The sequence below is a fragment of the Zingiber officinale genome, chromosome 6A (assembly GCF_018446385.1).
Source record: "Zingiber officinale cultivar Zhangliang chromosome 6A, Zo_v1.1, whole genome shotgun sequence".
Lineage (NCBI taxonomy): Eukaryota > Viridiplantae > Streptophyta > Magnoliopsida > Zingiberales > Zingiberaceae > Zingiber > Zingiber officinale.
This window is the reverse complement of record NC_055997.1, coordinates 34,125,014-34,197,102: the sequence shown is the minus strand read 5'-3', so window position 1 is coordinate 34,197,102 and position 72,089 is coordinate 34,125,014. Positions and strand designations below refer to the sequence as shown.

The 72,089-nt window shown below is 36.8% G+C and overlaps 1 protein-coding gene across 2 annotated transcripts; it reads left to right on the top strand.

Moving 5' to 3' along the window:
* The first annotated feature begins 21,059 nt into the window (after window positions 1-21,059).
* On the top strand, window positions 21,060-61,692 carry LOC121996252 (structural maintenance of chromosomes protein 5-like). Of its 2 annotated transcripts, XM_042550157.1 has the most exons (30): window positions 21,060-21,292; window positions 21,379-21,556; window positions 21,643-21,796; window positions 23,325-23,398; window positions 25,270-25,419; window positions 25,639-25,743; window positions 25,827-25,972; window positions 27,347-27,458; window positions 27,538-27,693; window positions 28,826-28,947; window positions 29,023-29,167; window positions 29,263-29,328; window positions 29,964-30,092; window positions 30,177-30,275; window positions 30,408-30,573; window positions 30,665-30,810; window positions 30,893-30,956; window positions 31,043-31,164; window positions 31,274-31,351; window positions 33,399-33,471; window positions 41,680-41,783; window positions 59,016-59,132; window positions 59,199-59,276; window positions 59,379-59,478; window positions 59,553-59,607; window positions 60,284-60,332; window positions 60,417-60,504; window positions 60,584-60,656; window positions 60,739-60,842; window positions 60,940-61,692. In XM_042550157.1, the coding sequence occupies exons 1-30, from the start codon at window positions 21,252-21,254 to the stop codon at window positions 60,993-60,995; spliced, it is 3,150 nt and encodes a 1,049-aa protein (XP_042406091.1). In that variant the 5' UTR covers window positions 21,060-21,251; the 3' UTR covers window positions 60,996-61,692. The 2 variants fall into 2 exon arrangements, 1 of the variants encoding a protein (XP_042406091.1); XR_006116003.1 differs by lacking the exons at window positions 60,417-60,504; window positions 60,584-60,656; window positions 60,739-60,842; window positions 60,940-61,692 and having other exon boundaries at window positions 59,199-59,281.
* The last annotated feature ends 10,397 nt before the right edge of the window (window positions 61,693-72,089 follow it).

The following is a 72,089-nucleotide window of genomic DNA, read 5'->3' as shown; positions in this document are numbered from 1 at the left end:
CTCGGGCAGTGGCTTGTCAATCTCGTTCATGTTATAGTTCAGAACGAATTGACTATAGCTATCCGGCAAGGATTGCAAGATTAAGTCAGTGGCCAGCTCTTGGCCAAGTGGGAACCCCAGTCTTTGTAGGTTCTCTATGTACCCAATCATCTTGAGTACATAAGGACCTACGGGAGCCCCGTCTGACATCTTGCACTGAAACAGTGCCTTCGAGATCTCAAATCTCTCATGCCTCGCTTGTCCCTGATATAGTTGGCGAAGATGCTCAACCATATCAAAAGCGCCCATCAACTCATGTTGCTTCTGAAGCTCTGAGTTCATGGTCGCGAGCATTAGACAGGACACATCTAATGCGTCGTCTTGATGCTTCTTGTAAGCATCTTTGTCGGCTCGCGGGGCATTGGCAGGAGGAGCCTCCGGAATGGGCTGCTCCAGAACGTACAGTTTACGTTCCTGGGTGAGAACTATTCTCAAGTTCCTGTACCAGTCCAGGAAATTCGCTCCGTTGATCTTGTCCTTCTCAAAGACAGATCGCAGGGAGAAGGAATTCGTGTTTGACGTCATGGTTATCTACAACAAAAATTTGCAGAAATAAATATCATATTCTTTAAAAATCATTTAATTAGGCCTTTAATTAAATGATGCTCCCACTGAATTCTATAATTCTTGTGGGACAAGATCCACATCATACTAACCCTTGAGTTAGCTTTGGCTAATACGCCCAAGGCTTAGTATGATCGGTAGGTAACGATTACCAATTACATCTCTATGCAACTCTTGTTTATAAAATCAATATCCGCATTTATATTAAAACTCGAGTTAGCTTTGGCTAATACGCCCGAGAGTTAATATAGATGTGATTTTGACCTATCTTTTCCAACCGTTGGAAGAATGCCTATAGTTGACTCGATCTAACCGAGTAACTAGGAATACTCAATCTAATTGAGTTTGTATTCACCCATGCGTTGATAGACGGGACCAAGATTGTCCCTCCGTACCCTACCAAGATAATATGTATTGCTCTGCTTTGGCAGATTCAACAATACATGTGATCGAGGTAGTGATAGGTATCACGGCACGGTTAGGCATTTTAGAGTTGGTTCGATCTAGATCTAATCTAATCGAGAAGGATGCATCTTGTGCACGACTTAGATCTAATCTAATCGCAATGGTGCATCATGTGCACGACTTAGATCTAATCTAATCGTTAAGGCACTAATTAATTAATTAATTATTAAACATGCATCAAATACATAACAATTAATTAATTAATCTATTTGTGATTTAGTCATGGCCCTACTACGATCTTCTCAAGCCAATGAGAAGATCGATTGGTCAACCTAGGGTCAACAGCTTCTCCAAACGCCTCCCTTTGACCACCTTGTGTTGCTCGTGCCCGCCTCGGAACTCCGTCTCGTGTGGACCCTCCACCGCTCCAATTTGTACATTACAATTTGAAACTCGAGTTACATTCGAGTCTAAATCTAATTTACAACAAGAATATAAGAGAAGGCACGACGCGCAGGTCGCGAATAAATAAAACATACAACACGCGCAAACACATAACGGCACGCAGGCCGTATTATGAATTAAAACACAACCAATCATATTGGGTTTTTGGGCCATGATTATCACAAAATTTATATATAATTCAAAATTATATATTTTCATAATTTTCTATAATTTTAAAATTAATTTTTAAAATTTTTACGAGTAAAATTTCCCGGCGGTCCCGTTTAGCGGTTTCGGGCGCAATCGCGGAACGGATCCCCTTGCGGGGCCCAGGGGCAGCGCCCCTACCCGCGATCTAACCATCGCGAGGGTTCCTTTGCGATCCTACAGCGCCTAAACCCGTTGTCCCAAAACGATTTGGGCCGAGACATTGCCGTTTCGGAAAAATCTTCCCGGCGGGTTCGTTTTTAGCGATTTCGGGTGCAACCGCGGAGCAAATCCCCTTGCGGGGTTAGGGGCAGTACCCCTACCCACGATCTAACCATCGTGAGTTGCTCCTTTGTGATCTAATGGCACCCGACCCCGCTGTCCCAAATGGATTTGGGGCAAAACGAAGCCGTTTAAAAGAAAACTTTCCGGTAGACGAAGCCTACAAGTGCCGAGACACTTGTGCTTCGCTTCTACCGAAAAATTACTCATAAAAACTCTAAAAACACAATTTTTACAGAAAATTACAGAAGGTATATTTTTCATAAAAATACAAATGAACTCGTACAAGTCTTTGCACGTGGCTCTGATACCACTTTTTCGCGTCGCGGAAACCCCGAGTAACCCAAAGCCGTAGATCCGTGCAAAGATTCGTAAACAAAAACTTTTTCGAAAAACCTTTTCTTGTACGAGTTTGTAAAACTTTAGATCTACACTAAAGTTAAGATTATACCTTTGATGCGCGCCCCACGCGAGTCCCGCTCGTCCAAATGATGCCGGATCTCAAGACCGTCAAGTGTCGGTCCTCTAGAAGTATCCACACGGACACACTAGATGGAGGTGACCAAAAACCAAGGTGTGCTAGCACCTATGTGGTTCGGCCAAGGGAGGAGGAGAGGGAGAGGGAGAGCTTGAGAGGAAGAACACAAGGAAGAAGAAGGAGTTACACCACTTGAATGGGAAAATGAATTCACACACCCACACAAAGTGGTCGGCCACTCTCAAGAAACCCACAAATTAATTGCATTAATTGCAATTAATATGAAACCATTAAAGAGAATGACTTTGTAACTTCCATGAGGTGGCACTAATGATGATATGGAACATCATTATTGGTCCACCTAATGCCAACTCACCAATGAGGTGGCAATAAGGTCAAGTCAAAATTGACCTTTGGTCTTCCTTCTCTAGTCAAGTCAAACTTGACCCAATCTCTACCATGGTTGATCTAATCCAACCATTTGATTCGAGCCAACTTAATATAATGAATCTAATTCATTAAATTAAATTGATTTAATAAGTCATAATCTAAATTAGACTCATTAAATACATGAATCAACTTGAGTCGAACTCAAGTTAGCCCAATTAGGATTACTCTTAATCCAATTCGATTCATCAAATGAATCTAATCCTCTTGGTTCATCATATGAACCTAATCTCCATCTAATTGTCCTAAGTGTGTGACCCTATAGGTTCTTGTAACGTTGGCAATGCCCTAAACTCATTTAGGAGCATAAGTAATGAGCGGTATCTAGCAACACACCATTACTACCCAAGTTACAAGAATGTCGAGATCCGACATCACCTTGTGACTACCAATTGTGACTACTCACAAAATAATGACAAGTGTCCTTCTATCCTAGACATCTAGATTGATCAATGTGAGGCATAGACCGTGTCATCCTCTAATCAATCTAAATCTTGAACTCCAAGTAGACTCACTCGATCAAATGAGCTCAACATCTAATGTTGACTCATTTGGGCATGGTCATGCACTTAGTGGTCTCACTCTATCAAGAATACCGATGTCGCTCCCGTCATATGGGAGGGATAGATCCCATCTACATCACTCACATCCCTCTACATAATTCGTTATATACCCAGTAATCGCCTTTATAGTCCACCCAGTTACGGGTGACGTTTGATGAAACCAAAGTACATAACTCCTTATGTAGGGATCCATGGTGACTTCAGGTCTAAGGACTAATAGTCATACTAATAGCCACATGAGAAAGTATATGACACTCATATAACGATCCATGATACTTTCTCATGGCGGGTCATTCAGTATACATTCTCTAATGCATACCCATGTGTCAGCTTGATATCTCTATATCCATGACTTGTGAGATCAAGTCATCGAGCTGACCTACATGCTAGTCTTATTATATTAACATTGTCCCTGAATGCTAATACTCGACTAGGAATGATTTAGAGTAGTGTTCCCTATATCATCTCACTATCGATTCAACTAATTGATTGATATAGGTATGAACCTTCTACTCAAGGACGCTATTATACTTAGTCTATTTGGCACTAATATAAATAAGTATAATAACCAAATAAATGCCTTTATTAATATACAAGAATATAATATACATGAGTCCATACAATAATCAAATGATTGGCTCTAGGGCTCTAACTAACATTAGTATACATCATAACAATAATCTACCAATCTCCCACATAAAAGTACGAGATATAAAAGAATATGAGCTACCAGTATCTATCAGTATATCTGCAGATAAGGCATAAATAGAAATTGTACCGCGGAAAACGGATACGTCGGCTCGCTGCGCATCTTCTCGGGTAACCGCATGAATACGCCCAGTCTCTGGCGGAAGAAGAGGTGGTAACACTGCCAGCGACTGCTGCGACTGGGCAGAAGCCTGCCACTGAGGCGGTGCTGGATACTGTGCCAGAGAAGTCTGAGAGGGTACTGAGCCAGTGGCTGGGGTTGCGACTGGTACTACCCCTGAGTCGGATAATGAGATCCCGGAACAGAGCTATGGGGTAATATGGAAACACCGGAGTACTCCTGTCCAAGCATGCCAAATGCAACTGCTGCAGGTGGAGTTGTCCTCTGCTGACGATGTGAAGGTTGGGCTCTGTGCCCTCCTCGCTGAGTCCCTATCTGACTGAGCTGAACTCCATAACTAGAAACTCCGGAAGCAATATGCTGAGCCTTCAGCGAACAATCTCGGCTCACGTGCCCCGGCAGTTTACAATAATAGCAAACCGATTGTCCCAGGGTGCAAGCTGATGTGGTGTGCCCTCTGGATCCACACCGGGCGTAGTGAATGTCACCGACGGTTTGTTTCCGGGTCTGCTGAGGAGGCCGGAAACGTCCTAATGGAACCTGCCTGAACCTCTGAGGCTGACCAGATGCCCTAGAAGTACCCTGATCAAGCCGACTGCGATTACTCTGCTGCTGTCCGGTCGTCTGTGCCTGCTGGATCTGTCCTGATGTCTGACCCGTCTGCTTCCTTTTTCTGTCCGGATACGCTCTCTGCAGAGCTGACTCAACCATGAGGGCTCTGTCCAACGTCTCTAAATAAGATGCATAACCCAAACTGGCAAGCTTTACTTGCAAATGTCCATCCAGCCCCTGAACAAACTGCTGCAAACGTGTACTGTCCTTAGCAACTAGCTCTGGACAAAATCTGGCCAATCGGTTAAACTCTGCGTTATACTCTGTCACCGACCGGTTGTTCTGACGCAGGCTCATGAAATCCTGTCGGCGGGTCATCTGATATGCTCGTGGAAAGAAGCGGCTCTTAAAAGCCTCTATGAACCTGGCCCAAGTGATATTCCGCTCGCCGATGATGGAACGCTGAGTAACCCACCAGGTGTTAGCCTCATCCCGTAAATGAAAAGCAGCCAGCTCTGCTTTCTCCCACTCGGAGCAAGCCATATAAAAGAAGGTCTGCTCCATAGTCTCTATCCATGATAGGGTCATACTCGGATCAAGGTCTCCTCGGAAGAGTGTGAATCGACTCTTCATCGACTTTGCTAATACAGGAATCCTAGCTCGTGCCGCGACAATGTCAGTGAGGTGTGTCAGGACGGCTGCAGGAACTGGCGGAACCACTGGAGCTGGTGCTACAGGTGGTACCGCTGAATAGACCGAAGGAGGTACTCCCGGTGCTACTGTATAAACTGGAGCATCAGCCGTCGGTGGCACTGTAGGGTGAACATAGGTGGCCGTGACTGGAGGTACGGTAGGTAATGGTACCGGATGTGGAGCAGCGGGCATCGCTGGTGCAGGTGCTGCTGGGTATACTGTAGGTACTGGGGGCACAGGTGCCACTGGTGTCGGGTACACTATAGGTCCAAGTGGCGGTGCTACCGAGTACGCCGTAGGCTGGGCCGGAGCAGGTGCGGGGTATGCCGGTAGTACCCCTGGTGGTACCGTAAATACGGTAGGGGTGGATACAGTCGGTGCAGCCGAGGTAGGTACATCTAAAGGAGTCATCGGGATCTGAGAGCCCGACGCGCCCGCAGTATGCTGAGTCTGTCCTCGACTGACAGGCTCAGCCCCAGTAGACATCTCTGGCAAATCCAAAGATCCCAAGGTCCTCGTAAGTGGCCGCCAGCACCACGTCTCGCAGCAATACGTGTAGACCTCCTCATATCTGTTAAGTTATATCATAGATATCACTACCAGTATAACAATCATAAAATAACATCATACCTATTTGTCGTCTGGAGATGTTTCGTCGCTGTCCAATCCCCAATTTGACCTCAAAATTCTGAACGAGAAAATAGTCGGAAATCAATATAAATCCGAAACGAAAGTCTGAAACATAACATAACGGAAATCCATACAAACCGAAATAAATATCCAAATATCTAGAACACCATAAGTAGGTATCATAACCCGCTCTGATACCAATAAATTGGTATTAGTTAAATCTTGAAAATCTGTAACACGAAAATCAAAACAAGTATCGCCAAACTTGGCGCTCTGATACCAAATAAATTGGTATCAGGTTATCCCAAATATCTAAAATATGAAAACAAAGAATCGTATAACCCTGCTCTGATACCAAATAAATCGTCACGCCCCAGAGGAGTCCCTGTCCGAAGAAATTTCGGTAGCATCTCCCCTGTACGACGGACAATCTAAAACTTTCTACATCGCCCTCTAGGCCACATATACCTCGGCCAATACGGCTAGAACAATAACAATAATATAAACAATCACCCGCACAGTTAATAATTTAACAAAATGTAACAGTGATAATATGACTCAAAAATAACCCTACTCAACTACACCCATAAAGCACAAAACCGATGTCCTACTCCACTACACTCATAATGCTCAAATCTGACGATAAAATCAACTTACCTCTTCTGCCGTCTAGGCAGGCGTGTAGTAAAACAAATCCAATAAAACTCATAGGCAATAAGAATCCATACAAGATCCAATTGTATCAACACAAACAAGTCCAAACATAGTCTAAAACAAGAAAGACTAAAAGTTCAACACGACGTCCTCGTGGACTGCAGGAGACTAGCGACTGGAACTCTCCTGACAGCATCAATATGAAAATAGTAAATATCCATGGGGTGAGTCAACTCCTCAGCGGGTAACAACTGATATGCATAATAAAGAAAATAACATCTAGCACTAATCATGTGTACAGTCTCCTGATACTAGAAGGATAAATGCAACTGAAATAAGCAGGAGAAAACTGTACTAATCAGGACCAAGGTATATGTATATCAAGGTCATCAGATCGGAAGTGTCATAAATCCTGTATGCATGTCAAACATATGCATCCATCCAAATGCAGCAAATAAATGCAGCAAACACAAACACAACCAATAAATGCATCATGCATATGATGCCAATGACATGTCCTGGCCACCCCTACTCTCCAGTCAGCCGTCTCACACACGATGGTAAGACCGAGTAGGTAGGGTTGTGACAACCGTGCACTCTGCCATCACTACTCCTGATGAGTGACCGAGTGGCCGGGATGCTGTCGGAGTACACCTATCCTCCTTACCCCAAATCATAAATGGGGGAGCTCAATGCTCTCATCTCTCGGTACACAATGACGGGGAGGGATCCCTGTCCTGCTACAACGCTGCGTCACACTGACCCATGAGTGGACCAACGGAGTCCTTGCAGAGCACCTGCTGCAACACACCCTGCCTGAATATACCACTAACCCATGAGTGGTCGTATGTGCAGATACATGTAATTGGCGATGTGCTCAACAATAATAGAGCCGACAATCACACAGCATGCAATCATGCGAATGGTGCATGACACTAAGCATGGCAATATCCTAAACCAATCCATATATATATAAAATGTGTACCCAAGAATAAATTGTCCTAATCAATGGTCTAGGTACACAGGTCAAATAAAGAATAAAAAACCCTAGGTCCTGAACATAATAGAAACATGGTTGTGTCACTACCCTTATAAGCATGTATAAACAGTTAGGTACTAGCATGAAGTGCATAATAAATAAACAACCAAGCATGTAACAGATGAAGTAGTGACCAACCGAAACAGATAAGAAAACACGATCATTGCTATTTGTTAAAGACATTATTATGCATATCAAAAAGACATAAAGTCAAAGTACCCGCCTCCAATAGAAAGGTCCAAACCGGTAGTCGAGTTACTCGTCTCGAATCAGAGTTCTGTAATACATAATATACAGATTTAGCTAATTACATATAAATTAATTAGCTAAATCAAATCCTCAAACCTACCTAATTCAACACATATAATTTAGCTATTCAACATGTATCAAATAGCTAAATCAACTACTTATCTAACAAGAACCCTAATTCACACATAATTCAATATATGTACCCAAATTAACCGTTCTTGTTAACTCTGTTGACGATTCTAACTTCACAGAACAGTACCTCACCTTCTAAAATCCACCTTACTGCTCGGATCTATCTTCACAGCCTAAGTTAGTTGTTGTCAGAACAAAGGTAGCTGCTGGAAACCTAAGTAACGCCCTGCAATTTCACTATCTGGATCAAAGAGATCAAGAAATCATCACACCAACGATAACCTAATTCTAGATCAATCTGTGCACCTTACCTTCAATCACAACCAAGGCAGTTTACTGCCGGAAAGGATTAGCGCCTGGAAATCAAGTACTCCACAGCCTAACTCTGTGACGGTCGGCTAGAGGGAAGGCTGGGGCACGGCAGAAACGGCGCTGCTCGGGTTGAGAGGCGACAAAGAGGGTGCGGCGGCGGTGGAGAACTAGGGCACAGGGAGGAGCGGCGCTGCTCCGTGCGACGTCAGCTGTGGTGGAGACATGAGAAGAGAAGATTAGGGCACGGTGAGGAGTGGCTGGCGATCGGCGCCGTCGCTCGGCGAGGAGGAAGAGAAGGGGGTCTCGGCGAAGAGGAGGAGGCAGCCGGTATCGGCGCGACGCTAGGGCACACACACACTAATCGACACCAGAAGAGAAGAGAGGGGCTCGGGCAGGAAGAAGAGAAATAGAAGGGAAGGAGAAAACCGCCGCTTGTGGCGGTTAGGGCAAGCCGTCGGGCACCGGTTAGGAGGAGGAGACGGCGTCAAAGGGTTTAGGGCACGGCACGGCTCGCAGGAGGGAAAAAGAAAATGGGGAAAAGGAAAAATAAGGAAAAGGAAAAAAGAAAACAAAAACAAATAAATAAATTTAACTTTTCCTCGTTTAAATAGGATAGCCTAAACAGACTTTCTCGGGCTCCGTTTTTATCTCCGTTAACTCGTTCATACGAGCTCAGAAAAATTTCCAAAAAATTTCTAAAAATTCCAAAAAATTTCCTTATTATTATCTGCCCTTTTCCGGTATATTACACGTTCAATCTTGAAGAAGTTCAAGATATGGACCATAGCACTGAAGCCTTGATGGAAGTTGAACTGGAACCACAAAGTGTTATGGATGATGAGATTATTCCACAATGAGTTGAGGAACAACAACCAGCTTAAGTAGACATACCTCTTCGCAGGTCTGATAGGGTACATCATCAGCTTGAGAGATACTCTTTTCTCTTGTCTGACCATGATGACGTTATGCTCGTTGAGAATGAGTCTACCTCCTATCAAGAAGCTATGATGAGACCAGATTCTGAGAAATGGCTAGAAGCCATGAGATTCGAGATAGAATCCATATACACCAACCAAGTATGAACTTTGGTTGATCCACCTGAAGGCGTCAAATCCATTAGGTGTAAGTGGGTCTTTAAGAGAAAGACTGACTTGGATGGACTTATATATAAGGGTCGTCTGGTAGCTAAAGGTTTCAAACAAATTCATGGTATTGACTATGATGAAACTTTTCCTCCAGTAGTGATGTTTAAGTCCATTCGGATCATGCTTGCTATTGCAGCATACTACAATTATGAGATCTGGTAGATGGATGTCAAAACCACGTTTCTGAATGGAAAATTGCTCGAGGATGTGTACATGACACAACCTGAGGGTTTTGTAGATCTATAGCATACTGGCAGAGTATGCAAGATACATAAGTCCATTTATAGACTAAAGCAAGCTTCTCAGAGCTGGAATCTTCGATTCGATGATGCAATCAAACAGTTTGATTTCATCAAGAATGAAGATGAACCCTGTGTCTATAAGAAAGTTGTTGGGAACACGGTTGCCTTCCTTGTATTGTATGTGGATGACATACTACTCATTGGGAATGACATTCCTTTGCTACAGTCTGTGAAGACTTGGTTGGGAATTATTTCTCAATGAAGGACTTAGGTGAAGCAGCCTGCATCCTAGGCATAAAGATCTATAGAGATAGATCTAAGAGATTGCTTGGCCTAAGTCAGAGTACATATGTTGACAAGGTATTACTACGATTTGCCATGCAGAATTCCAAGAAAGGATTTCTGTCGATGTCACATGATATGAGTTTTTCGAAGACTTAAAGTCCCTCTTCTAGAGAGGAGATAGACCGCATGGATAAGATCCCTTATGCTTCAGCCATAGGATCTATCATGTACGCCATGCTATGTACTCGTCCTGATGTTTCGTATGCTTTGAGCATAATGAGCAGATACCAGTCAGATCCAAGTGAGTGTCACTAGATAGCGGTCAAGAATATTCTTAAGTACTTGAGAATGACTAAAGAATATTTCTTAATATTTGGAGGCGATGATGAGCTAGATATAAAGGGTTACAGTGATGCCAGCGTCCAAACTGACCAGGATGATTATAGATTGCAGTTAGGGTTCGTGTTTTGCTTAAATGGTGGTGCTGTGAGCTGGAAGAGTTCGAAACAGGACACAATTGTGGATTCTACAACAGAGGCCGAGTATATTGCTGCATCAGAAGCAGCAAAGGAGGCAGTTTGGATCCGCAAGTTCATTACTGAGCTTGGGGTGGTTCCTAGCATAGCCGATCTTATAGAGCTCTATTGTGACAACAATGGAGCAATTGCACAGGCTAAGGAACCTCGCTCACACCAGCGGACCAAACACATACTACGGTGCTTCCATCTCATTCGAGAGATCATCGATAGAGGAGATGTGAAGATTTGTAGAGTACCTATAGAGGCTAACATAGCTGATCCCTTGACCAAGGCTTTGGCACAGAGAAAGCATGATGGTCACACTAGGTCATTGGGCCTTAGAGTCTACACTGATTGGCACTAGTGCTAGTGGGAGATTGTTAGTTAGAGCCCAAAGTCAATCATGTGATGATTGTTGTATGGACTCGTTGTATCATATTCTTGTATATAAATAAAAGGTATTTCTTTATGGTTATTATACTTACTTGTATTGGTGCCAAATAAACTAAGTATAGTAACATCCTTGAGTAGAAGGTTCTTACTTATATCAATCGATTGGTTGAATCGATAGTGAGATGATATAGGGAACACTACTCTTAATCATTCCTAGTCAAGTATTAACATTCAGGGACAATGTTAATGCGACGAGACTAGCATGTAGGTCAACTCGATGACTTGATCTCACAAGTCATGGATATAGAGACATCAAGTTGACACATGGGTATGCATTGGAGAATGTATACTGAATGACCCACCATGAGAAAGTATCATGAATCGTTATATGAGTGTCATATATTTTCTCATGTGGCTATTAGTATGACTATTAGTCCTTGGATCTGAAGTCACCATGGTTCTCTACATAAGGAGTTACATACTTTGGATTCGTCAAACGTCACCCGCAACTAGGTGGACTATAAAGGCGATTACTGGATATGTAACAAATTATGCGGAGGGATGTGAGTGATGTAGATAGGATCTATCCCTCCTATATGACAGGAGTGACATCATCATTCTTGATAGAGTGAAACCACTAAGTGCATAGCCATGCCCAAATGAGTCAATATGAGATATTGAGCTCATTTGTTTAGAGTGAGTCTACTTGGAGTTCAAGATATAAATTGATTAGAGGATGACACGGTCTATGCTTCAATTTAATCAATCTAGATGTCAAGGATAGAAGGACATTATCATATATTGTGAAGGGTCACAATTAGTAATCACAAGGTGATGTTGGATCTCAACATTCTTGTAACTTGAGTAGTAATGATGTGTTGCTAGATACCACTCATTACTTATGCTTCTAAATGGGTTTAGGAGCATTGCCAACGTTACAAGAACCTATAGGGTCACACACAAAGGAAAATTAGATGCAGAATAGGTTCATATGATGAACCAAGAGGATTAGCTTCATGTGATGAACCAAATTGGATTAAGAGTAATCCAAACTAGAACTAATTGAGTTGGACTCAATTTGATTCATGTGTCCAATGAGTCTAATTAGATTTTGATTCATTGAGTCAATTTAATTCAATGAATATAGATTCATTAGATTAAATTGATATGAATCAAATGGTTGGATTTGATCAACCATGGGAGATAAGAGGTCAAGTTTGACTTGATTTAAGAGGGAAGATGAAGAGTCAAGTTTTGCTTGACTTTAACTTGACCAAATGTCATGTCATTGTGACTTGGCATAGGGCCGACCAATGATGGTGTTACACATCATCAAGGCCACATCATTTGGTCAAGATTGACTTGACCAAATACCACCTCATGAGGGAGATCAAGAGCCATGACTCTTGATATTCCATGGAGGTATTAAACCCCTCATGAAGTGGTCGGCCACATTTATTGCATGAGTTAGCATTCTGTGCTCATTGAAGCCATCTTCTTCCTCCTCTCTTCCTCTCTTCTCTCCCTCTCTTCCTCCATTGCCGTGACCTTCTAAGGGTGCTAGCACACTCTTAGTTGTGTTTTTCTCCACCTATTGTTCGTGTGGATATACATAGAGGAGTGTACATTTGACACTCTCGAGATCCGACAACTCTTCTGGACGAGCGGGGTTTGCGAAGGGCTTCACTTCAAAGGTATAAACCCTTTTCTTGTAAATCTAGTGTAGATCTAGGATTAGGAAACATGTACATGATAATTTTATATATCTTCGCACGGATCCATGGCAAGACTTCGGGGTTTCCGCAACGCAAAAAACTATTTTTGTGGCCCGAAAGTCCCAACAATCATGTTCTCAACATACTAGTCAACCAATCTCATCAAGAGAATACTAGTCATCTAGTATTAATATCTCAGCTAATTCCATGGTATCATTACACATATAATAAACAACAGGGTCAAGATTGAGTAATCCTAGACGTTGATCCAAAAGGAAAAGCTTAGAGGACTACATTATCCCTCTTCTAAGGAGTGATTCCCATCAAGTATAGGTTAACATCATCTCACTAATATATATGCTCTCACAAGTATACAACTATACTACACATAATATCAATGCCCTACAGAAAGGAACCTAAGTATATAACAAATTATGCTACAAATTCACGAACATAAGTTGTAGGCTTAAATAATAACAATGATCTATTAGGATACTCTATATCCTATACTATAGTATGAAATAACAAACAAAAGTTTAGCAAGATGCTCAATATCATATACTATGGTATGATCATCCTAACCATAATTACAAACTCAAATCATCTACCAAGAGGTATAGCAGAATATCCAACGTCCTATATTGAGGTATGCTAATATCATGCATATCTATAAACACAAGCATGGATATCAAATATAGCTGCATCGCTATCAACAATAGATCAACTTATAAGCACAACCACTAAGGTATCAAACTCAGGAGTGATATAGGATAAACTTAAGGTAAGCAAAAATAACTACGACCTCATTAAACATGGCAATAAACAATCATGCACTATAATCAAAACTATCAAAAAGATAAGCAAGATCTACCCACTTGATATATAGATTGTGCTGACTATCTTCACATCTGAGAGTTATATCAAGCTCGAGTCCTACAAGTATATGACACAAAGCCGATCTAAGTACTAGAATAATCCTACCAATTAACCATTATCAATTTGGTTAGAGTTCAATTAACTACTAAGTTAATTATTCTTATCATTAAATTGATTACTACCCAATCATCTCTTAATTACATCAATCTGTTGATCCACTTAATTAAACTTAAACCATGAATAAATCTATGCACATAGATCATAGATAAGTCAATTGATAAATCTGAGCTCTAAGCATTTATTTAATTAATCTATAAACTAATTCTGTTAATACATCTAATTACACAATTAATCAATTACCTTAACTCACTCCTGCCCTTCTTCTCCATGGCAGCGATGACTCTTGGCTGTAGCTGGTGGTCGGTGAAAGCAAGGCGGTGGCTGATGGTGCAACGATGATTGTCGGAGTTAGAATTGCCATCGATGACTGTTTCGCAACCAAGAATGGAAATAGGCGGTGACAGCCTTCGGGACGACAATGGTCGTGATGCTACAGTGGTCAGCAGATGAAGACACCGATGACGGTGTGGGCGGGCAGATCAGCGACTGTGGTCGAGGTCAGCAGGAGATCTCGAGCACCATACTTGAACTTCTATCCCATCCGCTTAAACAGAATAGCGATCTATAACATCGGGCGATGATACTGGCAGTGTCGAGGAGGAGAGCCAGCGGTGGCGGCAGTAGCGCATGACACTGGCGGGGAAGTGTTATCGCACCTTCATGAAGTCGAGACAGCGGTTGCGGGACGACAATGGCAACGCCGGGTGGACGTGCGGCGCCGCGTGGAATAACGCCAACGCCATTACATTGCCCGATGGAACCTGGAGAGAAGAGGCGAGGCACAACACCACCGTCGGCCAGACTCGGGGCCGGAGGCGAGGCACCGACCATCGGTGCAACGGGCAGCGTTGTTACCACGCGCGGGACAATGTCGCGGCGCTTGGCGAAGAGGGACGACGCGACGAAAACTTAGGTTTAGGAAATTACTTACACCATGTTTGGAAACAACTTAAGTGAAAGAATTGAATTGAATTCCATTAGGAATTGAATTCAGGTAGGAATTGAATTCAATTCCTATGTTTGGAATGGATTAGTGAATAATAGAATTGAATTGAATTCCTTAATTTGGAATCTATTTGAATTGAATTCCATTCTTATACATTTACCATTTTATCATCATAACTAATCATTTAATAATCAAGTTAAGTATTAGAGAATAGGAAGAAGGGATCGCACAGTTAAGACAGCAGTATGAAGAAGGTGGCGCACGGGAGAAACGATGCAAGGAGAAGTTTTCAACACAAGGAGAAACAGCGCACGGGAGAAAGGCAGGAGAAAACAAGAGAGTCAGCAGATGGAAAAAAGGGTTTTAAGTTAAAAGGGCAATTAAGTAATTTTAGTTGTTCATGGTAAATCCCTATCCAAATCTGACCATTTGAGGTCTGATTTAGTATTCACATTTTGAATGGAATTGGAATTGAATTCCATATCAAATTCATCTCAAAAATTCATTCCAAACTATGGAATTGAATTCCAATTACCATAGGAATTCAATTCCATAGTATTCCAAACAGGGTGTTAGGGAAATTGATTTAATTAACTCCCACTTTATTTGGGTATTCAAAATCGCCTTTAGAAAAGCTTAACCCATTTATCCCTATAAAATATCTCAATATTCATTTTAAAATTTCAAAAAATTCCAATAAATTTAATAAATTCGCATAAACATATTCTCGGGTAATTATCCATTTTTTTGTTAATATTTTCCTAAATAAATTCAGTTATGTCTAAATTTCAATCATTTTAACTAATATGTATTTTCAATATTTTACACTAAGTGTGCAGGAGCTTAGGAACACAAGAAGTCAAGTAGAAGACGCAACTATCGAGAATGATGGCAGGGGAAGGAAGCCTACGGGCTCAGTGCATCTGAGGGACGAGGTACTGCAGAAGAGTATATCGATGAATGAGAAAGATGTGCACGACATTGAGGGATAAGAAGCCGGGGAAGAAGCCTGCTCGAGAAGAAGGTCGGAGTTGGGTTCGGGTGAGCTCAACTCTGGTTAATCGGAGTATAACTCTGGTTAATCGGAGTATCACTCTTACAAAGAAGATTCTGTAAGGAGCTAATTTGCCTCAAGGAAGGTGCCTTCAATGGCTTGGAAGGCGCCTTCCGTGAATAGTGTTAAAGGCGCCTTCTACTCTGTTGAAAGTGCCTTCAATAACCGTTAGCGGATAAAACTTTATCTTCAACGGGTAAAGTTTAGCCTATTAAAGGCACCTTGGACACACTTGAAGGCGCCTTCAAGCTATGGATAGAATTTTCTAGGGGATATAAAAAGAGCCCTGGAGCTAGGTGTTGGAAATGGGGAGAGTGGGGATGTGGGAACATGACTCTCGTTCCCCGCAACTCATAATAGAAAAGTCCATTATGCCCCTGATTTATTTTCCTATATAAAGGGGGTGTGTCCAAGGATCATTCGTGGATTGGAGACGAGAGTAAGAGGAGAACATCTGAGACGGTGGGATTTGGTTCGTGGAATCGTGGAGGGTTTTCCGATCCTGTGATCGCTCTTCCGACAGCGAGTTTTCGCCATTGCCGATTGCGGATCTGCGAGAGATCGCTGTAAGTTTTTACCGCTTTAATTTAATTCCTCTTTTCATGCATTTAGAATTATCTACATTGGTATCAGAGCTGTGTTAGTTCTAAATACATGTACGATCTCCTGTTTAAAATCGATACCCTCTTATATTCTATCCCTCCGATTAATTTTGTTGCCTGTCGTAAACACGATGGCAAGATCGCGTCCATGTCGCGATTTGCTTGAATTGCCGACACGATAGGCCTCATGGAACACCCAAAAATTTTGTCTACAATATTGGTCGGTGACTGTGTTCATGGCAGCCTCTTGCAGAAGGTTTGCATCTTTAGTGGACACTGGTGGCAACAATCCATGGCCGGCGACAACATTTATGTTGGCCGGCGGCATGCTTGAGGTGGCCTCTTGCAATTTCTGCATAATGTTCGTCGCTATGAGGTTGGCTGCAGAGGGGAGGCGACCTGCCGTGACCAGTGTTCATCGTTGTGTGAGCGGCGTGTGTGGCTTGAGCGGCGTGCGATGTGGGCAGTGGCGGAGAAATCGACAGAAGAACAGTTCGTGTGAGAAAAAGTTTGATTTTAGAAAAAAATCAAATATAAAAAAAAAACCGTGAACAGTTAACCTCTCACGTTCCACATGCAAATATTATGAAAAGCAGTAGGTATATAAAAAAAACATAATAACATTTTTTTTTGTTTGCATGGATAAGTTTTTCCCTTTTAGAGGAATTAATGTTTATAATAAAAAAAAGGCTATGCACAGTTTTTTTCTTACGGTAACATTAATTATATTTGCATGTGGTAATTAATTGAATATTAAGTTCAATTAATTTATCATTTATGATAAATGGTTTAGAGTAATTTTGGTCCATTTAGATCCAGTTCAGATTTAAATCATTAGTTAGTTTAATTAAATTAATTTTATCCAAACCCGAAATCAATTTGGGTTGATTAATTGGACTTGGACCAAATATGATCAAATGACCAGATTTGTTCTAATAGGTCAGATTTGATCAAAACAATTAGAATTGTTCTAATTGGTCGGGCTTAAACCAATGGGCATTGGTTTGATCAAACGAACCTGAGTTTGATCAATAAGTCTGAAATTGGTAGAAATGAACTTAGATTAAAAGTAACAGAACATAGGTATAAAAATCCCTGTCCAATTAGATTAGTTCTAATTAAGGACAATGGACCAAGCTTAGGATCTGGATCCCTGATCAACCGATCCAATGGGTTTGACCAATTAGATTAGTTCTAATTGTCGACTTGAACTCTTGAAAATCGAGAAGATTTGTTTTTCTTGATTTATTATGTTGGTACTATGCCTGTATAAATTGAAATAAGCCGGTTTTGTACTGACTTATTTTATTTTCAATTTTTCAGATGGCACGGACGATTACCACATTGGCTCGTCACGAAGTGCGACGAAATCAGCTCAGGGAGGAGATTCAGAAGATAGAGTATAACTCTACTTATGGAGTCGACGGACACATTGGACGGCTTGATGATCTATTTTGGAAACTTAAGCGAGAAGAGTTTTCAGTCCTGGACAGTTATAGGATTTGGGCTTTGATGCATTCATTGTCAGAAAATCCAAGGATGATAGCAGACTATATTTGGGGGCGTCATCAAGGACGTATTACGTATTTTGTATTATGTGAAGAACTGCTTCATCATATGACTGAAGAGGATCTGGAAGAGTTCGAAGAGGACCCGGAAATGATCGAGGAGGAACCAGAAGAGGATTCAATTGAGGATCCTATAGAGAATCTTGAAGTTGTCCTGCCTAAGGTTACCCCAACTGAGCCAGGCTGAGAGGGATTATTTTGGCAACATCAACATATCCTTCCCCAGATTCAGATAGCAGCCATCACATCCGATCATCCACCCCTATTCATCTTCATAGACAGTTGCTCTTCTCTGATCCAGATCTTAATGATACAAGCTTAGGGGATTTCCTAGCTTACCTTGTGAACTGCATTTTGGTTATTAATTCCCTTCAACATTGTTTAGTTTAATTTTCAATTAGTTTAAGCTTGGATGTTCAAGTTAATACTTAGATTTTGCACCTTAGTTTTAGTTATGTTGATTTACATTATGGTATTCTTTGATATTAACGTTCATGTTAAATTTCTGCATTGTTATATTTAGGATTAGTTTAGATGACTTATTTCTTTCCAATGTCATGATTTAATTGCATGTGTTATAGTTTCTTTTATTTTCTCTCTTATGCAAACAGGAGTTAGATTTCATAAATACTTAAGTTTCATTACATGCTTTATGCTTCTTTAGTTAGTGGAAATTGTAGTTTAGGTTAGATTAGGGTGTCTTCCATTATTTGTTTCCGACATTCATGGCCACAAAATCAACCCCAAAATCATTTACAAATAAATATGATTCTAAGATTATAATTTATCAATTACATTCCTTGAGAGATGATTCGAATTACCTTATATTGCATTGGTGCAGAAAAGGAATATTTGATACTAAATCATGACAAAATTGACTTTATCAGTCATCGAGACCTATTTGGACTTAAATCACTCAACATAAGATTTGTCTGTCAAGACTTCCTCTTAATTCAATATCAGGTCCTCCGGATCTATTTAATCCACTTATTATATGTTAAGTTCACTTGATTCTTCTGGACTTCCTGTCTGGTTTCTACAATTTGCTGAGGCTTTCCTTGCCTAGCTGCAACTAGGGTTTTTTCTTGCTTAATCTCAACTAGGACTTTTCAAGTTAAGCATCTTGCACACTTGTTCAATTTATCAGATAACAACAAGACTTAAACCTTTGACAACATCAAAATATATTTTTGATTATGTTACTCCTTGCACCAACATTAATATGTTGTATTAAACTGATGTATGAGAGTATGTATAATTAAGAGAACTAGATGAATACATAAAACTTGATTTTATGTCATTCTGAGCTCTTTAGATTTATTTATCGATTTTAGTCAAAACCAACTAATGAACCTAGAGAGTGAACAAGGTCTTATATTCTCATCTAGTTGTCTATATTATATCCATATTCTTAAATATCAATTCGATACACTGTATCGAGAGCAATAATTTTTTTTTTATTATAGAAGGTTATTTAATCATTAAAAAAAAGAAAATTATGTCCAATTGATTCGACAAATGAGTGAAGAGGTAAAATATCATTGAATACCTGATTTGATAGTTTTAAAACTAAGATATGTGATTTAAGTATTTCAAAAATTTTCTCATGCGGTTTAGTAATTTATTATTTTTTATGAAATTGAAAGGACCCTAGGTGGTTAAGGTGGGGCTGACGCACGGGTCCCATCTCCGATGAACCAACTTTTTTTAAAATATTTTTTAAAGTAAATATTAACCCGATGTGTTTATTAAAAAAATTAAATAAAAAATATACTTTGCACACGGAGCAATCGACCTTTTCTTCTTCTTTATCGGTCTTTTCCTATTTCTACCTCTCTAAATCTCAGAATCTCTAAACATAAATTTAATTTCTGTGTTCTATTAATGAAATTATTTTTATAGTATTCATTTTATAAATATAGAAGTTTTTTTATCTGACCTTTCAAGATCTAGAGTCAACCTTAAATTCTGGAATAGACTTTAGTTTCATATTCATCCCACTAAATAAATCTGAAAAATGAATCAGTATATATCTGAAAAATGAATCAGTTTGTATTCTGACAGTCCAACGCACCAGAGTTTCAAGTATAGTAGACATCCAAAAATCTACTGTTGAAGAATCGAGGTCTGAATGTCGAGTATATCCTCCGTGACATACCTAGCTCGAAGAACAACGGTTATAAATGATAGATGTTATAATATTAAAATTTATCTCTAATCAATACCATCAATTTCTATATCAAATAGTTGTTATAATTAGAATCCACCTCGTCGTGAGTATGGTAAGTGGTAGATCAAATCTTCTGTCTCTAAATTTTTCTGTCCCCGTGTTCCTTGCCGATCGGACGGATCAGATTATATCTCAAGGCATCATGACATCTTTAAGATGTGTGCGATATCCTCGTGATGTGTAAGACATCCTTGAGATGTAATCTAGTCTGTCCGATCGGCAAGGGAATACGGGGACAGAGAAATTTGGGGACAGAAGATTTGATTTCGATAAGTGAAAGGATGCGATCTAGTCCTTTCATGATTTAATTTCCAATTATTAATTTATGGTGTATTCATCATGAACACTTTCTAATTTTATCTTACGATACTTGATTAATTATTTTTTTTATAATTAGAACTCTATTAATCAATTTAGAGTGAGCCTGTTCCGGGTTACGGTCAGAGGACTGAAGTGGAACAGACGCCAGTTGACTTCCTGGATTGAGAATTATGATAATATATATGTATTTTAATTTTTATGAATAAAAAGAATTTTTTTATTAAGGATAAATATTCGATTAATTTGATATTAAATTTGTATAATTTTTTTTATTGTTATTTTAAATAAATTTAATTAATTTAGTGTTAATCGAAATAAACGATTCAGTTAATTTAATTTTAGTAAAATTTTAATTTGATTCGATTAATAAATATTAAATTAATTTTCGGTTAATTTAATTAAATTATTGATCGAATTATCCAATTTTTATTTTGTATTTTGACCAATCTTTTTAATTATTCATTTTGCTTAAAAACAAAAAATAAAATTTGGAAACATAATTTCCGTAGGGGAAACACAATAAAATTAGAGTTCGCGCCTCTATTTGCTCGGCCTTCCTTCGTCGCCCTCTCCGGCCGGACAAAAACCCTAGGAGCGAAGTCCGGTAGGCATCGTTGCGGTGCTATCATCCTTTTCCTTCTTGATCTACCCGCTGGAAAGGAGAGGAGAAGAGCTAGGAGAGGGATCGACAACTGTGCTGCTACTCTTCGTCCTCTAATGAAGGAACGCCCAGCGAAACGCCCTAAGCTGCACCAAAGGTACTCCTTTTCTCTTTTCTATCTTGTTCGTTTCTGCTCTGTGTCCAAGGAAGCGCTACATAGAGAAGCAAATTGTGCTTTTGCAGAGGGGAGGATGACTTTTTACCGGGTAACATTGTCGAAATAGAGGCCTGCAACTTCATGACTTATAAACACCTCAAGTGCCAGCCTGCCTCCCGCCTCAATCTAGTCATAGGTCCCAATGGCTCCGGGAAGAGTTCTCTCGTTTGTGCCATTGCTCTAGGACTCGCAGGAGAACCCCAGGTCTCTCCCTCTCTTTATCACCATTCTCGCTGTGTGTGTCTGCACGTGGATGAAAGTTAAATGAGATTTTTCCCCCTCTGTTTCAGCTTCTTGGAAGGGCTTCAAGTATTGGAGCATTTGTGAAGCGGGGTGAAGAATCTGGACACATAAAGATATCTTTGAGAGGAGAGACTGAGCTTGAGAAGATTGTGATCACCAGGAAGATTGACACGTCAAACAGGTCCGAGTGGGCCTTCAATGGTATTATCTCTTGATGCTACTCATCAAAGGACAATTTATGTATGCCGTTCTGTTCTTAGTATTTTGGATATATGAAATAGGATATAAAATTGCTGTTACTTAAGAAAAAGGATATAAAATCACTGTGTGAGTTTTAGTTATCTTGGATTATTATTCAGCCTAAAAGGATAGTGACGATGTTATTATTAATAGGATAAGAAATGAATGATTGAAAGTTTATGAATTTTTGGTGTGTGATTTCTGTATTCTTCCTAGGCTCAATGGAAAATTTTATATGTTACTATACTTTACTGACCATAATGTAGAGTGTGTTTGTTAAGAAATAACATGTTCAAAAAGTTGATAAATGTGAAAATGGATATGCCTTGTTACTAGAAAGTATAAAATAAAAATTCTAACGATCAATTAAGTGTAGCTCAATCAAATGATAAAATGAGAGGAGTTAAGTTGTGGTGATACAAACATATTCAAAGACTGCTAATAGATTCTATGATTAGAAGAGGTGAGGCTAGTAAAGTAGAATGTGCAAAAAGTAGAAAGGAAGGACAAAGTAATTATTAGTTGATATAATAAATTATGATTTAATTAATTTAAATATTACTAGTGATATAATACTGCACGGAGTTAATGGAGGTATAAGATTCATATAGTTGAGAAAAACACCGCTTGATGGTGATTGTAGTTTAGTTGTACCCATGTATTACATACCAAAGTCTTTTAGTTATCCAGTTCTTATAAATTCCTTCCTGCAAGATACCTCCAATAAAAAATGGATATGTTTTGCATAATTTCAAACATGATATATTTCCATCGTGGTAGATTCTTTTTCCTACCCATAGGAATTGCTAAATATCACTGGATTGTGATTATCATGGAAGATTTTTGTTACAGATTATTCCTACTAAGTAAAGATGAATGTTATTTTATGGGATTTTTTGTACGAAGGCTACCTATGGGTTTTTCTATTTTTCATTGTATGATTATTGATGTACAATTATGCAAGAGTCTGAATTTATACAGTAAACAATACATTGTTAAACAAATTGAAAATAGTAGACTTTTAATTATTAAATTTGAACCATATTGGTGCAATTGGATAGTTTATTACTTATTTATGTGCAAGAAAATAATTTTCAATTATATTTGCATATATTTTGTAGATTCATGCAGGCTAGTTCTGATCCCTCTTCTGAGATAATAGTTGTTGATTAAGAATCACACCCAAGTGGGCATTACACGAAGCCCTTGATCAAGTTGTATCTGCTATTGCTTGAATCAGTTGATTAAGGTTGCTAGTCAAGCTTACACTTTCAATAAGACTAGAAATCTTATCCTTTAATCAAGTAGTAGGTAGCTTCTAGTTTATTTAGCATATGAAACTCATTTAAGATTTATGGTTCGTTGGTCAATTTTTTGACCTCATGCTTGTTATACATTTTTGGTTTAGAATGCATTGGACCTTATTTAACATTGTTTAAATTTTAAAGTGCATATTTAAATACATATATAACAAGAAGCCTTATTGCAGGAACCACAGTGCCAAAGAGGGACATTATTGCAGTCATTCAAAGGTTTAATATCCAAGTTAGCAATTTGACTCAAGTAAGTTTTACAATAGCTTCTTTATATAACAATGCTTGCATGTTAGATTTCCCCTTGAATTGTTGTCAAGCAATAGGATAATGATGCAGTATTTTTCAAACCATAGATTTGCTTCTCTTTCCCTCACATACTGATCATTACTTAAAGTAACATTAATCATAAAATTCTATTCTTGGTGTGTCATGGGATGTATGTCTTTTTTTTTTTTTATAATTATTATCATTATCATCTTTTTCCCTGTCCAGAGAGAAAAAAGAATGGCTGTGCCCAATTGGCAAATAAACACTCACTTCCAGTAAGCATAATATAGGTCAAATGAAGGTCAAAGGCATTCCAAACTAGAAATTTTATCTGATATGCATACTGAATAAATGCAAAATCTAAATCAAGCTTTTTTTTTAATTTGTTTGGGTTTTGTGGAAGATCATGTGCCTTTTAGTTGTTTGAGCATCTGGCTTTGTTAAAATTCATATTTTGGCTCACTTGTTTGCATATCTCTTGTTGTTTACTAAGTCTATATACTGGCTAAGTCTTATGAGGTCTTGCCATTAATTATTGATAAATGGATAATTTTTTGCCAGTTGTCACACCTGGATAATTTATTTTTCTTAAACTTTGTGAGTGTGTTTATAAATTCCTTTTCTTAATATATAGAATGCCACCCAAATCAAGTCAAATGGATGCTTTATAAAAAGCTGAATTATATTGTTTATAACATTGGAACCTGGTGCTATCTTACTTGCTTGAACAACTATAACCTTTTTATGGTATCTTCTTGAATTCCTTAAATAGTTTGAACTTTCGTGTATCAGACATTCTATTGTGTACCTTAAAACAAATCTATTTCTGTGTTGCTCAGTAGTTGATCAATGTAAATGTATCTAACAGAAAACTATAGTTGTCACTTGTGGCAATCAAAGACTGGAAGGAGTTTCATGAGAATGAGTTTTTTCTCATCTACTTTCAGAAAAGTTAAACTTCTGTCATCAAAATTTCCCCTCATTTTCCCCGCCCATTCCCCCTTGAGTCTAAATGTAATAGTTTGAGAGCACCAAAGATGGGGCATTTCTAATCTATCTGCAGTATTTATATTCTGAATTGCTACTTTGAATTTTGAGTAGATCTTAGAGTTGTGGACGAGGTTATTAGTTGCTTAAGTTGTTGCACATTGGTCCTTGTGTACAATAAGAAATAGGTGAGTACATCCAAAACCAATGGCCTTTTTCTAGGTCAAGCCAAATTGTGCATGCACATAAACTTGGTATTGCACATTTTACTTGGATCTGCTGTTCATAGAACCCTCTGATTTGAGTTGGGTATGGAATTTCATTATAGATGTCAAGTCTAGCCTGAATTCGATGCATGTTACATTTGTAGGTTCTCAGCTGTTCAAAATATTTTTGAAGCTTGTCCTTTAGTCTTTTAGGTTTGGATATTCTTTATATGCGTGAACATAATTGAAATTAACTTCTAAATCTTGTTATTGATGTATCAACGACTGATTGCCTTGGCATTAGCAAAGAGTACAAGGAAAAAATAACCAGCAAGAAGAAAAACATTCTGGGAATTATAAGAATGTCCACTCATATGCCTCTTAGTTCATTAGCATGGTAAAAGATACCTGAGTGTTAATTTCACGTAGACAGTTTATGTTAGACATTGTTTCTTGTTTAGTTTTCTGCCATTTGAAGTTTTGAGTTGATTTTTTTCTGTGTTGTAGTTGTTTTTTAGTTGTGTTTGGTTGCTATGTTCCCTTGGCCATTGTATGCATAGACCTATATTTTTCTTTGGTTATGCATATGAGTATCATTGGGTGATAGCCTGTTATTTCTTGGAGAACTAATTCATATTTCTTTATTTGTGTCTCGTAGTTTCTTCCGCAAGATCGTGTATGTGAATTTGCTAAGTTGACACCAATACAGTTGTTGGAAGAAACAGAAAAAGCTGTTGGTAATCCCAATCTGCCTGTACAGCATCACGAACTTATAGAGAAAAGTGTGCAAATGAAGAAACTTGAAGTGGTATCATCTTCAAAATGTTTATTTTCAGTGATTTGAGAATATTGTTCACCACCCTTTTGACCATCAAAACCTCAATTACAACTGTGTGATCTCTTTTTTCCTTGGTGTTTAGCAGACAATGTCTTCAAACACAAATGAGTTTTCTTTTCCTTGTTTGAAAGAACTTGGAGCAGTTGCTACTAGTGCTTTTGATGATGTTTTTGATTTTTTTCCTTGCAGACTGTTAAGCAGAATAGAGAGACACTAAATCAGCTTAAGGCCATGAATGCTGAGCAAGAAAGAGATGTAGAACGTGTTCGCCAGAGGCAGAAACTTCTCGAATATGTGAGTGTATTTTTACCAGCCTTCAGAAAATGTTTTCGATCTTTCTTTTTGTCTTTGCCTCTGATGCCTCCTGCCATATGCAGGTTGAGTTGATGAAAAAGAAACTGCCATGGCTTAAGTATGACCTAAAGAAAGTGGAATGTATAGAAGCAAAAAAGCAAGAGGCTGAAGCTAAGAAAAAGATGGATGAAGCTGCTAAAGTCCTGAATGATCTTAAAATACCTATAGAGTATGCTCTCTTTGTAGTCTCTACTATTGGATCATGTATTTTTTTTATTTCCAGATATAGGGATGGCAATGTGATGGGTATTAGTCGGTATGCATGACTATCCTACCCATTTAAATGAGTATTGGTCACTGTTAAATGGGTTTGAGATGAGTGTGGGCAAACTAGTAGGAACTCATAAGAGGAATGGGGTGAGTTTGAAATAAAAAATTTGGGTATCTGAATAAATTTAATATAGATATTTAAAACTCCTGATCTCATTTCTCCTTTCTTTATTACATATTGTCATGAGGTAAAATTTTGGCAGGTACATATAGGTACTTGAATCAGGTACATTTTCCATATTAAGATTGTGAGATTGGTATGGGTAAAGGAATAGATACCCTTGGCAGGAATGGGATTGCTACGTGTATTAGATATCTACATGCATTCAAGTATGAATATTTAAAGTTCACGAGTATCATACTTGTTGCCGTCTCTTGTTCACCTCTTGTTGATCTGAACATAATGTTTTCTTTAGAATTGACGGATTTATGTCTAACTTACGCAGGTGTGCTCATTTATCAAGACTTTCTCAATGGTCTGCTAAACATTCTTTCTCTTCTTGTAACTTTAGTTGAGAAGCTTATACCTTTAGCAACAAACTGGAATCTAAACCTATCCCTTTGGTTCTAGCATATGAGATAATTGTTTTGATAATGTACATTTAATTTTTTTTAAACCATATTTTATTTTCCTTTTCAAAGATTGACATATCTTTTTCAGAAACCTTGTTAAATCACTTAATTTTTCATTTTGGTGTCTGATTGACACAGCACTGAGGTTCTTATAAGCATAATGATGGTAACCATTAAAGTATGTAAAGTGTCAAAACATAGTACCAGACATGCTCATCATGAGGGGTGAAAATTCAATTTGAATTAAGGTTTTGAGGATATGATGAGTAGCTCTGAGTGTATAGGTTTGCTGGATGGCATAATGAAAAACTTAGAAAGATTGATTAAAAAAAAGTTGATTTTGCAGATGCTATGGTACACTGGAGTAAATGAATTGTCATTAGTGACTGAAGGATATTGTCACCCCTTTCCTCCTTCCTTTTCCACCTATTCTTCCTCTATCTGCTGGCAGACCTGTATTCTTCTATCAATCTTGTCCAGTGTTCCCTAGGTCTTCCTAATTGGGTGGTTGTAGGATCATGGCTCTATTGATTTGAAGTGTGTCAAGGTTCCATGCTTGCTATTTCATTAGACCTGTCACAATCTACATTTATTTAATATAGTAACTTGAGAATTCACCCACGTAACTTGCACAATGGGTTTGTTATGAGCAGGTTATTATACAGACAACTGATCGTTATGCTATCATTATCATCTTTAGGGACCAGAAGAAAGAGAAAGCAACACATGAATTGATTAGCAAGAAGATATCCAACCAAATAAGTGAAAATGCAAAGAGACGTGCAGAAGTTTTTGAGAAAGAAAGTGGAATGGTACTACTTTGTGTGTGTTTTTTTGAGTAACAGATCCTTTTTCTACTCTGAATGTGTAAATGATACTCTTTTTTCATAGGGGGTGCAAGTGCAAGGAAAATATACTGAAATGAAAGAGCTGAAAAGGCAGGAAGAGTCTCACAAACAGAGAATCATAAAAGCAAAGGAAGAACTTCTTGCTGCTGAAAAGGAACTTGTGGAGTATCCACCTTATGAACCTCCAACGAATGAGATTGTATGGTTTCTTAAGCATCAGTAAATATGTTCTTCATTATCCAACAATATTTTTGCACAGCGATATGTTGTTTCCAAAATTGCAACTGTATCATGTAGTCTAAGATTGAGAATTGAAAAAAAAACATGTGCCTTACTGTTAATTGCTACTCTTTCTGCACTAGTTCTCTTTAGGGATTTGTTTTTCCCCATTTTTTTGTTCTAAAATGATGATAAAGGCCTTATACAAGGACCATGGAATTGTAACAACTATTTTCTTATGATTTCTTCCTTAGTGAATGATGCATCTTATTAGATGTTGGAAGTTATCAGTGGAGAAGCAAACCTTTGACAAATTAATTTGTTATGAAATCCTAATACCTGGTATAATTTTCAGAAAAGTAATTGAGAACTGAGAAAAAACAACTAAAACAAGCATTTTGGCAACATCTATTTTGATTTGGTTTATGTTGCAAGGCTTCAAGATTGAAGATATGCATTGATGGAATTTCATTGCTCCTCATTTGGGATTAAGCCCTTATCTGTCTTGCCTTCCAAATCATGACTGCGAAGGCAAAATATTATGAACAAGCAATTAATAGATTCGGATTTGCTTCCAGAATACAGAGTTTTGTTGCAATTTCTGTATCTTCCTTTTCCATCATATACAACCATAAACATATGTTTGATTCAAGCTCCATGTTTATGATAAGGGTACTTGAGAAACATAGAGAAAAGAAATCAGCACTACATATTGTTTTCAAACTGTAGCTAACTACTCAAAGCTAAGTCGTGGCCTTGAATTTTCACTCTGCTTGTAGTTATTTGATTCACTATAATCCATTTGACAGATTGTAAACATTTTCATGATCTTTATGAAATGAAATCATCTTAGATTCTTTTTATCAGGTGAGAACATTTTCATGGTCTTCGTTTGAAATGAATTTGCCTTGGATTCTTTTTATTAGCTCATACTGTAAACTATTGCTGATACAAAATTGTTAGGGTACATTCAAAACGATACTCAATTACTTGTCTTGATGTTAATGTGCACAATCTAGAATATCATAGCTCAAATGGGAGAAATGCTATTATACTCTTATTGTTGGTTGTAACAATTTCATTGCTTGATAAATTTGATGCAAAATGACCAGGAAAATATAGGCAATCAGATATTAGAGCTCCGCATTAGTGCAAATGAAGTGAAGTCTCAAAAGAAGGAGAAAGAGAGTATTTTAGTTCAGAAGAAAATGATCTTGAGGCAGTACCTTGATAGGTAATTTTCTTTTGCGAATTTATTGTCAGATGCTGGTTTTGTCATTATCAACGGTGGTTGGTGGCAATTGTTTAGGTTGAGGAGCATGGAAAATAACAACAATAAACTTCTTCAAGCTCTACAAAACTCAGGTGCTGATAAAATATTTGAAGCTTACAAATGGGTTCAAGAACATCGAAGAGAGCTGAAGAAAGAAGTATATGGGCCTGTTCTGCTGGAGGTATGCTCATTAACTTATGTACTACAGTCACTTATTGGATAGCTTTCCTTTCTGAAGTACTTGTAATTTGGACTAAATCTGATGTTTTTTCTCAGGTAAATGTTCCTGATATGAGTCATGCAACCTACTTGGAAAATCATGTGCCTAACTACATATGGAAGGTACTATGATTTTACCTATTGGGTTGTTTCAGTTTTGTATTTTTTTCCTTGGTTGTTAGCAAATGTTTCTAATTTATGTTGAAGAATGCTTTTTATAAGGTGACCTTTCTGAAATAAGTTTAGTTATAACAACCTTTACATCATTGGTCAAATGAAGACTAAGATTAACTGGAGTAGAGTCTCCAGTCAATGGTCTTATATATCACATTGACGAAGGTGGAATTTACTTGTGAACAACTATAACACCTTGATTTGCAGCTTGAACATTGGCTGCTATTATCCTGAATTATCAAATGCTTTTATTGCCAATTTAATATTTACATGGTCTTTTTAAATTTGTTTTAATTCAGAAAATGAATAATTTAAATCAAATTTTAATGGTTTTTTTTAAAAACTTTTTTATTAGTTTGTTACTTTTCTTTTTGTTTTTGTTTTATTGCTTTATAGATGCACAACTTTTTTCAGCTTTTTATGGTCTTAGTCAATGGTGGGTTATGATCCATGTACCACATGATAGTTGGAATTCATGGTATTTTGTTTATATCATTATATGACCTTTCTAAACAGTTTCTTTTTTTTATGCTTAACTAGATGGACTTCTAGTTGATTGATTATATTATTCTTTCTTGTGGCAGTCATTCATAACACAGGATCCTGAGGATAGGGATTTCCTAGTTAGGAATCTGAAATCTTGCAATGTCCCAATTCTGAACTATGTAGAAAATAGAGGGACTAACAGAATGGCATTTCAAGTTTCAAATAAGGTAACTGAAACCAGCAGATTCAGTTGATACTTGGCATTTATAGACTGAAACTTATTTATGAGTATTTTTCTTCATTTATTGCAGATGCGTGAGCTAGGTATCTGCAATAGGCTTGATCAAGTGTTTGACGCTCCTGATGCCGTTAAAGATGTTTTGATTAGCCAAGCTGGTTTGGAACACTCGGTATTCTTGCTTTGTTTAACCATAGTTGTGTTTTTATAGTCTATATCTTAAATGTTTTTTTTTTCTAAATAATGGAAAAATGATTGTTTTCCATTGACTGACTTGTTTGTGTATAATTACATCACTATCTAGTACATTGGTACCCATGCCACTGACCAAAGGGCAGATGAGGTTTCAAGCCTTGACATAATGGATCTTTGGACTCCAGAAAGTCATTATAGGTGGTCCAGATCAAAGTACGGTGGCCACATTTCAGCATCTGTTGATACAGTCTACCCTTCACGACTTTTCTCGTGCAGTATGTTTCTAATCTTTTCTTAAGTTATTGGTATCCTTGCAAGCAATTAATGCATTTTTCTTAGTTTGCATAATTGTTACTTTCATTTTAGGTGTGGATGTTAGTGATATAGAGAAACTGAAATCTTTGAAGGATGAAATTGAGCATGCCATTGGAGGACTGGAAGAGAACTTGAGAGTGTTTCAGGCACGCCAAAGGCAATTAGAAGATGAAGAAGCTAATTTGCACAAACAACGGGTTTGTTCTCCTAAGATATGCATTATTGCCCAATTCCATGTTGTGCTTGATGTTAACCTTTTTTCTTCTCCAATTTTGACAGGATCAAATGACCCAGACTTATAGACTTGAGAAGAAGAGGCGCACTGATCTGGAACGTCTTATTGGTGTGTGCTGAAGTATTTCCTATGTATATTTTAGTCAGACAACCAAATTGTATAAAACCGGTGATTTAGATCTGCTCTTTTTTCAGTACAAAGGAGATGCAAACTTGATTCCATCAGCAAAGAGGATGTGGAGTTAGGCACACAAAAACTTGTTGATCGAGTCATACAGTTGAATGAGAAACGCTTCCAACTGGCAATTAACTTAAAAGTCAGGCTGCATCCACATACATATTTGTTGCATCTAAGACTCACTTTTAGTTTTATATTAGTTTTGTCAGCCACTTATTTATATTCTAAAGTTTGTGTTGCTTTTCCAGACTTCTCTGATGGAGGCAGTTGCTCTGAAATGGAATTTCACTGAGAAGCACATGCTGTCCATAGAGCTTGACGGAAAGGTAAACGGATTGAAATAATCTTAACAATTTGGCTTGGTGATTGCTTATAGGTTCTTCTGTGGGCTGCTAAGCGTGGATGTGTTTGCCATACATAATGTTAATTGCTATTTCCATGTATTATGGTTTTAACTATTATTTGCATCATTTAAGTGTGTTATCCTATGGATAATTCACTTTTTTGCTCTTTTATTCTCCTTTCTTATGTTTGTCAATACCCAAATAAATAATTTCTTCAAAATTAAGGATTACTAATAAGGCGGTGAGGATATGCATGGAAATATAATGTCATATATGGGTGTTACAAGATGCAACAGGGATAAGGGATCTTAGAGCATCCACAATAACACTAAATATTTCTCTCAAATATTTGTGGTCCCCACGCCCACATTATCAATCAAATATCTCACTCCTCAAATATCCCAAATCTCACAATCAAATATCCCCTCAACTAAATATTTATGGGTTCCACCTACCAAATATCTTACTCTTAAATATCTCAAATTATATAATAAAATATCTTAATAAAGTAATCATTACTCCTTATGGGACCCACTTGCATGCCACCTATCATGAAATCACCGGACATAAAGTTATGCCTAGTGATTTCTATTCACCTCTCAAAATATCCCCCACAATGGGGGATATTTGAGAGAGAGGGGGAGGGGGGGGGGGGGGGGGAAGTGGATATTTGGAGAAATATCTCCTCCAAATATCCCCCATTGGAGATGCCCTTATGGATGAACTAATGTAATTTTAGATAATGGATCCTATGGATGAACTAATGTAATTTAGTCATGTACTTTTCCTGCTATATTTAGTCTGAGCTTTTATTTGTAGAGTAGGCAAGATAGCAGTCTTCACAGTGCAAGTACTGTGACAGGAAAATAAGATTTCAAGACCAGGAGCATGAGCCAATTGCTTAAGTTATTCAATGTTTAAAAGACCTCAGAAAGGTTTTGAAGTTGTGGTAATGTTAATCATACAGTATCATTTATTGCCATAGAAGATGGTTAGGCTTAGTTCTGACATTTGCCTTCTATCTCATTGTTCTTATAGTATAAGTCTATATTTGTCACTTTCCTAATGGTTAGAGTGTTTGGGACAAACCATCACTCGGTCAACTTTAACATGATCTAGATTCCCTAGATTTAAATCTCCTCCTACTGTTAACATACCAAAAGTATATGGTCCCAATTTTCACTCTGCTGAGCATGAGCCAATTGCTTAAGTTATTCAATGTTTAAAAGACCTCAGAAAGGTTTTGAAGTTGTGGTAATGTTAATCATACAGTATCATTTATTGCCATAGAAGATGGTTAGGCTTAGTTCTGACATTTGCCTTCTATCTCATTGTTCTTATAGTATAAGTCTATATTTGTCACTTTCCTAATGGTTAGAGTGTTTGGGACAAACCATCACTCGGTCAACTTTAACATGATCTAGATTCCCTAGATTTAAATCTCCTCCTACTGTTAACATACCAAAAGTATATGGTCCCAATTTTCACTCTGCCCATGTGTTAGACTAGGGTGATTTGATCTGACATAGTCTCCCTCCCTATAAGAGGAGGATGTTATGTTAAAGAAGATAGAAGTTTAGATAGGTCCCTGTAACAGCTCAAACTTTTGGAACAAGTAAAATTAGCCAGTCAACTTTATCTTGGCATGATCTATCCATCATCACATTGTAAATCATGATATCAAGTTTCACTAAGCCTTAACTTGGATATTGACAAATTTCTATAAAGATTCTACTAAACATTCAAAGTTTTATTTGCAATGACTAATTCACTGTTCGTCAATGTGTCTAAAGTTGGGGGTAATTGTGATAGTTGTGCATAAAGTAAGTTAAAATTTTGTTACAGGTACCACAAGTGATTTCATCAACGTAAGTTGAAAATAACTGCTGAAAACAGGGTCCAACTATGTTGTGGATATATGTATAGGTGTTACATTTTATGCAACTATCAGTTGTATGTTACTAATTCTAATGTCACAAACCACTTAGTTTGCTGATAATATTATTGTTCTAATATGGCCATGTTATAGATCAGAGAAATGGAGGCAGATCTCAAGCAACATGAGAAATCCGCTATCTTAACTGCTACACATTTTAGCAACTGTAAGTTCACTTCTATTCTTCACAAGTCCTTTCTGAATCTCCACGTGTTCTTGAGATATTATGTAATTTCACTAAAAATTGATGATGAGCTTATGCAATGCAGTTCTAATACTTAATAGTCAGTATTCATGATTCAAATGAGACATTTCACTTTATATGAAATGAAAATGAAAAGAACTGCTAGTATTGGGTTCTATTCAATACGATTTAATCCAAATAAAATAAGATTTTCAAAATAAGTAAGAAAACTCATTAAAGTTATAAATATATATAAAAAATAAATATAACCCATTAAGAAAATAAACAACCAAATTTTGGCATGTGGGAACAAGGGACTAGAGCCAAGATGGACTTGACACTTATAAACATAGTTTGCAAAATCATGATCCGGAATGTAGGATCGCATGATCCTACGATCTGGAAGTACCCACAGGATCGTTTGGGATTGTTTTTTGCAGTGGGATTGCAGCAGGATTGGTGGAATTGGTAGAATCGGAGTAGGATCGGAGTAAGATCGGTTAAGCTTTGAGAAATCATAACTTTTGACACGGGTTGAATCATGGGACTTTTAAGATATCAAATCGAAGTTCTTTCAGAGATTTACATTTGTTACAGGGTGTAACGACCCTGTTCTAGGCCCAAAAAACGTCATTTAAGGCCTTTTATGAGTTTCCGAGGAATTTTAGTCCTTTTTATTAAGGTTTTTTTTCGTCTTTTGCATCGTTAGGGTTTTGAGATTATTTAAACAATTGTTTAGTTGTTGTTAGGACATTATCTTTATTTGGCAATTTTCTATCTTCCCTAAAAAATTTGTTGTTAGAACTAGTCTACAAAATAATCACTATTATGTAATAATGTTATTTGTGGGGTTGAGTGTCGACGGTTGCATGTATATGCAAAATTATTAATCTATGTATACACAAATTTTTTAATTGTTAATCTATGTATCATGTACCATAAAATTTCAAGAGTTTTTGGTGGGATTATACGATTCTACAATTCTATCTCGACCGATCTGATATGATCCTAACCCTAAATCGATCTTACATAGGATCACAATCCTACTAACTATGCTTATAAATAACTGAGGATAACATGTCTTATCATATCCATATACAAAATAATAGCTACGGTGAAGTTGATGATGACATAAAAATCATGTCATAGTGAAGTCAGACTTTCATTTGATGATGTTGAATATTCTAAGTGTAAAGCATTTGATGGTAAAATTTCCTATTGCTGAATTCATCTGTCTTTATGGACTGAAATATAATATAATTTGACATTGTGATGCAAGATGAAGGGGAGCCTTGGAGCAAATGTAAAGTTGTTTGAGTCTCGGAAACAGTCTATTGCAAAGTAGGATAAGATTGCGTATAATAGACCCTTCTCTGGACCCTACATTGGCGGGAGCTTCATGCATGGGTTGCCTTTTATTGTGATGCAAGATATGAATATATTCTTGTTATGAAGTTACATTACCTTCATCTATGCTATTATTATTGTATACAATTCAATGTACATATTTTGGATATCCAAACTATTCTGAATTAATTAGAATTTTTTATTTAAACTTTACAATTTACCATTCACAATTTAAAAATTCTTCAAAATGATTTACAATATAAACCTTTATTTGACGACTTAGCTTTTCTTTGAGGAGCATCATGACAGCAAGCGTAGTAGCTTAAAATGAACCTTTAAGGCTTCAAATCATAGAATTCCAGTGTTCTTGATTCAATTAGCTGTTTTATGTACTTGGTATGCAGGCATTAAACAACATCTGTTGTAAAATGTGAATCAATTGGATGAACAGTTTTTTTGTGCATTTTGTTATAGGAAGTTGAGATGAATGCGCAAGGTAGGTGAGATTAAATGAAAAGATTACTATCCTTGAGAAGTTCCACAATCCAAATAGAGATAAAGAGAGAAAATAAGTTCAGCTGATAAGAATTTGTTTAAAGAGAAATTCTTAAGCTTCATAGTTAAACTAGTTCCATCAATCGGACTGCAATGTGTAATGGGCAAAAGATTAAAAAATTTGACTAAACACAATTAAAACTTAAGTCTGAATGATTCAACTATTATTAGATAAATAATTTTTCATAGAATTTATTGTGGAATAAAATCCATGTTGTTGACCTCAAATTGTTAGAGACATGAGTTGTAGTTCTTGTTTTTGGATTCAATAGATTAGTTTTGTCCCCCTAAAAAAAACAGGTTGAAGAAAATCTAGATAATTTGTCTCTTAAAACTTGTAGCTGATGGTGGTTGATTAGATTTTTTGGTCTTGTCCGTATGAGTACAAACCTAACAATTGTTTTAGAATTACAAGTAATCTTGAAAAGACTTATTTGCCAATTTAGTTATTTTGATAACATTTTAACCTTTTTCTTTTTTCACATTTATCAATTCACTCAAGCTAATTTTTCCCTACTAATCCTTTAATACTTACACTTTTTTTTTAAAAAGAAACTTAATATTGTAAATATCCAATAACACAAACAAAGGCTTATATTCTAAACTTATCCAATAACATAAACAAAGGCTTATGTCCTAACTATTATGAGTTGACTACATTGGTTGTATTATGTCATTGAACCCTATGGAAGATTATGTTTGATGCATCATGGGAATGCTTTAATACCACTTGATGCGACATGAGGAACGTTGTAAACAATCTGGCACGGAGAAAGGGGGCTCACACATAATCAAAACTCGTGCAAAAGGAAATTTTATAAAAGTGATGAATAATTCATGACATGGGGATCTATGACCCTTTATAAAGCAAACTATAGGACAAAGTCTCTTGAGATAAACTTATCCCAATAGATATAAGAAACCTTTTAAGAAAACATAACAACAATTAAACCTTTATTCTATTAAGTGAGGTCGACTATATGGAAGTCTTGTTTCTTTTCAATTCGTTATTTGAGAAGATATATAACTTTTATCATTGGCTTTTCAAGCATAAGTCCAAATTGATTTTTAGTTACCTTGGTCTTTTTCCTTAATTTTTTTATTTTATTACTCTTTCCTAAAGTTTTATAGTATGACTCATTAGCTTAATGCTCATATCATTCGCGCAATTTTGTACATCTTTATTTTCATACAGATGAGTAAAGTACTTACCTCTACTAATTAGACTTTTTTCTTTTTAATATCTAACTTTGTAAGTTATTCAATACTCTGTTTCTTTAAACATTTTCATATTTCAATTGGAATGTCATCAGGTTTAACCACTTTTTTATTTTGCATCTCATTTAAGGCTCTGATAATGGAGGAGAATTGCGTTAGGCTGCCGGCCAACGTTAAACTGAGATAAATATTTAATGAATGAATCTATTAAACTATTGTACTAATGCTAGGTTGTTCTCAGAAGGAACACATTGTAGGGTCTGACTGTAACGTCCTGGTAATGACAACTACATTTCCAGAACTTAGGTATAGTGTTAAATATGCAAGAGTTCGCATTACAGGGTTCGACTGTAATATATTGGTAAGGATCGTTATATCTCTATGAGAACTTGAATGTAGTATTAAATAGACAAGAGTTCTCATACTATAGGTTGAATAAAAATAAATATTATAGGAAAATTAATAGTCTAAGATTTGGAATATAGGAACCCTCACTAGTAACACAATGGAGGTAGTAGATATAATGATTAGGAGAATAATTAGTATTTTGTGTGTACAAGAGACAAAATAGGTAGATGAGAATGCAAAGATGATATAAAACTTAGGTTTTAAGTTATGACACACGAGAAAGAGTAAAATAAGATATAAAGTGGATACTGTTGTAGATAATTTGTTAAAAGATGAAGTTGTAAAAGTAGTTAAAAAGAGGGATAGAATTATAACTTTCAAGATACTAGTGACGAAAAAAATTATGAACATAATTAGTGTATATAGATTTCAAGTAAGATTAGATGACGATGTCAAATTAAGATTTTTGGACGACTAAGATGAAACATTACAAAACATTCTGCCAAATGAAATGATTTTAATTGGAGATGATCTAAATGGCCATGTTGAAAAATGAGGAATATGAGAGGGTGTATGAGATTATGAGTTTGAAACAAGAAATGAAGAAAAAATATATTAGATTTTGAGATAGCATATGATCGAATACTAGCTAATACATTTTTTTTTAAGAAAAGAGATAAATCCTTGGTCACGTTCAAAAGTGAGAATAACTAATCGCAAATTGACTTTCTTATGGTTAGAAAGAGGGATAGAAAAATTTATAAAGATTGCAAGGTCATCTATGGGAAAAGCTTAACTACCAACAAAGTGAAAGAAAAAACGAATACATATTTGTAAGAATGAGGCAAATTTTAAAAAATATACATTAGCTAAGAAAACAATGAATGAAACAAATAATTAAACTTTTGAACGATTATATTGAAAATTAGATACAAAAGAAGGGGAAAAAGATATTTATAGAATAGCTAAAGTGAGAGTGAGGAAAACAAAAGGTCCTATCCAAATAAGATGCACTAAAGATGAATTCAATAGGATACTAGTAAATGATGGAGAAATAAAAGAGCGGTGCAAGAGTTATGTTTATCAACTTTTTAATGAAGGTTTAAGTGATTAATTTAATTTAAGTAATTTAAGTAGATCAAATGAGTATAGAAATTTAAATTTTTATCGTAGAATTTAAATTTCAGAAGTAGAATGAGTTTTAAATGAAATGCAAAATAGTAAAGCTATTAGACTAGATAATATGGCAATAGATGTATGGAAGTGCCTATGGAAATAAGTATATAAAATGAATATAGGATAGGTACTTTATAAGCGAGAGATGTACAAAATTATGTAAACTATAGGGTTATTAAATTAATCAATTATACCATAAAATTTTGAGAATCAGTAATAGAAAAGAAATTATAAAAGTAATCGAAAATCAATTTGGGTTAATGTTAGGAAGGTCGACAATAGAAGTTATACAACTTCTTAAGCAATTAATTGAAAAGTATCAATAGCAAAAACAAGATCTACATATGGTATTTTTTTTGACTTAGAAAAAGTTTATGATAGAGTCTTAAGAGAAATTATATAAAGAATTCTAAAATTGAACCAATTAAGGATATGTATGAGGGTGTAACGATCAAAGTGAAAACTTCATACGGATTAACTGAAATATTTCCAATAAAGATTGGTTACATCAAGGATGTAGAGTTCCTATCTTTTTATACTAATTATGGACGAACTCACTAGATGCATTTAATACACAATATCGTGGTGCATGTTTGCAAATGATAATATTTTGGTAGATGAGACACATGAAAGAGTAAATGCTAAATTAGAATCATGGTGTGAAACACTAGAAGTGAAAGGTTTTAATTAGGGCTGTCTCAATTGGTTCCAAGGCCCTAGGCAAATTTTTAATATTTTTTTTTAAAAAATATTATTAATTTATTTTATATAAAATTTATTTTTTTGAGATAAAAAAATTAATTCAAATTTTATATTTAAGCTTGATAATAATTTTTTTTTCAATAGATAAAATTGTTAAATTATTTAATTTTTATGAGATATTATTGAGCATTTGAGCATAAATCAAACTTTATTGATTTTAATTTTGAATTTTTTTTCCGATGATAGTATATTAACAAATATTATTAGTAGTATTCTATAAGTTTTTCATACATTAAAAAAATATTTTTTAATATTTCAAGTATTGATTTTAATTTAGATTTATTATTTCTATTATTTCTAAAGTATTATCTTCTAAGGAAAATTTAAGTGATTTTTCATTTAAATTTTCAATTGATGCTTTTGGGTTTTTATTTTTAATATTAATAACACATCTATATAGTTCACATTTTTGATTGAATAATGTGTTTTTAATATCTTGAATCAATTTGATGTTTAAAAAAACTAATATACTGTTTTGCATCAAATTGAATGCATAAAAACCTTTACTTTACGTTCTTATCCCTTACCTTATGTTCTTAACCCTTACTTTATGTTCTTATATAAAAAAGGAAGAAAGAAGGCCGAAAGTAGATTATCAGTTAGGAAGTAAAATAACGTACTTTGAGAGCATCATTGACGAGAGAGGAGAAAGACACGAGATCATCGAGTGAAACTATGACAAATACACACATCAAAGAGGAAAAGGAAGACAAAAAAAGATTTGGTTAGCAACAATAAACCAAGATGAAATTTATTTAAGTATAAATGATGATACAATAAACGATAGAGCCCAATGGTGTAGAAGGATCTATATAGCTGACCCTACCTAGTTGGATAAACCTTGGTTCTGATAAAAATTTAAATTTTTATATACTGCTCTAATCTATTTATATTTCCTAGATGGTAAGTTAAACTTTTATTAAAAAGTTAATGAAAATTCCACTTCCATCGCTCTTTTATTTCCTCATGTTTTATTAGTATCCTATTGGATTCATCTTTAATACATCTTATTTGAGTAAGATTTCTCGCATACAAGGATTCAAAAGTTTCATTCTTGACTTTACTTATCACTTTCTTGTTCTCTCTCTTTGTTACTATATATTTTTTTAAAGCTTTCTTTGTTTTTACAAGCCTATAGTAACTTATAGGCTATTCATTTCCGGAATTCTTTATTTGGTTGTGTTATTTTTCCTAATATTTATATTTCTACCATCTTCTTAAAGATATTTTGTTTCTCATCCGTCAACTCCCATCACTTGATAGTAGTAGTCATGCATATTTTCATACTATATTTGAGGCACGTATTTAACACCAATAACTTATGTTGAGTGGTTAAGCTTTCACCATGATGACCCTACAATCTTTATAATTTTTTTTAAAATTCTCTTTCTAACTATAAGAAAATTAATTCACAACTTATTGTTACTACTTTTGAATGCAATAGGTATTCTTCTTTCTTTTTGAAAAAACATGTTAGCTATTATATTGTTACTACTTTTGAATGCAATAGGTATTCTTCTTTCTTTTTGAAAAAACATGTTAGCTATTATAAGTTCATATGCTTCATGAAATCCAATATAATTTTTCCTTCATTTTTTATTTCAAAACCATAGCTCCTATGCACCCTATCATATTCCTCATTTCTTACTCCTAATTTAGATCTTCCTCTATTAAAGCCATCTCATTTGTTAGAATTTTTTTGAGCTACCTTATGTAGGTCCTTCCCAAACTTATGTTTTGTACCTTTATTTATTCCTTCTTGACATGCGTATATGATAATTACATCAATAGTTTCTTTTGCCATGACTATCTTAAAGGCTATAATCCTATTTTTCTTCCCAATTACTACTATTTTGTTCCTTAATGAACTATCTGCAATAATGCCTACCCTATATCTTGTTTACTCTTTCACATGTATCATAATTTAATATTTGAGTTATTTGTCATCTCTGTCTTCTCCCCTATTATTTTATTTCTTGTAAACATAACATATTAATTTTTCTTCTAACTTTGTCAATGAACGTTTTAATAATGCATATTTTAAATTTTTAAATGTAAGACAATCGGTATTCCTATAATGTATAATCTTGCCCAACATAGGGTGTGAGGACTTGTGTATTTAACATTACATCTATGTTTTCATGTAGATGTAGATGTAGCGGTCCTTGTAAAAGTTTTAAAATATTAAAATAATTTTAAAAATTTAGAACGTAAAAGTTTAAAAAACACCCCTAAAATTAAGCCTTAAATTTGTGACCAGATGAATGTGGTACATCTAATTTATATAAATTATTCATATTTAGTATACCTGCTTTTAGTGTCCATATACCCAGTATCTATTTGGCTCCAACTGTGCAAAATTGTTGAGTTATAGAACTCATTGTCTGGCTTTTAACATGTCATCATTTTGACTGATTTCTCTTTCCTTATCCTTTTATGGTGCTATATCTATTTGTTCACAAAAGTTTTTTTCTTGAATTCTCTTTAGCTACCTCACACATTCTTTCATTGTTCTCCTAAATGTTACACTAACTTGTGTTGGTTTTACCATTGTTATAATTTTCAACCAAAGTAGTGTCATGATGTTCACCATCATAATCCTATATTCGCACGGCATGGCCTTTCAGCATTAGAACCATGCTGCTTGGAAACGGAATGTTCTATTGATTCCATCTTTTCCAGTTTATTTACTGATGTTTTCTAAAACCTGAATATCTGTTTATGAAATGGTGGTTTGATCTGACTTCATGTAGCAAACAATTATACCTTTGCCAATTATACTAGGTCAAACAGAAACTGAGCAATGTAAACGGCAATTACGAGAAGCAAAGCATCATGCAGAATCTATTGCAGTTATCACTGACAAACTTGCTCAAGAATTTCTGAAGGTGATAATTTTTTCACGGTGTTTTTGAAGTTAATCTGGTGCATGAATTATGTTTTTCTGGAGCACACTTTGATTGTTCCTCTTTGTTGCCTGCTCTTTGCACTTGTCCAGATTTGGATTTTCTTCCTATTAGTATACTGTATTCAAATAAAAATGTTATTGTACTCTGTAGGTAATGTAAAGGTGTCTATTTTAATTGGTTCATGGGGAAGTCATAGAACAATAATTGCATTAATTGTCATTGCATTTAATATTATTTACCAGAGACTGGTTCATTATTAGTCATTGTTCTAGCCCATATGTTCTCATTTGTTGTATTCATGATGTGCAGTCAAGTATCTTATGGACTGTTTATGGAATTTAATAACAATGGTAAAGTTGTTACTGTGTGACCATGTGGTTAAGGGTTCGAGTTGCAGAAATAAACTTTTGTAATGCAGGGCAAGGTTGCATATGATAGTCCTAACGGGATTTGACTCTTCTCCGGGCATTGGTGGGACATCGTGCACTGGGTTACTTTATTAATTGTGTTTGATATAAATATCAAACAAGGTCTTTGAGAAACCAGAAAGGATGCCTTGATATTATTAAAGGTGAAATGGTGAATATTTTGCATTTAAGATATGAAAATAAAATTGCTTGCATTTAGAGCCCATCCTGAAAGTTAATTGGAAATCTTTCCTCTCAGGTTTCACTTTTCTTGCATAGATTAGTCTTTCTTACTTGTACTATCCAAATCTATCTTTCCTAACAAAATCTTTCTGAGAGAAGGCAGTCATTGGAAATAGCCAGACAAAGGCATTAAAATGGATAGTAATCACTAATATAATAGCCTATTTTCGGTGTGCTTTCTTTCTTTAATCACTTGTTTCCATGGTTTGCAAAATCACGAACCAGATCGTAGGATCGCACGATCTGAAAGTCGGAAATCACTCCTGGATTGGTTAAAATTTACTTTTGTGGTACAAAATCATTGGGAATGGTAGAATCGTACCGATGATACGATTCTAAAGATCCTTGTCCTCCACCTCTGCCCTCTCATCTGCCTCGTACTTTGCTCTCCGCATCGTAATTGCTTGAGGTATGTCTATTGATTTATAATTTTTCTGACCTAACCTTATCCCTTGAGCATGGCAGATCAATTGCTCAGTTAGTATTTGAAAAAATCATGACACCACCAGTAATGGAGGTAAATGATTTAAGGCAAACAATTCGAGGGACTGGTTCTTTTGGTTCAACAGAAATTGAAGAGCCAAGGCCTTCCGGTGAATTGATATTCTCGGCAGCCAGGAAGTCATTAATTAATCGCCTCTACAATATTGAAATTATCCTCCAGATTCCAGGAATTAATGACACAAAGGTTCAAGCTATCCTAGATACAGGTGCTACGACCTGTTGCATCTGTCAAAATGCTTTGCCAAAAGAAGCCTTTGAATATATAAATTACAAGGTCCTTTTTTCTGGTATCAATTCACAACAAGAGGCTACTAAAAAACTCAGAAATGGATACATGATGATTGGGGTTCACAAATTCAGAATTCCTTTTACCTACCAATTAGAAATGAATTTGAAAGACGGGATTCAAATGTTGGTAGGATGTAATTTTATCAAATCCATGACTGGGGGGGGGGGGGTTACAAATAGAAGGATCTGAAATTACCTTCTATAAAGAAATTACCACCATAAAAACCTCTCCAGAAGTATTCGTCTCAGTAAAAGCCATTTCAGAGCTGGATATGAATGAAGAAGAATATTTAAGTATGCATGAAGATCTATTCATCCCTCAACATTCCTTAACAGCCATTGATTTCAAGATGAGATATGCCACAACCATGCAGAAGCTAAAGGATGCTGGATACATTGGGGAAGATCCATTACTACACTGGTCAAAAAACAAGATAATATGTACTTTGGATATTATAAATCCTGATATTACAATACAGGATAAACCCTTGAAGCATGCCACACTAGCAATGGAGGCAACTTTTAAAGTACATATTGAGGCCCTATTAAAATTGAAGGTAATTCAGCCCAGCATGAGCCGACATAGGACAATGACCTTTATAGTCCAATCAGGAACTACAGTGGATCCAGTCACCAAGCAAGAAAAGAAGGGTAAAGAACGACTTGTCTTCAACTACAAGACGCTGAATGACAACACCCATAAAGATCAATACTCATTACCAGGGATAAACCTCATTTTAAAGAAAATTGGTAACAGTAAGGTCTTCTTAAAGTTTGATCTAAAATCCGGCTTTCACCAAGTCATGATGGCAAAGGAGTCAATACCCTGGACAGCATTTTTAGTACCACAAGGCTTGTTTGAATGACTAGTAATGCTATTCGGATTAAAAAATGCACCCGCCGTTTTCCAAAGAAAAATGGACAATTCTTTCAAGGGATGTGAAGAGTTCCTGGTAGTTTATATCGATGACATTTTGGTATTCTCTGAAGATGAAGAACAACACTGTGCTCATCTCAATATAGTATTGGAAATTTGTCAAAAGGAAGGTTTGGTCTTATCTCCAACAAAGATGAAGATAGCCCAGCCAGAGATGGAGTTCTTGGGCGTAGTTGTTGGTAATCGAAAAATACGACTACAACAGCAGATTATTAAGAAAGTTATTGAATTTAATGAAAAAACCCTGCTCACTTTGAAGGGTTTTCGATCATTTCTGGGCATATTAAATTATGCAAGGTCGCATATACCCAATCTCAGTAAAATATTGGGACCGTTGTATTCAAAAACATCTCCACACGGCGATCGACGCTTTAAGGAATCAGATTGGGCTATAATTCGACAAATCAAGTCACTGGTACAATCTTTGCCTGACTTAGAGTTACCCCCTAACCATGCATATGTTATTATTGAAACAGATTGCAGTATGGAAGGATGGGGAGGCGTATTTAAGTGGAAGCAAAAATAGTATGACCCAAGAAATACAGAAAAAATCTGTGTCTATGCCAGTGGAAAATTTTCAACAGTAAAGTCAACAATTGATGCTGAAATACATGCATGTATGGAGGCATTAACCGCAATGAAGATCCACTACCTGGACAGAAAAGAGATAACATTATGCACGGATTGTCATGCTATAATCAAGTTTTTCAACAAATTCGTGAATAACAAACCATCCCGGGTAAGATGGATAAATTTTACTGACTATATTACTGGTACATGTGTCGACATCAAGTTTGAACACATCTCGGGGATGAGCAATGAGTTAGCAGATGCCCTGTCAGGTTGGTGCATCACATCACCAATAAAGCATCCTTATCTGATGATCAAAGGCAATTTCTAAAGCAAGTTGATGAGTCCATGGACGAGACGCAAGGAGCAGATGACACCGTAAAAGGTGTCATGGGAAAAATCATCATAGCACTCATGGCTAAAGTTACTTTTAAAAAAAGTTGAGCCTCGGGGAGCCACTTTTTTCAAAAGAAACGATTCCACCACCAATAATAGAGTCCACTATGTGTAAAAGTTATGTAATAATGCAGCTTGTTGATAAGATGATAAATGACACTGAGGTAAAGTAGGAAAAGAAATAAAGATGACGATGGGGCCCCTCAAGCACACCCGGTCTTTATCTTATTCCTTCTAAAACCTCTATATAAGCCCTAGTTTGTTAACTTAGAAGGGCAAGCGAGCAAACCTCGAAGTCCTACTAAGTTCTGAGTCCTCTAAGCTTGAGTCTTGTAAGCTTGTGAAGTGTAAGGTGTTTTATTCCAATAAAAATTTCCTGAGTTCAAGTACTGCTAGGTCTAGACTAAGGTTTTTCTCTTGTTTAAAGTCACGTTTTAATTTGGTATCAGAGCGAGGTTTTAATGGATATTCTTGGCTAAATACCCACGGGTATTCTAGGAAGGCAGTATCTTAAGGTATGTACCATATTTCTATATTTTTCATGGTAAAATTCTATAGCGTTTAAACCCTATATGGAGCCATAAAAGGCCTTAGTAAGATCATTTAAAGGCAGGAGGCCGTATATGGATCTGAACCTGGGTTTTATGGTAAGCTTGAAGGGTAAGAAACTATTCAAATTTTACCTTGAAAAATGACAGAAAGATTTGAACAATCTATAAGAAATTGGTATCAAAACTCAAGAACCGCCAACCTAGAATACCTTGACTTAGAAACTAAGGACTCTTTAAAAGGAATCTCAAATAATATTGGTGTTATTTATGACCGACTGCTTTTACACTCTAAAGTCTCAATTTCATAATACAAAGTTCTCCTGGATCTAATAACCCAAAATCATTTGGGGATAACTCAGTTGTTGCAGAATTTATTAAAGGAGCAAAAGAAACTACAACAAGCGGTATTGCAACTTCAAAAGGAAATATTGCAACAAAAAACCCTACACCTAGAAGAATGAGCAATTTTGATACTGAAGGAATTCAGAATGAAGGAGAAGAAGAATTTGCGGGTGTATTTATTGAAGCAGATGCCACTAACAGATGGGAAGTGTTAGGACAACCAGATACAAATCCCAGATGGGATACTCTGGGAGATACAAGTGGGAGGTATGACTTTTATGTTAATTATGCTGCACCTCCTCTGGCTCCCTTTATTCCTCCTACCAGGCCTACATGGGATGATGACGATGATGAGCATAGTACGGATGCAGCAGAAGCTGAAGTTATTTCTGAAGCAGTTTTCCCTAGTATATGGGAAGACACTCCGTGGGAAGAAGACCCATATCTTGATATTTATGGGTTTGATGATGAAGAAAATTCTTCTCAAAATATGAATGAATCTCATATTGTGGAGGAAGATTATGAAGACGAAGAGGAAGAAGACTTACGTGTGCACTTCTTGGGGTTAGAAAATCTTGAAAATGATTATCCTATTTCACTTAACACTGTTCTTCCTGATGAACAACACCAGGTTAACTGGGATGATTCTAGTAGTGAATCAGAAAATTATTGGCAAAACATAGTTGAATAAGTTGAACACATGGAGGAACAATACTTTGCAACCCAAGCAACAGAACGAATGGGTGAATTATCAATACAGGAGATTTCATCAACAGAGGATGAAGGAAACAGTCATACCGAGCAACAAGATGTCACAAATGAAATTGCTCATGCAGGAATTGAAGCTCCTTTAATTGAACAATTGGAAGGATTAGAATATCCTATTCTCCGATGCATGATGAATCAAGCAATCAATGAAAATGCATTCTCTAGTACGAGTGTTATTTCAAGGTATAATCCCCCACCAGAACCTTTAATGGGACAAATTAACTATCCACCAGCGCAGGTTAATGTAAGAACAACACAACAGTCAGAGACAGCGATCAACGGAAAATTCAAACCACGAGGATACAACCATCAGCCGTGGACTCTACCATCAGCCCAAACTAATGATGGAGCAATTTTAATTCTCCCAAAAGACATTGGGCAATATTCTGAGGTAATATCTAGGTGGGAATCTATTACAAGTAATTTGGTTAATCAGAAGACCTGGTTAGATAACGCCCAGAAGGTACAGTTTATTGAAAATTTATTTGGCGAAAATGAAAAGAAAATGTGAATACAATGGCGGATGGCTTATGCTGCTGAGTATGACACCCTCATAAAAATGGCTGGGGAAACCCAGAACATTTTATCCGCTATAAGAAGACACTTTCTACTTGAGGATCCTTATCAAGGGTCTACAGTAGAGCAAGACCAGGCATATATTGATATTGAAAGGTTATCTTGCAATAGCATGAAAGATATATTTAATTATCTTAATGATTATAAAGTTTTGGCAGCAAAATCAGGCCGGATGTTCATAAGCACTGAACTTTCTGATAAGTTATTTCGAAAGATGCCACCTATAATCGGAAATGAGATCGAGACAGCCTTTAAAGCAAAATACCCAGCTAATCAGGTTGGTGTAATACCAAGAATACATTTTACGTACCAGTATTTGGCAGAAATATGCAAAAAGGCAGCCATACAAAAGAGTGTCAAAGACCTCGCCTTTTGTAGCAAGATCCCAATACCAGGATACTACAACAAACAGAAGAAATATGGACTGCGAAAGGCAAAAAACTACAAAGGGAAGCCACATGATTTCCATGTTCGGGTCTTTAAGAAAAAGAAGATAGATCAACAGAAAAAATGTAAATGTTTCATTTGTGGGGAACCAGGTCATTTTGCCCGTGACTGTAAGAAGCAAACATGCAATATTGCAAGGGCAGCTATACTAGACCAATTAGATCTTCCTTCAGATTATGATATATTATCTGTTGATCTTAATGAAGCTGACTCTGATGCAATCTGTTCTTTTTCAGAAGGAGAAGCAGGACCAAGTTACGTAAACTTGGTGTTAGAGGAAACACCCTGGATACAAGAAACAACCTTTATGTTAGGAGCTGAAAACTGTGGATGGCGAAGCCAAGTATTCGTGGGTGACAAAATGAAAACTGTCAGCATAACTGGGAAGAAAATCAGGTGATAACGGACAGTAAGTATGTTTGTTGTACGTTATGTAAACTTATTACAATAGACAATATGCGCATACACTGCATAAATTTCAAAATGACAGTATGCCTAGCCTGTGGACCGTTTTATTTAAAAAAACGTTAACCCTGAAGAAAGCAGAAACAATTCCTCCATATGACAAGGGTGAGCAAATGATTGAAGAACTGATAGACTACACTAATTATCTACAAAGTATGGTGAACAAAGAAAAGCAGTTGCAAGAAAATTTATATTTAAGGGTTCGACGTTTAACACAAACAGCAAAGATACCTGTTCGTAGAACACTTGGGGCGGCTGGTTATGATATTTTTACTGATGAAGAAGTTCACATAATGCCCCGACAACAATGTCTAGTCAAAACCAGAATTAGCTTGGAATTCTCAGAAGGCTATTATGCTAGAATTGCACCGCGATCCGGGAGTGCATACAAACTTAATTTCATAGTCAATGCAGGCGTCATTGACTCTGACTTCCGGAGGGAGGTATGTCTATTGATTTATAATTTTTCTGACCTAACCTTATCCCTTGAGCATGGCAGATCAATTGCTCAATTAGTATTTGAAAAAATCATGCAACACCAGTAATGGAGGTAAATGATTTAAGGCAAACAATTTGAGGGATTGGTTCTTTTGGTTCAACAGAAATTGAAGAGCCAAGGTCTTCTGGTGAATTGATATTCTGGGCAGCTAGGAAGTCATTAATTAATCGCCTCTACAATATTGAAATTATCCTCCAGATTCCAAGAATTAATGACACAAAGGTTCAAGCTATCCTAGATACAGGTGCTACGACCTGTTGCATCTGTCAAAATGCTTTACCAAAAGAAGCCTTTGAATATATAAATTACAAGGTCCTTTTTTCTGGTATCAATTCCCAACAAGAGGCAACTAAAAAAACTCAGAAATGGATACATGATGATTGGGGTTCACAAATTCAGAATTCCTTTTACCTACCAATTAGAAATGAATTTGAAAGACGGGATTCAAATGTTGGTAGAATGCAATTTTATCAAATCCATGGCTGGGGGATTACGAATAGAAGGATCTGAAATTACCTTCTATAAAGAAATTACCACCATAAAAACCTCTCCAGAAGTATTCGTCTCAGCAAAAGCCATTTCAGAGCTGGATATGAATGAAGAAGAATATTTAAGTATGCATGAAGATCTATTCATCCCTCAACATTCCTTAACAGCCGTTGATTTCAAGATGAGATATGCCACAACCATGCAGAAGTTAAAGGATGCTGGATACATTGGGGAAGATCCATTACTACAATGGTCAAAAAACAAGGTAATATGTACTTTGGATATTATAAATCTTGATATTACAATACAGGATAAACCCTTGAAGCATGTCACACCAGCAATGGAGGCAACTTTTAAAGTACATATTGAGGCCCTATTAAAATTGAAGGTAATTCAGCCCAGCATGAGCCGGCATAGGACAATGGCCTTCATAGTCCAATCAGGAACTACAGTGGATCCAGTCACCAAGCAAGAAAAGAAGGGTAAAGAACGGCTTGTCTTCAACTACAAGACGCTGAATGACAACACCCATAAAGATCAATACTCATTACTAGGGATAAACCTCATTTTAAAGAAAATTGGTAACAGTAAGGTCTTCTCAAAGTTTGATCTAAAATCCGGCTTTCACCAAGTCATGATGGCAAAGGAGTCAATACCCTGGACAACATTTTTAGTACAACAAGGCTTGTTTGAATGACTAGTAATGCTATTCGGATTAAAAAATGCACCCGCCGTTTTCCAAAGAAAAATGGACAATTCTTTCAAGGGATGTGAAGAGTTCCTGGTAGTTTATATCGATGACATTTTGGTATTCTCTGAAGATGAAGAACAACACTGTGCTCATCTCAATATAGTATTGGAAATTTGTCAAAAGGAAGGTTTGGTCTTATCTCCAACAAAGATGAAGATAGCCCAGCCAGAGATGGAGTTCTTGGGCGTAGTTGTTGGTAATCGAAAAATACGACTACAACAGCACATTATTAAGAAAGTTATTGAATTTGATGAAAAAACCCTGATCACTTTGAAGGGTTTACGATCATTTCTGGGCATATTAAATTATGCAAGGTCGCATATACCCAATCTCAGTAAAATATTAGGACCATTGTATTCAAAAACATCTCCACACGGCGATCGACGCTTTAAGGAATCAGATTGGGTTATAATTCGACAAATCAAGTCACTGGTACAATCTTTGCCTGACTTAGAGTTACCCCCTAACCATGCATATGTTATTATTGAAATAGATGGCAGTATGGAAGGATGGGGAGACGTCTGTAAGTGGAAGGAAAAACAGTATGACCCAAGAAATACAGAAAAAATCTATGCCTATGCCAGTGGAAAATTTTCAACAGTAAAGTCAACAATTGATGCTGAAATACATGCATGTATGGAGGCATTAACCGCAATGAAGATCCATTACCTGGACAGAAAGGAGGTAATATTACGCACGGATTGTCATGCTATAATCAAGTTTTTCAACAAATCCGTGAATAACAAACCATCCCGGGTAAGATGGATAAATTTTACTGACTATATTACTGGTACATGTGTCGACATCAAGTTTGAACACATCTCGGGGACGAGCAATGAGTTAGCAGATGCCCTGTCAGGTTGGTGCATCACATCACCAATAAAGCATCCTTATCTGATGATCAAAGGCAATTTCTAAAGCAAGTTGATGAGTCCATGGACGAGACGCAAGGAGCAGATGACACCGTAAAAGGTGTCATGGGAAAAATCATCATAGCACTCATGGCTAAAGTTACTTTTAAAAAAAGTTGAGATGACAGATCAATAATTGGCACAATGGAGGTAGATCTCTCAGGAGGTACGCAACTCGTTTATATAGCCCCAAATATGCTTTTAAGCATAGATGATTTCTTTAATCATATTGAAATAGCCATACAAACACATGGCTATGAGGAATGGAATACTGCGGACTCCAATCTGTTAATTACCCGAGGAATAATTGGCCGACTGACTAATACAAGTTATGCGGGTTTTCGTTATAATGTTCAAAATGTTGCAGACTATTTGGCTAGTACAGGTATTCATGCAGTATCAGCAACTCCAAGAACCATTGAGGAGTTACAAGGAATGAAATGGATCTTACAACCACCAAGTTCTTCTCAGATCCGAAATCCACAAGAGTTAAGAACCACAACCTTGATGGATGGATCTATTGCTCTCTCATTTCAAGGCTATCAAGCAACAAAAAACCCTATACCCAGAAGAATGAGCAATTTTGATACTGAAGGAATTCAGAATGAAGGAGAAGAAGCATTTGCGGGTGTATTTATTGAAGCAGATCCCACTAACAGATGGGAAGCGTTAGGACAACCAGATACAAATCCCAGATGGGATACTCTGGGAGAGCCAAGTGGGAGGTATGACTTTTATGTTAATTATGCTGCACCTCCTCCGGCTCCCTTTATTCCTCCTACCAGGCCTACATGGGATGATGACGATGATGAGCATAGTACGGATGCAGCAGAAGCTAAAGTTACTTCTACTTCTGAAGCAGTTTTCCCTAGTATATGGGAAGACACTCCGTGGGAAGAAGACCCATATCTTGATATTTATGGGTTTGATGATGAAGAAAATTCTTCTCAAAATATGAATGAATCTCATATTGTGGAGGAAGATTATGAAGACGAAGAGGAAGAAGACTTAAGTGTGCACTTCTTGGGGTTAGAAAATCTTGAAAATGATTATCCTATTTCACCTAACACTGTTCTTCCTGATGAACAACACCAGGTTAACTGGGATGATTCTAGTAGTGAATCAGAAAATTATTGGCAAAACGTAGTTGAACAAGTTGAACATATGGAGGAACAATACTTTGCAACCCAAGCAACAGAACGAATGGGTGAATTATCAATACAGGAGATTTCATCAACAGAGGATGAAGGAAACAGTCATACCGAGCAACAAGATGTCACAAATGAAATTGCTCATGCAGGAATTGAAGCTCCTTTAATTGAACAATTGGAAGGATTAGAATATCCTATTCTCCGAAGCATGATGAATCAAGCAATCAATGAAAATGCATTCTCTAGTACCAGCGCTATTTCATGGTATAATCCCCCACCAGAACCTTTAATGGGACAAATTAACTATCCACCAGCGCAGGTTAATGTAAGAACAGCACAACAACCAGAGACAGCGATCAACGGAAAATTCAAACCACGAGGATACAACCATCAGCCGTAGACTCTACCATCAGCCCAAACTAATGATGGAGCAATCTTAATTCTCCCAGAAGACATTGGGCAATATTCTGAGGTAATATCCAGGTGGGAATCTATTACAAGTAATCTGGTTAATCAGAAGACCTGGTTGGATAACGCCCAAAAGGTACAGTTTATTGAAAATTTACTTGATGAAAATGAAAAGAAAATGTGGATACAATGGCGGATGGCTTATGCTGCTGAGTATGAGGCCCTCATACAAATGGCTGGGGAAACCTAGAACATTTTATCCGCTATAAGAAGATCCTTTCTACTTGAGGATCCTTATCAAGGGTCTACAGTAGAGCAAGACCAGGCATATATTGATATTGAAAGGTTATCTTGCAATAGCATGAAAGATATATTTAATTATCTTAATGTTTATAAAGTTTTGGCAGCAAAATCAGGCCGGATGTTCATAAGCACTGAACTTTCTGATAAGTTATTTCGAAAGATGCCACCTATAATCGGAAATGAGATCGAGGCAGCCTTTAAAGCAAAATACCCAGCTAATCAGGTTGGTGTAATACCAAGAATACATTTTACGTACCAGTATTTGGCAGAAATATGCAAAAAGGAAGTCATACAAAGATTCCAATACCGGGCTACTATAAGGGTCAAAAACAAAAGAAATATGGATCGGCAAAAACTACAAAGGGAAGCCACACGATTCCCATGTTCGGGTCTTTAAGAAAAAGAAGGCAGATCAACAGAAAAAATTAGTCTTCAGGGTGGACAAAGGAAAGACTAATTTTTTCTATTGATCTGCCTTCTTTTTCTTAAAGACCCGAACATGGGAATCGTGTGGCTTCCCTTTGTAGTTTTTTGCCTTTCGCAGTCCATATTTCTTCTGTTTGTTGTAGTATCCTGGTATTGGGATCTTGCTACAAAAGGCGAGGTCTTTGACACTCTTTTTTATGGCTGCCTTTTTGCATATTTCTGCCAAATACTGGTACGTAAAATGTATTCTTGGTATTACACCAACCTGATTAGCTAGGTATTTTGCTTTAAAGACTGCCTCGATCTCATTTCCGATTATAGGTGGCATCTTTCGAAATAACTTATCAGAAAGTTCAGTGCTTATGAACATCCGGCCTGATTTGGCTGCCAAAACTTTATAATCATTAAGATAATTAAATATATCTTTCATGCTATTGCAAGATAACCTTTCAATATCAATATATGTCTGGTCTTGCTCTACTATAGACCCTTGATAAGGATCCTCAAGTAGAAAGGATCTTCTTATAGCGGATAAAATGTTCTGGGTTTCCCCAGCCATTTGTATGAGGGCCTCATACTCAGCAGCATAAGCCATCCGCCATTGTATCCACATTTTCTTTTCATTTTCATCAAGTAAATTTTCAATAAACTGTACCTTCTGGGCGTTATCCAACCAGGTCTTCTAATTAACCAGATTACTTGTAATAGATTCCCACCTGGATATTACCTCAGAATATTGCCCAATGTCTTCTGGGAGAATTAAGATTGCTCCATCATTAGTTTGGGCTGATGGTTGTATCCTCATGGTTTGAATTTTCCGTTGATCGCTGTCTCTGGTTGTTGTGCTGTTCTTACATTAACCTGCGCTGGTGGATAGTTAATTTGTCCCATTAAAGGTTCTGGTGGGGGATTATACCTTGAAATAACGCTGGTACTAGAGAATGCATTTTCATTGATTGCTTGATTCATCATGCTTCGAAGAATAGGATATTCTAATCCTTCCAATTGTTCAATTAAAGGAGCTTCAATTCCTGCATGAGCAATTTCATTTGTGACATCTTGTTGCTCGGTATGACTGTTTCCTTCATCCTCTGTTGATGAAATCTCCTGTATTGATAATTCATCCATTCGTTCTGTTGCTTGGGTTGCAAAGTATTGTTCCTCCATATGTTCAACTTGTTCAACTACGTTTTGCCAATAATTTTCTGATTCACTACTAGAATCATCCCAGTTAACCTGGTGTTGTTCATCAGGAAGAACAGTGTTAGTTGAAATAGGATAATCATTTTCAAGATTTTCTAACCCCAAGAAGTGCACACTTAAGTCTTCTTCCTCTTCGTCTTCATAATCTTCCTCCACAATATGAGATTCATTCATATTTTGAGAAGAATTTTCTTCATCATCAAACCCATAAATATCAAGATATGGGTCTTCTTCCCACGGAGTGTCTTCCCATATACTAGGGAAAACTGCTTCAGAAATAACTTCAGCTTCTGCTGCATCCGTACTATGCTCATCATCGTCATCATCCCATGTAGGCCTGGTAGGAGGAATAAAGGGAGCCGGAGGAGGTGCAGCATAATTAACATAAAAGTCATACCTCCCACTTGGCTCTCCCAGAGTATCCCATCTGGGATTTGTATCTGGTTGTCCTAACGCTTCCCATCTGTTAGTGGGATCTGCTTCAATAAATACACCCGCAAATTCTTCTTCTCCTTCATTCTGAATTCCTTCAGTATCAAAATTGCTCATTCTTCTGGGTGTAGGGTTTTTTGTTGCAATATTTCCTTTTGAAGTTGCAATATCGCTTGTTGTAGTTTCTTTTGCTCCTTTAATAAATTCTGCAGCAACTGAGTTATCCCCAAATGATTTTGGGTTATTAGATCCAGGAGAACTTTGTATTCTGAAATTGAGACTTTAGAGTGTAAAAGCAGTCGGTCATAAATAACACCAATATTATTTGAGATTCCTTTTAAAGAGTCCTTAGTTTCTAAGTCAAGGTATTCTAGGTTGGCGGTTCTTGAGTTTTGATACCAATTTCTTATAGATTGTTCAAATCTTTCTGTCATTTTTCAAGGTAAAATTTGAATAGTTTCTTACCCTTCAAGCTTACCATAAAACTCAGGTTCAGATCCATATACCGCCTCCTGCCTTTAAATGATCTTACTAAGGCCTTTTATGGCTCCATATAGGGTTCAAACGCTATAGAATTTTACCATGAAAAATATAGAAATATGGTACATACCTTAAGATACTGCCTTCACAGAATACCCGTGGGTATTTAGCCAAGAATATCCATTAAAACCTCGCTCTGATACCAAATTAAAACGTGGCTTTAAACAAGAGGAAAACTTGAGTCTAGACCTAGCAGTACTTGAACTCAGGAAATTTTTATTGGAATAAAACACCTTACACTTCACAAGCTTACAAGACTCAAGCTTAGAGGACTCAGAACTTAGTAGGACTTCGAGGTTTGCTCGCTTGCCCTTCTAAGTTAACAAACTAGAGCTTATATAGAGGTTTTAGAAGGAATAAGATAAAGACCGGGTGTGCTTGAGGGGCCCCATCGTCATCTTTATTTCTTTTCCTACTTTACCTCAGTGCCATTTATCATCTTATCCACAAGCTGTATTATTACATAACTTTTACACATAGTGGACTCTATTATTGGTGGTGGAGTCGTTTCTTTTGAAAAAAGTGGCTCCCCGAGGCTCAACTTTTTTTAAAAGTAATTTTAGCCATGAGTGCTATGATGGTTTTTCCCAGGACACCTTTCACGGCGTCATCTGCTCCTTGCGTCTCGTCCATGGACTCATCAACTTGCTTTAGAAATTGCCTTTGATCATCAGATAAGGATGCTTTATTGGTGATGTGATGCACCAACCTTGACAGGGCATTTGCTAACTCATTGCTTGTCCCCGAGATGTGTTCAAACTTGATGTCGACACATGTACCAGTAATATAGTCAGTAAAATTTATCCATCTTACCCGGGATGGTTTGTTATTCACGGATTTGTTGAAAAACTTGATTATAGCATGACAATCCGTGCGTAATGTTATCTCCGTTCTGTCCAGGTAGTGGATCTTCATTGTGGTTAATGCCTCCATACATGCATGTATTTCAGCATCAATGGTTGACTTTACTGTTGAAAATTTTCCACTGGCATAGGCACAGAATTTTTTTGTATTTCTTGGGTCATACTGTTTTTCCTTCCACTTACAGACGCCTCCCCATCCTTCCATACTGCCATCTGTTTCCATAATAACATATGCATGGTTAGGGGGTATCTCTAAGTCAGGCAAAGATTGTACCAGTGACTTGATTTGCTGAATTATAGCCCAATCTGATTCCTTAAAGCGCCGATCGCCATGTGGAGATGTTTTTGAATACAGCGGTCCCAATATTTTACTGAGATTGGGTATTTGCGACCTTGCATAATTTAATATGCCCAGAAATGATCGTAAACCCTTCAAAGTGAGCAGTGTTTTTTCATCAAATTCAATAACTTTCTTAATAATGTGCTGTTGTAGTCGTATTTTTCGATTACCAACAACTACGCCCAAGAACTCCATCTCTGGCTGGACTATCTTCATCTTTGTTGGAGATAAGATCAAACCTTCCTTTTGACAAATTTCCAATACTATATTGAGATGAGCACAGTGTTGTTCTTCATCTTCGGAGAATTCCAAAATGTCATCGATATAAACTACCAGGAACTCTTCACATCCCTTGAAAGAATTGTCCATTTTCCTTTGGAAAACAGCAGGTGCATTTTTTAATCCGAATGACATTACTAGCCATTCAAACAAGCCCTGTGGTACTAAGAATGTTGTCCAGGGTATTGACTCCTTTGCCATTATGACTTGGTGAAAGCCGGATTTTTGATCAAACTTTGAGAAGACCTTACTGTTACCAATTTTCTTTAAAATGAGGTTTATCCCTGGTAATGAGTATTGATCTTTATGGGTGTTGTCATTCAGCGTCTTGTAGTTGAAGACAAGCCGTTCTTTACCCTTCTTTTCTTGCTTGGTGACTGATTGGACTATGAAGGCCATTGTCCTATGCCGGCTCATGCTGGGTTGAATTACCTTCAATTTTAATAGGGCCTCAATATGTACTTTAAAAGTTGCCTCCATTGCTGGTGTGACATGCTTCAAGGGATTATCCTGTATTGTAATATCAGGATTTATAATATCCAAAGTACATATTACCTTGTTTTTTGACCAGTGTAGTAATGGATCTTCCCCAATATATCCAGCATCCTTTAACTTCTGCATGGTTGTGGCATATCTCATCTTGAAATCAACGGCTGTTAAGGAATGTTGAGGGATGAATAGATCTTCATGCATACTTAAATATTCTTCTTCATTCATATCCAGCTCTGAAATGACTTTTGCTGAGACGAATACTTCTGGAGAGGTTTTTATGGTGGTAATTTCTTTATAGAAGGTAATTTCAGATCCTTCTATTCGTAATCCCCCAGCCATGGATTTGATAAAATTGCATTCTACCAACATTTGAATCCCGTCTTTCAAATTCATTTCTAATTGGTAGGTAAAAGGAATTCTGAATTTGTGAACCCCAATCATCATGTATCCATTTCTGAGTTTTTTTAGTTGCCTCTTGTTGGGAATTGATACCAGAAAAAAGGACCTTGTAATTTATATATTCAAAGGCTTCTTTTGGTAAAGCATTTTGACAGATGCAACAGGTCGTAGCACCTGTATCTAGGATAGCTTGAACCTTTGTGTCATTAATTCTTGGAATCTGGAGGATAATTTCAATATTGTAGAGGCGATTAATTAATGACTTCCTGGCTGCCGAGAATATCAATTCACCAGAAGACCTTGGCTCTTCAATTTCTGTTGAACCAAAAGAACCAGTCCCTCGAATTGTTTGCCTTAAATCATTTACCTCCATTACTGGTGGTGCCATGATTTTTTCAAATACTAACTGAGCAATTGATCTGCCATGCTCAAGGGATAAGGTTAGGTCAGGATGGGGGGCTTGAGAAAATTTCTCATGTGATCAACGAGAGAAGGGCGTGCAGGGGAAAGAATTTACTGGCAAGTGAAGACGGAAGTCAAAGAGGAAAGCTTGGTCCTTGTAGAAGACACTCATGACTTGCAGAAGAAACTTGCAATCAAGGATGAGTTCATGAATCACTTCCCACGTCCATTCTGCCCATTCACTTGTATACTGGGGGGGCATTGAAGCTTCTCCTGTGCAGAATGAAATTTTTTTCACTTGTGTTGATCGGCAGATCAACTAAATGCCAATTGATTTGGGATAGAAAGGAAACCAAGCTTTAACCTAAAGGAAAAACAAGCTGAGAAAATGGGTCAATTCAGTTTCAGGTTTTTGGTTGTTTTATCCGGTTGGTTATCAAGTTGTTTCAGATTCTTCCAGTACATATAATATTTATAAATACTACATACTTAACCGAACTGATTATGGTTTCTTTTGTAAAATCTAATACCTAAATGCCATACATTCCTAAACCTGAAATACAATCCAAAAACTCAAAGAGTTGGGTTGATTTGGATCAGTCTGTGTTGGGTTGCTGGTGATGAAATCACTTGGTTCTTTGTCAGACCTATGCTTTTGTTTGTTGTTAAATTTGTTGAGAGCCTAAATCCCTTGTTGCCTTTTGCAAACCTTTTTGGTTAATTCTTGGTTATACCTTGGAGAACCATATGTACTAGTTGATGCATTGTCATGGGATTGGCTAATGCATTTCTTTTCAGTCATTGAATTTTGTTTCGTAAATATTTGAAGATGCCAGGTACAATAGAGGAACTGGAGGCCGCAATTCAAGATAATATATCTGAAGCAAACTCGATTTTGTTTCTTAATCAGAATATTCTAGAAGAATATGAAAATCGCCAACACAAGGTAAATGAATGTGTATTACATAAAAAATCATGAATATTCTGTTTGACTTCTGTCTATATCTGACAGATAGAAGCCATAGAAGCTAAACTTCAGATGGATGAAAGCGAATTAAGTGGATGTTTGCATGAGATCAACACATTGAAGGTTATGTGAGTTTACATAATACTCATATAGGCATCTTTGTTTACTCTTTTGACAGGTATTATTGGTTTGTTGTGGAAAATACGTTTTTAACTAATCATGCAGGAAAGTTGGCTTCCCATGTTGCGGAATCTTGTTGCCAAGATAAATGAAACCTTCAGTATGAACTTTCAAGAGATGGCTGTTGCTGGAGAGGTTTCTCTGGGTATAAGGATTATTGTTTTCAACTGTTAAATCTAAGTTACTTATTTCTCATTTACATTTTTTGTTGTCTTGTAGATGAGCATGGCATGGATTTTGACAAGTATGGAATACTTATAAAAGTCAAGTTCAGGTTAGTTTCTTATCTAGGAAAATTGCCAAGTTCTATTTATGGTTGGCACTTAAGTTGGTTCAGCAAGAAATACTATAAACGTTTTAACTTACAAGAAATTCCAGTAAAACAAAAATTAACAATGGCAAAGAAAAGCTTTGTACTTGTTAACCTCTTTGAAAATATGATTTTAAAGCATGTATTTTATCAATCAACATTTGTCCTGTTGGATTGCATTACTTGGTCATATGATTAACATTTGTTCCTCCAACCCTTGACTGGCTTTAGCAAATTTAAATCCCATACCTCTCATATTTTTCCTAATGCAAGTGAGGCAAGATTATCAATGCTGTGTGAAACAGTCTGATCTTACTATCTCATTATACTATGTGCGTCTAATGGGAAACAACTGCAGGGGGCTGCATGTTATATTCTTTTTGGGAAACAACTGCAGGGCCAAATTTTATTCTGCAAAATGTTTGAAAGTTTGCAGTGTCTGCTTGTTTCTTGCGGTCAGTCATGTAGAAGTGTTTTTCTTTCATATGCTATGCTGCCTAAAATTTTGATCTATAAAACTAGATTTTTCTTCCTTGCCTGCTCGTTCTTATCTTTTATCATTAATCTGGGTGCTATCTGACCGACGCTCTTTCTTTCAGTTCTTGTATTTCCCATCCCTCATCCCTGATTTTTTTGTCAGGCAATCTGGGCAACTTCAAGTGCTGAGTGCTCATCACCAGTCTGGAGGGGTATGAGAGAAGCTTCGAGTCCAATATCTTTATTTTTTTTAATCTGCTTGGCTGATGAACTTTCTCTTAATTATTTTCCCTTAGGAACGCTCAGTTTCAACCATTCTTTATCTCGTATCTATTCAAGATCTCACTAATTGCCCCTTCCGTGTGGTTGATGAGATCAATCAAGGTATGCTGCTGCCTGACTTGATATATTTTTCCTTCATATGTCATAATTACACATTATTGTTCAAAATTTTGAAACATAGGAATGGACCCTATAAATGAGAGGAAAATGTTTCAACAGCTTGTCAGGGCAGCCAGTCAGCCAAATACGCCTCAGTAAGAATAATACGATGCCTTATTCTTTTACGTTTGTTTGCTGTCAATATATATGCCACTTCTGTGAAAATGTTTTCTGTAGGTGTTTTTTGCTGACACCAAAATTGCTTCCTGAGCTGGAATACACTGATGCTTGTAGCATTCTGAATGTGATGAATGGACCCTGGACAGAAAAAGCCGCTAAAGGTCTACAAACACGACAACATTATTGTTCAATTCAAATTTTACCGCTTTGACAGCAATTTTTTTTTTAAACTCTTGGCTTCCCTCCATTGTGTTTCAGCTTGGAGTCGGGGTGGGTGTTGGCGTACAGTGATTGGTTTGGCAGAAGAATCTTAAGTAGAGGAATTGTTCATCCACCAATTCCTCAGAGATGGAACAGATTCGACTAGCTGTTACTTTGGTCGTTCTCTTGGCTCTCGTTTCTTCACTTGTGAATGTGGGGGTTATTAATGATGGAAGGGATAAACCAATTTTTGGCGTCATTTCGATAATGTTTGCTTGAGGAGATGCTGGTGGGAATCAAAATTTGTATATTTTGTGGTGGGCGAGAGTTGTATTTTGTACAGTAAATTAGAGATTATGTATATTTGGTGCTAGGCGGCACATTTAAGTGCATCTCTTGTAGCCTTTTCTATTGTAGACATTTATGTGCTGAAGATTCTTCCCCATCACTTTTTATGCATCGCTGAAGCATAACGAGAATTTCTGGAGTGAATGTGCAGTTTCAAAAGCCATTCTGTGCAAGTCAGTATGGATGTTATCATTTCATTTCTTCACTGTATAATATGGGGAATTGATCGTGTGATATTTACTCAATTCACTTAAAGATTAAAATTAAGATAAAATTTTATTTCCTTCTCCTATGATTGTATGTAATAGTTACTATAGTATTGATTTTTAAAGGTGATGTAGTTGTTATGATATTGTAACAACTATTGTGTATCTATTGCGTTGTAGTAGTTGTATCGTTGTAACAAGCATTGTACAATTGTAATAGTTATAAAATTATTATAGTTACTGCATCGTTGTAGTAGTTATTATATAGTTGTAGTAACTATTATATATAGTTGTTACAATGTTGTAGCAATTAATATGTAGTAGCTATTAAAATGTTGTAGCATCAGTACCGTGATTTTTGTATGTAATAATAGAAAATTTTTGTATGTAATAATAGAAAGAGAAGATAAAATTTTATTTTAATTTAAGGGAAAAGAGAGAAATTGTTGTACATAGATAAGAGAGGATTTAAAAAAAAATAAAATTGAGTTTTGACTGGGTATTATCCATGTCGGATATTGCTCACGGTCGCACAGGAAGCGTCGGACAAGCGTCGGGCAGTATATCATTTTTGTCTCTAAAATTATCAATTGTTACCTTCATATTCTAATTGATTTGATTAATTTCACATGTGAGTTTATGCAATAACAAATGTAACAGGGTGAAAATAGCAGTCCATATTTATAGCAAATGGTTTGAAAACTGTTACATGTGAGTCTACGGAAAATTATGATGGGACAAGTTAATAAAATGTTGGTGAAATATTTTGGCTTAAAGAATAATATGTATTCTAGTTTATATTTACAAGATTAGTAACAAGTCACAACACAACACTCTTTAAAGAAAGATTTTTTTGTACGAGGTTTCTTGATTTTCAAGGGGTGGCTCATCTTACAAATCAATGGGTTGTGAAGTAGGAACCAGAATTTTGAAGGCAAAATTTCTTGTGTTAGCCTTGTGATTTTTGTGTTTATAACTTCATTATTTTAGCTGCATTACCCCAGCACTTCATGAATCATCTCAAGGCAATTGAGCCCTCATCATATGATAATGATAAATAAATCTTAACTAACTATTGTTGCATTAAATGAAATTGTTTAGCTAGCTCATGAAGCAGCTTGAGAAAATCAGTGTCGCCTATTAATTTATGGAGTTCTAGTGGAATGCAGCTTGAAAGATGGAGAATTTTCGCAGTCAAGTTCCCAAGCTCTTAAACAAGAAAAGCTCTTTATTGCTGTCCTTGGGTATTTCTGCACTACTCTTCCTTCACGATTAAGACATTATGATCAAATATTCAACTCGCATAGAAATAAATAATTCGTTAAATATCTAACATACCGTTTTCAGTTTGTTGGTAGCCTTCGCGAAGCTTGCGCTTTGACATTCCAGCTTAGATCGAAGTGATGTGTCCTCATCAAGACATTTGAATTGTTAAAACACATATAATTGATTTTTTTAGACAATTATAAATAAATTAAGTTAGAAACATCCAGAGGCATGTTAATTGGAAATAATCTGGGAGGCTCAGGTAGAGCAACAGCAACCACAGGACGCTGAGGTTTATGCTTTGGGGATGTTCTCTGTAATCAGCTGCCTTGTGGATGTCCTGTGGATGAAGCAATCACAGGATGATGCTCTGTGAATGTTCCTGATTGCTAGGCTCAGGTGCAAATAGGAGGATGCTCTCTGGATGTTCTCTGTGGATCCGATGGCTTCGTTTGGTCAAGGAGTAGTCTTTTAAGACGAATCTTGCCTTTTCCTGAAACTAACACCTCCTAGTTTCTCACTTCATCGTATCCGCTTTTTCTTCATCATCAACCGTGACAGGAGCACGCTTTGGTTTCTGTTCTCGTGAGGGAGTCAGTGGTGGGAATAAAGCTCCATCGCTTAATTTGACATTGCCACAGCCAGATGAAGGATCTAATCTCTATTTGGTGGGCTAATACTTGATTAACAATAACACAACAATTATGTCATTAAAAATCAAAATACAATCAAGTGATCTAATACTTTAAGTATAAAGAATGATTTATATTATTAGATGTAGATCTGTACATTAATCCGGTTCATTAATATTAATGGACTGTTAATGTGGAATTGACTTTTATGTGAATGATCTCTGGACCAAGGTATATAAGGGAAGAAGCTCTTTGATTTAGATATCTTGAATCTTAGATTCAATAGACCTTCATCTTCCTCCTCTCTTCCCCATTGAGAAGGACTACAGATTGCCGTCCACTCCATCAAAGATCATTCTGTGCTTGCAGGTATTCTGACGACAAATAAAATCAATGACTCTTGTGATGGATGTAGGTTAGCCCATTGTTAGTCATTGTTTCAATATTCAGTTTTGCCTTAAGAATAGATGATAGCTAGATCTTGAAAAATATGCATCATATGGTTAAATTTTGATGTATTACTATTATTTTCAATTGGTATTAGATCTAAAGATTCTCATCACCAATCAATTGATAGGCACAAAACTGGGCATAGAATGGTTTGTAATTGATTGGTTGTTCAACTAGAACTCACCAATCAATTGTCATAAGGACCAATTGATTGGGATATCCAAAATTACAAATAGAAAGGGATGAAATCGATTGGGAAGATCGATTGATGTTCACCAATCGATTGCCATGAGGACCAATCGACTGCTGAACTTGGGTTATGTATAGAACGGTCTGAAATCGACTGGTGTTCACCAATCAATTGTTGAACCCTAGTTTAGACATAGAATTGTTGCGAAATCGATTGGGTTAATCGATTGATTTCCATAAGCACCAATCGATTGTTGTTTGTTGGATTGTCCACAAGAGGTTTTCAAATTGATCGATGGATCGATTGGTATTCACCAATCGATTGTTGTGAGGCGCTAATCGATTGGTGTGTGTGAACTCATGAACAAGGAGCCTTTTGAATCGATCAGGGAACTCAATTGTTGTTGCCAATCGATTGCTATTGGTAGACAATCGATTGGTATATTCTGCAAATGACACATAAGGTGTATTAATCGATTGTGGCTTGAAGGCAATCAATTAATAAGAGTATCAATCAATTGATAAGAGTATCAATCAATTGATAACTGATTAGTTACGTTTTAACCAAGTTTTCCTAGATTCTTCTTCGCACTTGTTACTTAGTTGAACTAATACTATCCCCAAAATGAGAACTACTGAGGAGGCTTGGGGTATTTTCGTAAATGAATGTACATTAATGCTAAAGATGTTTGACCGAAAGGAAGTCATTCTTTATGTCCGATGTATGTTTATGGAAGCTCACAAGTCTAGTTTGGCTTCTAAGTCATGCACATAGTGTGTTGGCCTAAAGGAATGTGCAATGTATGGTCGACTAGAAGTGTTGTGAGTGAAGCTTGAAACATAAGCTAACTAAAGAAACTCATACATAAGGTTAATCATGCGAATGACGTGTCGACCCAAAGAAAGATGCATTATGCGGTAGATGAAGGAAGTTATGAGTTGTTTGGAGAGTACCAATAACAAATTATAATTTAGTCCAAAGTCTGAATGCAATGTTGCATTAAGTATCTCAATTAATGCCTATAAAGTTGCATATTTTGTTTGTTACATTTTATTACTATACAATTATAAAGATACATGCTTTGTTTAGTTAAATTGAACTATATTCTTTGCTTTTGTTTATATAGTACTCTCAATATTTGCTAATCTAAATAACATTCTTGTGCTTACTAGCACAGACTATGGATAATAGCAAGAGCATATTACGATTTTATTAGGCTACATGGATCTATACTTTGCATTTAGGCATGATTGCCTCACATCTTTGACTAATGATTCTGTTGGTCCCTTTGGAGGCCGGCAAGAGGGGAGGGGTGAATTGCCCTACAAAATAAAACACGAACCTTTCTCGGATTTCAACTATATAATGAACACTTGTAATAAATAAATAAAAGAGACTAAGTAAAGAAAAGCAGACACCAGAGTTTTACTTGGTTTGCAATCAGGGGATTGCTAATCCAAGGAAAGTAAGCGCACTATCTGAATCTCCTCTGGGCGGAGTAGCCTCTTTACAACGTTGACAGCACAAATGAAAAGAACAGAATTGAAAGCACAGAAAGAATTGATTACAAGTGAGTTGCTTTGAATGTACGGATCAGTACTTTATTTATAGTACTGGTCCGGGCGCCTGGAAGGGGTTCCGGGCGCCCCCGGGGGGATAAATTTTATCCCCCAACGGTCAGCTCGCGATCAGCTCCGATCTGGTCAAATATGAACCCCCGGGTACCCGGACCTGTCAAGTCAACAAAGTTGACTCTGGTCCAGGCTCTCTGCTCTGGTTCAGCTCGTATCAGTTCGGCTCGTCTTGGTCCGGGTCTGTTCGCTCCGGCTCCGCTAGTTTGGGTGATCTCGGCCTTCCGGAATAGGGCTCACCCGAACCCATGTTCCGGCCTTCTCCTCGAGCAGCCTTCCTTCCCGGTTTCTCGTCCCTCGAGCGTCGCACACGCTCTTCTCGTCCACCGGTGTACTCTTCTGCGGACACCTCGTCCCTCGGACGAACCGAGCCCGTCGGCTCTTTCCCGTGCCGTCCTTCTCGCTAGCCACGTCTTCTGCTCGACTTCCTGTGTTCCTAAGCTCCTGCGCACTTAGACACAAGGGTTAAACAAACGCAGAACCTAACTTAGCTTGTTTGATCACATCAAAACACCTTGGGGTTCCAACAATCTCCCCCTTTTTGATGTGAGCAACCCAAGTTAAGTTAGGGTAACCATATGCAATAAAAACGATTTATATTCCAATAAGTCCAAATATTTTTCAATTGAAAAATTCTAGTACCTCCCCCTAGACTTAACATACTTCTCCCCCTTTGATCACATAAAAATTGGGGTTATAAATAAGTCTAAGGTAAATTCAAACAAAAACTTTAAGTGTAAAATATTTAATAATGTCTAAGTAAAATTCAATTTAAAGACACTCTTCAGAATTTTTCTTTCGAAAAAAATTAAGTAAAACATTTTTCAGATAAAACAGTCATAAGTATTAAAAATAATTTTAAGTTAAAACTGAAGCTCCGGGTTAAAATTTAAAACTGACTTAAATTTTTGATCCCCTAAAAAAAATTTTTTTTTAAAAAATGATAAGGCAATATTATAAAAAAAACTCTAAGTTAACTTTTATAAAAAAAATCTAAGTTAATTTTCATAAAAATTTCTAAGAAAAAAAATTTCTAAGTTAAGTTAAAAATATTTTCTAACACAAATTGAATAACTCTTTTAAAGCATTAAGTAATTTAAATTAATACTTTTTCAGTTAATCAATTAAACTTTTCATTTCGATACTTGGCTTTCAGGTCGTGGCGAGGCACTAGGCCTTCTTGGTTATTGGAGCAACAACCACTTCCTTAGACAAAGTCTCATAAAGAAATTAGTTGTTTAATTTCCTTGCTGAAAATGCTAAGTCTAATTTTAATTTTAAATTAAATAGGTTTTTGGAACCCAATAGAGGTTCCTACCTACAGGATTAACCAAGTATTTTCTAGGTATATAGATTTTGGATATATTTCTAATTTGACTTTGATGAAATCTATAATACCAATTTAAACATTTATAATTTCTAAAAGTAGAAATATTTGAACCATTAGATTTTTTTAATCTTTCTATTTCTTCTTTTAGTTTTTCATTTTCAATTTTCAATTTTTCAAAATCCTCTATAAGACATGATTTTGTCAAAATTCTCTTTGTTTCTAAAATTTCATTTTCTAATTTGGCATTTTTATTTTCTAATTTATACATGGATTTAGTCATAGCTTTGATACCAAAGTAAAGTTCATCAGGGGGTAAGAGGCATAGCTCACTTACCATATCAGACTTGAAGCCTGAATCTCCCCCTGCTTCGCTACTTCCATCTGAGGTCGCTCCCCCTTCATCGATGCTGGGTTCTGATGTACTTTGTCCTTCGTGGCTTGCCATCAGTGCAATCCCCGCATATTCTTGAGCTTCTGATTCAGATGAAGAAGTGTCATCCCAAGTTGCTTTTAGGTTGTGTTTCTTGGGTGTCTTCATTTTGACCTTCTTGAGTTCTGGGCAGTCTTCCCTTAGGTGTCCCTCCTTCTGACACTGATAGCACCGTACCTTTCTTCTACCTTTTTGATTCTTTTTATTCTGTATTTTAAATTTATTAGATCTAAAAAACTTTTTAAAGTTTCTTACCATGTATGCTTCTTGATCGTCTTCGGAGTCTGACTCAAGTTCATCCTTGTTGGTTGCGTTCAGCGCCATAGTCTGGGTTGTGTCCTTTGATATCTCTGCATATATGGTTTCGTGTAATTCAAGGGTAGAAAACAACTCTTCTAAAGTACTTACCTCCAGGTCTTTTGAGATGTAGTAAGCATCGACGATTGATGTCCACTCCGGAGTTCTTGGAAATGCGTTGAGCGCGTAGCGTATAGTGTCTCGGTTTGTTACCGTTTCACCAAGGTTTTCGAGACCAGTAACTAGTTCTTTTACCTTTGCATGTAGATCGGCCACTTTCTCACCTTTCTCCAGACGGATATTCATCAGTTTGTTGCGGAGGATGTCCCTTCTAACGAGCTTTGCTTCGGACGTGCCTTCGTGGAGTTCCAAGAACTTCTCCCAAAGTTCTTTAGCAGATAAATAGTTTCCGATGCGGTTGACGTCTTGAGGCGATAACACGCTCAGCAGGTGATGTTCCGCACGGCTGTTTGCTACCGACTCATTCTGCTCCTTCTTTGTCCAATCGCTCTCTTCTTTTTCTTTTCCATCTTTATCTATTGGAGCTACAAAACTATATTTCATAATAAACCGAATTTCAAAATCTATTTTTAGGAATACCTCCATACGACGCTTCCAGTCTGCGAAGTTCCCCTCGAATTTTGGTGGAACAATGCTTGGTCCGGCCATCTTTGTTGCTTTGATCGGCGATTAGTCCTCCTGAAGCGCCTTGGCTCTGATACCACTTGTTGGTCCCTTTGGAGGCCGGCAAGAGGGGAGGGGTGAATTGCCCTACAAAATAAAACACGATCCTTTCTCGGATTTCAACTATATAATGAACACTTGTAATAAATAAATAAAAGAGACTAAGTAAAGAAAAGCAGACACCAGAGTTTTACTTGGTTTGCAATCAGGGGATTACTAATCCAAGGAAAGTAAGCGCACTATCTGATTCTCCTTTGGGCGGAGTAGCCTCTTTACAACGTTGACAGCACAAATGAAAAGAACAGAATTGAAAGCATAGAAAGAATTGATTACAAGTGAGTTGCTTTGAATGTACGGATTAGTACTTTATTTATAGTACTGGTCCGGGCGCCTAGAAGGGGTTTCGGGCGCCCCCGAGGGGATAAATTTTATCCCCCAACGGTCAGCTCGCGATCAGCTTCGATCTGGTCAAATATGAACCCCCGGGCGCCCGGAATGGTTCCGGGCGCCCGGACCTGTCAAGTCAACAAAGTTGACTCTGGTCCAGGCTCTCTGCTCCGGTTCAGCTTGTCTCAGTTCGGCTCGTCTTGGTCCGGGTCTGTTCGCTCCGGCTCCGCTAGTTTGGGTGATCTCGGCCTTCCGGAATAGGGCTCACCCGAACCCATGTTCCGGCCTTCTCCTCGAGCAGCCTTCCTTCCCGGTTTCTCGTCCCTCGAGTGTCGCACACGCTCTTCTCGTCCACCGGTGTACTCTTCCGCGGACACCTCGTCCCTCGGACGCACCGAGCCCGTCGGCTCTTTCCCGTGCCGTCCTTCTCGCTAGCCACGTCTTCTGCTCGACTTCCTGTGTTCCTAAGCTCCTGCACACTTAGACACAAGGGTTAAACAAACGCAGGACCTAACTTAGCTTGTTTGATCACATCAAAACACTTGGGGTTCCAACAGATTCCACTACATAATAAAAGGTGATATATGACAAGTGGGAGCGATCAAATCACATGAGTTTAATGATCATGAAGATGTCCATTCTAGAATCACTTAGAGGTTGGATTACTGAGAACGAAGATGTTAAAACTTCATGAAGGAGTTAATAAACCGATTCACCTCAAACAAAAAGGTCGAGACTGCTACACTTCTCACAAAGTTAGTGTCTATGCAAAACAATGGGAAGGGTAGCATTAGGGAGTACATCATAGAGATGTCAAATTTGGTTACAAGGTTTAAGACACTAAAGTTGGAAATGCCCAAAAGCGTACTTGTGAACCTAATCCTAATCTCTCTGCTTACATAGTTCACTTCATTTAAGATAAGTTATAACACTCAAAAGGAGAAGTGAATACTAAATAAGCTTATAGCTTAGTGTGTACAGGAAGAAAACAGACTAAGGAACAACACATCTCACAGTGCTCACTTTGCATCCTCATCTTAGTATTTGAACAAGAAGAAGAGAGATGATAAAAGTAAGAATAAGTACAAACACCTTGCAGTGATAGGGACTTCAGGGCATAAGGTGTAAAAGTAATAAGATTTATATTCAATTTGTTTCTTTTGTAAAAGAAAATGCCATTTGGAGAAAAATTATCCTAGATGTGTCAACTGGCGTGTCAACAAAGATATACTTCTTTACTTTATTAGTTTAGATGTTAACCTAACTATACTATACCTAATAATACTTAGTAGATAGATATGAGTGTAACTACTCACATATGTGTAACTATGCATGATTGTCTGAAGAGCCAAATGCCAATTAATGCTGAAAGATTCATCTATATGGTAACTGCTAGAAGGCAAAAATAGAGGCAATAAATGTCTTTAGAGTTTATTTAGGGTTTATTTAGGGAACATTGTACTTTTGAATTTAGAAATATATTTATAATACTATTATTTAGATAGAACTTAATTTTTATTTTATGTTTGGACAAATCCAGATACACTTGTTTATTTAGAATAAAAAATTTAGTATATTTTGAAATTCTATTTTGTGTAGTATTGGTTCCTTGATTGATAAATTATACAAGTTAGATACTAAAACTCATATATATAATGATGTAATTCATAGCATAGGTACAAAGTATGGTTTGACAAGTGAAAATTCATCCATGTTATGACATAGTATTTAAGACACATCTCTAAACAATGTCTAGAAAGGTTAATGTTACTAGGAATTCTCAATTTCATCGACATGTCAGATTTTGGAATAGGTATTGAGTATATAAAAAGGAAAATGACTAACAAAAGTAGTAAAAGTTCAAGATGGAATAATAGGTTTTATAGCTAATACATGTATGTGGACCGTTTCCTAAAGCTTCTTGGAATGGTCAATCATATTTTATTAGCTTTATAGATGACTATTCTTGATACAGATACTTGTGTCTAATTCATGAGAAGTTATAGTCTTTGGACATGTTCAAAACCTTTAAAGTCAAAGTTGAACATCAACTTGGTAAGAAGATTAAGGCTGTCAGATCAAACTGTGGTGGTGAATACTATGGTAGATTTGATGGATCAGATGAACAACATCCTAGGCTATTTATGGATTACATTATTCAGTGTGGAATCATGGCACAATTGTTAGGTTTCTCTATGTGTGTTTTACAATTTATTTTTTAAAAATATACAACAGAAGTATAATAATAATTTTCTAAATTATTACAACACGCATCACACACATACACATGAACACATATGCAAACATAATCGTAGAATAAAATTTCATAAAGAAATTATATTTGTCGTATGACGTGTAGAGGAAACAACATCAACTAGCAAACTTTACCAAGTTTGCCTCTATTCGTATTCATGCCGAGATACCTTCAAGATGACTTTGCTAAGCCACAAGTTTTCATCTCCATTTTGATACTAGCCACTCAATTTGGTGCTTGGTAGCAAGGCCAACTTGGTGACACCAAATGGAGAGGCTAATTGGTGGCACAGTAGCCCTTGGTTGCCATTCGACGATTACATAGCCATTGTTCGGCGGTTGGGAGGCTGTGATAGGGTGGAAGTAGCCGACGACAAGAGGACAACATTTTTATGTTGCTATCCGGCTGGATTCACTACTGTCTGATGGCTTGGAGGCTGCTGTCCAGTGTCACAACAACCACTTAATGAAGGATCGGAAAAGCGATAGAGGGGGAGGGGGTGAACATCGCTAGTGAAAAATCATTTCTTTTTCGTATTATAAACAAAGATCAGAGTAAGCAGCAGAATAAGATAACAAAAATAATACACTAGAGATATAGTTTATTGCTAGATTTGGAGCCTGTGTCAACTCCTACTCCAAGACCCATGATCTTTTATTACACCGTTGGACAATTCACTAAAACCCTTCTTTCCATAACCTCTGAAAAGAAGTAATTCGTATAATGAATAGGGATAGTAACAACTCTACAATCTCTTTATAAAATGCAAGAAATATAAAAAATTATACCAACAATGAGGATAAGATATCAAGCGCTAATGTTGGAGAGTCTTTTAACATAGTAGGAGCAGAGCTTGTATGCACAATAACAATAATACAGATGATTAACAAATAGAAGATCAGAAGGATGCACAGAAGTTCTGCAGGCTTGGAGCTCGAGATGTACTTTTATAAACATTGTTTGGTCAACTGAAAAAGCTATTCGGTCAACCAAAAAAGCTATTCGATTGACTGATCCTTTCGGTCGACCAAACTTCCTATCACTCGACTGATCAAGTAGCCTTCCTTCTTTGTTGAGATTCGATATTCGTGTCATAATGCAT

Bases quoted from the DNA above. Each gene is read 5' to 3' on its own strand.
- LOC121996252 (XM_042550157.1), top strand. From the start codon at position 21,252: ATGAAGGAACGCCCAGCGAAACGCCCTAAGCTGCACCAAAG. The intron at 25,420-25,638 runs GTATCATCTTCA...TTTTCCTTGCAG, and splicing joins AAATGAAGAAACTTGAAGTG to ACTGTTAAGCAGAATAGAGA. The intron at 31,165-31,273 runs GTCAGGCTGCAT...TTGCTTTTCCAG, and splicing joins AACTGGCAATTAACTTAAAA to ACTTCTCTGATGGAGGCAGT.